At 55.0% G+C, this 62,111-nt stretch overlaps 5 protein-coding genes across 8 annotated transcripts; 4 read left to right on the top strand and 1 right to left on the bottom strand.

Annotated features, from left to right (window-relative positions):
* Positions 1 to 17,750: 17,750 nt before the first annotated feature.
* Positions 17,751 to 18,706, top strand: LOC113921856 (40S ribosomal protein S2-like). The gene has a single exon (XM_035721928.1). The coding sequence runs from the start codon at positions 17,768 to 17,770 to the stop codon at positions 18,647 to 18,649; it is 882 nt and encodes a 293-aa protein (XP_035577821.1). The 5' UTR covers positions 17,751 to 17,767; the 3' UTR covers positions 18,650 to 18,706.
* A 6,238-nt stretch (positions 18,707 to 24,944) lies between these two features.
* Positions 24,945 to 27,229, top strand: LOC113923040 (histone H1.0). The gene has a single exon (XM_027595533.2). It carries the CDS (start codon positions 25,321 to 25,323, stop codon positions 25,903 to 25,905), a length of 585 nt encoding a protein of 194 aa, XP_027451334.1. The 5' UTR covers positions 24,945 to 25,320; the 3' UTR covers positions 25,906 to 27,229.
* A 485-nt stretch (positions 27,230 to 27,714) lies between these two features.
* Positions 27,715 to 34,447, top strand: GCAT (glycine C-acetyltransferase). 2 transcript variants are annotated; one of them, XM_027593847.1, is made up of 9 exons: positions 27,715 to 27,987; positions 29,470 to 29,600; positions 30,879 to 30,980; positions 31,655 to 31,801; positions 32,334 to 32,488; positions 32,626 to 32,708; positions 32,903 to 33,074; positions 33,723 to 33,844; positions 34,127 to 34,447. In XM_027593847.1, the coding sequence occupies exons 1-9, from the start codon at positions 27,792 to 27,794 to the stop codon at positions 34,276 to 34,278; spliced, it is 1,260 nt and encodes a 419-aa protein (XP_027449648.1). In that variant the 5' UTR covers positions 27,715 to 27,791; the 3' UTR covers positions 34,279 to 34,447. The 2 variants fall into 2 exon arrangements, with proteins under 2 accessions (XP_027449648.1, XP_027449647.1); XM_027593846.1 differs by lacking the exon at positions 30,879 to 30,980 and having other exon boundaries at positions 27,727 to 27,987.
* A 3,534-nt stretch (positions 34,448 to 37,981) lies between these two features.
* Positions 37,982 to 41,334, top strand: GALR3 (galanin receptor 3). Its single transcript, XM_027594323.2, has 4 exons — positions 37,982 to 38,285; positions 39,163 to 39,540; positions 40,164 to 40,947; positions 41,044 to 41,334. The coding sequence occupies exons 2-4, from the start codon at positions 39,182 to 39,184 to the stop codon at positions 41,332 to 41,334; spliced, it is 1,434 nt and encodes a 477-aa protein (XP_027450124.1). The 5' UTR covers positions 37,982 to 38,285; positions 39,163 to 39,181.
* An 8,163-nt stretch (positions 41,335 to 49,497) lies between these two features.
* On the bottom strand, positions 49,498 to 60,651 carry ANKRD54 (ankyrin repeat domain 54). 3 transcript variants are annotated; one of them, XM_027595603.1, is made up of 8 exons: positions 60,238 to 60,651; positions 58,725 to 58,772; positions 54,780 to 54,878; positions 52,035 to 52,106; positions 51,493 to 51,540; positions 51,293 to 51,417; positions 51,009 to 51,116; positions 49,498 to 50,623 (listed from the first exon to the last, which is right to left on the bottom strand). In XM_027595603.1, the coding sequence occupies exons 1-8, from the start codon at positions 60,560 to 60,562 to the stop codon at positions 50,549 to 50,551; spliced, it is 900 nt and encodes a 299-aa protein (XP_027451404.1). In that variant the 5' UTR covers positions 60,563 to 60,651; the 3' UTR covers positions 49,498 to 50,548. The 3 variants fall into 3 exon arrangements, with proteins under 3 accessions (XP_027451404.1, XP_027451405.1, XP_027451403.1); XM_027595604.2 differs by having other exon boundaries at positions 54,780 to 54,873; positions 60,238 to 60,623; XM_027595602.1 differs by having other exon boundaries at positions 51,293 to 51,540.
* Between the last annotated feature and the right edge of the window lie 1,460 nt (positions 60,652 to 62,111).

Here is a 62,111-nt window from a genome sequence, read left to right as displayed (position 1 = left end):
TTTATGGTTATTAGAAGTCAGCTGGATGCCCCTTCCCCTGCCCTCCCCAGGAGGTCTGGCTAAACTTGGTCCAAACCCTAATTCCAAGGCCCGTGAGAATCCAGACCTCTTCCTTTCATTTTGGCTGGTTCCCACCTGTCGCTTCTCAGGGCTTCCTGAGACTTCCTCTCTCCCAGGGCAGGATGTGTTGCCAGGTACAAGGCCAGACCCTTCAGTGCCAACAATCCTCTCAAAGAATGTCCTAGCACCATCTTGACGGCGGGCGGCCTGGTGGGGGGGAGTCCAGCCTGGCCAGTGGGTAGCGCCTGACTTCCTCCGCACTGAGCCCAGCTCCCAGCTGCAGCTGCTTGTCCTTGCTCATCCCCTTCCCTGCTCCCCAGCCTCTGGTTCTTCGCCTCCTGTCTCATCCGCACCCCACCAGCATGGGCTTCCTAAAACAGGAAGCTGGCTGGCTGTTGCTTCCCCTCACGAAGGCCTCCCCAGGCCTTGGCACAGGAGCCCCTCAGCCTGCCCCAGCGCCTTTCTCTGCCCCTTTGGGCTCCAGGCTTCCCCCAAGAAGCCGCCTCCATCTCGCGAGGGTGCTCAGCCACGCACCTGGCCGTCCTCACTGCTCTCCTCCACACATACCTGCCCACTCTCTGCCCCTCCCCTGGTAGAGTCAGGACTCAGATCAGTCATCATCTGCCACCTCCGGGAAGCCCTCCCAGATACCCCACCCAGATGGGGCTGAACAGCTGTTCTGGCTTCCACAGCTTCTCCACTTGACGTGTTCTTTCCGTATGGCTCTCCCAGACTATGAGACCCCTGAGGCCAGGGACCAGCTCTGATTCTCCTCGGTTTCCCCAGGGCCCTGCACAGAGCACATGGGGTCTTGGCTGGATGCGTGTGTTGACTGACTAACTGACCGACTGACCGGAAGCAAGTGACTACCCAGCCGGACGCCTCTAGGCAGGGCACAGCCACGGCCTCAGCCTCCCTGGCACACCAAGTGGCGACGGGCCGGGTCTCCTCATAAACCAACTGGGAAGCCTGGCAGCCAGTCTGAGGGGCCGGGAGCTGATGGCGGCTTCTGGTACCTCAAAGGGCCGGGGCGGAACTCTGAGTCATCCCTGTCATCCCAGCGTCCCATCTGGACTTTACGAGGGCCCTGCAGGCTCCGAGGCACAGGCAGGGAGGGGCCGGCTCTGACAGAGCTCCTGCTGTGAGCAAACATTCTGGACGGCATCCCGGTTCACGCTCACAATAACTCTTTGAAGTACCTGCTGCTGTCCCTGTCTTACAGAGGAAACTGAGGCTCAGAAGGGGGACATGACTCACCAAGGTCAATAATTCAGTGGCTCACCTCTTGGCACATCTGCCTCCAGCACCCAAATCTCCTGCCTCACACGCTACCCCCCCCCAGTGATAACAGCTGCCTTCGGTTGGGCCCTCACTGCGTCCCCGGCCCTGGAACAAACATTCTGCCTTCATGATCTCTCTTCGTCTCCAGAACAGCCCAGCGAGGGAGGTGCACGACTGTCCGACTTTCCAGGGGAGGGGGCCGGGACTCAGAGCAGCACAGCGAGTCACCCGCTCACAGAGCTGGTCGGGTCTGTGGGTCTCGCTGCGCGGGGCGGGGGGCTTCCCGAGCCGACCAAGGTCTTCTCGTTGGAGACTGCTCGGACACCTGTTCTGGGTCCCCTACTTGGGTGCAGGTGTGAGGACGGGTCTGGGTGCGCCTCTGCTGGGCTGACTTGGATGACTTCCCTAGCAAAGCAGAGCAAGAGCTTTGTCCCCTGGGGGCCGGGAAGGCTGGAGGCCCCCCGGAAAGGGCAGGAGGCTGTTCCAACGGTGCCCGCGTCATTGGCTGGCCCTCATGTCCTCGCCGTCCTGCAGCTCCGGACTCACCCCAGGTGCCACGGAGGGTGCCGAAGCCCCTGCAGTGTTGCTCCCCACCTAGACCTCCATCCCCAGTCCCTCCACTCCCCTGCAGGCCCGCCAGCTCTCGGGCACCCTCGATGCAGCCGGTTGCCTTCTGCAAGCTCCCTTGTCGCTCCTTAAGGCGGGGGGCCGTCTCTGGGGCTCCATCCCCTCTACCAGCGCAAGGCGAGGGGCCTGCCTCCCAAAGATGGTCACCCGGGCCTGAGTCCGGGCTTGCCGGCCCGCTGGCCCTGGGCCCTGAGTCGAGGCCTCTCCAGAGCGCGGCCCCCCTGCGGAGTGGGGCAGCTGACTGTGCTGGCCAAGCGACACCGAACGGTGGCCGCCCTTCACCAGCAGGTGACACTGCAGCAATGGGGCGCGGGGGGGGGGGGGCCCTAGCTGCGATCCCCTGGCCTCCGGCGGGTTCTCACGTCCTCCCGTGTCCTTAGGGAGTCAGGGGGCAGGTACCTCCACCCCATGCCTGGGGTCCCTCAGGACTTGGGCCCCAACGTCGTGCGCTCTGTCACCTCTTCCCTCACGCGTTCAGTGACCGCCTGTGTCTACACAAGAACACGCGTTGCTGCGCTGGAGGTAGGCCGTGTTTAAATAAAGTCACCGCCACGCGAGCCACGCAGTTACAAGGCAGCGAGGCAGCGGCGTGCTGACTCGGAGCGATCTCCACGGAGAATCGTGCGGGAAACGAAGCCGGGGGCCCAGCCGGCTGTGGGATGCCACACTCCGTGAGAAGGGAAGTGGAGGCACAGTTTGGCCTATGTGCTTATATACGTTTATAAACCTCGGGGCGGGGGGTTACACGCACACAGGGTGAGCAAACCCACTGGGAAGGGGGCCCCAGACACACAAGAGACTGGCCCGGTGGTTGCCTCAGGGAGGGGGCAGGAAGGCTGGGGGATAAAGGCAGAGGGACACTCATTTCGGGATTATAGGTTTTCATCGATCCTGAATTGTTTCTCGGGGCATGTGATATCTATTCCAAAATCAGTCAAAGTTGGGGCGCCTGGGGGGCTCAGCCAGCTAAGCGTCCGACTCTTGGTTTCAGCTGAGGTCACGATCTCAGGGCCGTGGGATCGAGCCCCACGGTGGGCTCTGTGCTCAGCAGGGAGTCTGCTTGAGATTCTCGCTCTCCCTCTGCCCCTCCCCCTGCTCCAACTCTCTCTTTCTCTCAAATAAATAAATCCTTAAAAAAATAAGTAAAATTAAAAAAAATAATGAAACAGCCCCAAAGGGAGCATGGCATGGGGAAGACAGAGCCAGAGCCTGGTTCGGCGCGTCCCTGCTCCTGCCACTGACCCTTTGAGACCTCGTTTCCCGCACACCTGAGATGAGATTGATGACTGGGGTTCGGTGAGGGCAGGAGGGCGCCCCTCCTGCACGCACCTGCCACAGCAACCGCGCCCACTGAGTGGCAGCTACTGTCATACCTGTGACCGTCCTGGTGGGGCCTGTTCCCCAGCACCCGGTAACACAGATGTGAAGGGACACATCCTTACCTTGTTTGAGGACAACAACGCCGGGGAGGGCTGATGACGCACCTGACCCAGGAGCCAGAGCAGGACGCAGGCAGAGGCGACAGCTGCGCCTGGTCTCCAGAGATAAGTAGGCACAATCAGGGGACAAGAGGGGAGGAAAGGCGTTCCAGGCTGGGGGAGGGCCGGACAGGCCGGACACGCCTGTGGCCACACCCCACGGAGTAGCAGCCGCGCGCACGCCCAGCCCGCCCCACACGCTCCCCCGCCCGCCCACCAGGCCCTCGCACCTGCAACCAGGGGCTTCAGCTGCTCCAAAGCAGGCTGTGCGGGGAGGGCGGGGCAGCATGGGGGTCGGGGTGTGGGCTGGGGACAGACTGCAGACGGCCTGTGGGACCCCAGGCAGGTCACTTAACCTCTCTGTGCCTCAGTTCCCTCCCCGCTAACCTGGGGATCATAACAGTACCGGCTCACGGGGACGTCATGAGGTCTGCCTGAGGCAGTTCCCCTACAGTTCACAGCTGTTCACTGGTCTGATTTCTAAGGCTCGGATTAACACATTTCAAGTACTTAATAATATCTTAGTATCACTACATTGTGTTCATGTTTCATAGTATATGTTCATGTTCTCTTACACACATGCCGAGTGTGCACGTATGTATTAGCTATCCAGAAAAAAGCCTCCATGCACCCCCTCATACATCTCATGCACACCCACATGTGTGTGTTTACACGTGCACACTCACTCCAGTGCACACATGCACATGCAGACACACGTGTCTGCACACACACGCACCCTCTCCACATGCTCACGCCGCCTCCGCCCTCTCCTCCCGAGCTGAACGTCCACACAGGGCAATGAGAGAGGTAGTCCCCAGGGTTTGCCCAGGCTGAGCCCGGCCAGTCCCCCAGGCTCCAGGCTGCCTTCTCAGACCCGCTGAGAAGGGTAGACCCAGACTGATGCCAGGAACCACATTCTAGAGCCGCTGGGTCAGAGGCTGCTGCTCTAGATGGAGAGAAGCCTCCAGAATCACAGTGTGTGTTCTTAGCCAGGGAGCCCCTTGAGGGCCAGCCCAGGTGTCCCTGCGCTCAGCACAGTGCCCAGTGCTGAGCAGGAGGCCTGGCTCGTGGTGAGAACTCTATTGAAAATAGTTGCTGGGGCGCCTGGGTGGCTCAGTTGGTTAAGCGACTGCCTTCGGCTCAGGTCATGATCCCAGGGTCCTGGGATCGAGCCCCGCATCGGGCTCCCTGCTCGACGGGAAGCCTGCTTCTCCCTCTCCCACTCCCCCTGCCTGTGTTCCCTCTCTCTCTCTGTCAATTAAATAAATAAAATCTTTAAAAAAAAAAAAAGAAAATAGTTGTCTTGGGACTGTCCATTTCATCTTCATCTCCCCTCCGAGCTGTGAGTTTCGTGAAGATAGGGCTCACGTGTGACTTGTCTTTGTCCCCAGAACCAGCTTCTGGCAAAGAGTGGTCATCCGTGAGTGGATTAGCTAGGATATATTTGACTGTGAGAGGCAATGACAGTAAAAAAGAAAGACAATTAGGGCGCCTGGGTGGCTCAGTCGTTAAGCGTCTGCCTTCAGCTCAGGTCATGATCCCAGGGTCCTGGGATCGAGCCCTGCATCGGGCTCCTTGCTCCGCAGGGAGCTTGCTTCTCCCTCTCCCACTCCCCCTGCTTGTGTTTCCTCTCTGGCTGTGTCTCTCTCTGTCAAATAAATAAATAAAATCTTAAAAAAAAAAGGAAAGACAATTATTTATTTTATGCAGAGAAGTCTGAAGGGAGGGATCCCAGGCTGAGCCACAGTGTCTGGGATCCAGGCTCCTTATATATTTGTATCTAGGACTTAGACTCCATCATGCACAGCCTCCATTCACAGATGCACCTCATGGTCCAAGCTGGCTGCTCTAATTCCTTTCACCACATCTGCATCCCAGCCAGCAGGTAGGAGAAGTGAAATAAGAAGGGACAAAGGACTTAAGCCAGCTTTCTCTTAAGGAAGCTCTAGCCCAACGCTTTTGCTTACATTCTTTTGGCCAGAACTTGGGCCCGTGGCCACATCTAGCTGCAAAGAAGCTGGGAAAGGCAGTCTCCACTTTAGGGGGCCATGCGTCGAGCCAAACATCAGAGGCTTCATCACTGTACTCCAAGGGGGACACGGACACTGGCTCCACCATTATCAGGATTTTGCTAACTCAGCTGTCTAAGATGCAGAGGGCATCTGGGGAATTCTTTGTCAGGCTGAGTACACAACAACTGTAGTCAAAGAAGGAGGGAGCCTAGTGGTAGCCCAGCCGGTACTGCCTATGCACAGAGGGGCTGGCAGTAATTCTTGCTACCCAGAGTTCAGAGGAAGACTGAGAAGGGCCAGGCAACGGCCAAAGGCATGCCCTTGAGAATCCAGCATGTTTTGGTTCTGACTTCAGCGCCTGTCACCTGCGTGACCGTGGCCGGATGCCTTACCTTCTCCGAGCCTCCACTGCCTCATCTATAAAATGGAAAGAATCGTCCTTGCCTCAAAGGAAGGTGATGAAGATGCAGTGGTGTCACGAACACAAGGCTCTTAGGCCCCCAGGAGACCCTCAGAAAACCTCCCTTGAGGGGAGCAGGATGGGGCTCCCCAATCCAGCAAGTCTTGGGGAACTGAGGTGGGGCTCAGGCTCAGCCACCAAGGGACCTAGAGTGCTCTGAGTATAGCAGAAACCAACTTTTTTGCCACTTTTAGTATATTCCCTCTAAGCTTAAAAGACTTATTTACTATACACGTGAGCTATGTGAATTTTTGAAAGTGAGGATGAGCAAATGAGCTAAAAGAAAAAAGAATCATCAAAAAAACCCACCACCTGGAGCTAAACGTTATTAATTTGTCAAATGTCTCGTCAGTCTGTTTTATGATCCCATGTACACAGGCTTATATACTTCTTTTAATGTAAAATGTACATACTTTTTACAGGGTCACACTACACATAGGCTACTTCAAAACCTCAAAATGATGGGGCACCTGGCTGGCTCAGTCAGTTAAAGGTCTGCCTTTGGCTCAAGTCATGATCCGGGAGCTCCAGGATCGAGCCCCCAGCGTCAGGCTCCCTGCTCCGCGGGGAGTCTGCTTCTCCCTCTCCCTCTGTCCCCCCCCCCCCCACAAAGGCTTGGTCTCTCTCTCTCTCTCAAATAAATGAATAAAATCTTAAAAGAAAAATAATGCGGTGGTGGATATCCTTGTACACAAATATTCGTGTGAATTTCTGGTTATTTCCTTAGGTTAGGTTCCTGTACATGGGTCTCTCCCATGTTTTAAAAGTTTTGGTCTCTCGGGGCGCCTGGGTGGCTCAGTCGTTAAGCATCTGCCTTCGGCTCAGGTCATGATCCCAGGGTCCCGGGATCGAGCCCCGCATCGGGCTCCCTGCTCAGCGGGAAGCCTGCTTCTCCCTCTCCCGCTCCCCCTGCTTGTGTTCCCTCTCTCGCTGTGTCTCTGTCAAATAAATAAATAAAATCTCTATAAAAAAATAAGTTTTGGTCTCTCAAACTACATTCAGAAATAAGAAATTCCTACATTTAAAAAAATTAAGCAAAGCCATATGGAACTGCCAGTCAGAGCTTTGGATCAGTAGGAGAAATCCACTGCTCCCACACTGAATTGACATAAATCATAACCAAAAGGAAAGACACTCCACACGTTTGTGAGTCTCTACAGCCTTCTTGTGGGTAAACATATCATTTCTGTCCAGGAGACTGAAATGCCAACAGTGTGGACAACAGCTAACACTTAAACCACGCTGATTATGTGTCAGGCCCTCTGCTAGGTGACATACAGATGACACACATCATATGATATATATCATTCATTATGTATATATTATACACACATTTCTGTATAGAGATGTGTATACATTTAGTCTTCAGGAAAACTCTATCAGGTAAGTGCCATTATTCTCCTATTTACAGGGAAAGAAAATGAGGCACAGAAGGGTCAGTTTGCCAAGAGCCTCATACCTCTAAGTGGTAGGGCTGGGATTTGAACCCAGACAACATGGACCTCACCACTATGCTAGACTTTGTGGACTTCTTGTGGGTGGATGAGATCCATTCAAACGCTGACTTGTTTTTTTTTTATTTTTAAAGATGTATTTATTTATTTGAGAGAGAGAAAGAGAGCGTGTGCAATGCGCGCGCGCACGCACACACACACACACACACACACACAGTGTGAGCAGGGGGAGGGGCAGAGGGAGAGAATCTCAAGCAGACTGCCTGCTGAGTGAGGAGCCTACGCGGGGCTCGATCCCACCACCCTAAGATCATGACCTGAGACAAAACCAAGAGTCACAGGCTTAACCGACTGAGCCACCCAGGCGCCCTGCAAACCCCGAGTTTTTAAGAGAGCACACGGGCCCAGAGAGGGTTAGAAAACTACTTGGGGTCACACAGGAGATCTGGGTGCTTTGCCCACCTCAATTGCCTTCCAGTGTTTGAACCCCCTCAGTGCCCATGGGAAACGGGCCTGCACCTTTCCAAAGGAGCAGCGATGACCCAGAGCTTGTGCCCACTCCGTCCTGGGAGCAGTGCTTTGCTTTCTATGAACACCTGCGGGGAGTGGTGCCAGTTGGGCCCTAGGTGGGCATGACCCCTGTGAGGTCCCTGGTGCGCAGGCCCCCTCGCCGTCCGGCCTCGGCTCCAGGTGCATTTGGCCGCTGGTGATGGTCAGGGCACCAGTTCGTGTATCTGAGTGTGGTGAACAGAGTGGAAAAATAGTATTTGCCTATCTGCCTAGCACCTTCCGGCTGGAAGAGATCGTGACTCTAATATTTTACATTTTAGAATTCTAATATTAAGTGAGAATTCTAATATAAGGGAGTACAGAAATCTCAGCTTCCATAATTTGATTATTTGGCATTCTTGGATTCTAGGAGTTTTTGTCTTTCACTCCCAAAAGCTGAGCCTAAGGAAGGCCACGGCTCCTTCCCCCGCGCAGTGAGGAAGTGGGCTGCCTGGAGGACACGGAACAGCGGGAGGCAGCTTGTTTGGGCCTGTCGGAGGACAGGGACCGGGACCTGCGCATTTTGCCATCTTTTCCTGGAACTTCTGGTCTGGTGTTGTGTGTTGCTTTCAGACACCCAAGGCCCCCCACCCAGGCACCGCTCCTTCTCTCCTCCTCCAGGCGGGCTCTTGCTTGCATGAGGGGCCCCAAGGTCAAGCTCAGCTGACCGCTTTGATAGCAGAGCACGTGTCCTGAGGTTAGGAAAACAGCTGGTGCTGATGTTCGGTCTTACTGCTTTTTGAAAAAAAAAGAAACACAAATGACTCCTCCGTGTGCCCTGGGCTTCCTCAGCAGGCTCCGCACACTGAGTGACAGAAGCAGGGCCTCAGGCTTAGGACAGGGTGCTCCGGGGCTTCTTCCGGGAGACCCCCATCTCCAGAGCCTTCCGTGACCTTCCTGGCTGTGACCGCCTGGCCAATGTTTGTCCATGGCGGGAAAGGACACACACCCTGAGCACTAGGGAAGATGGATGGCAAGTCCAGTGAGGCAAAGGCCCCAGAGCAGGGCTAAGTGGGGATCGAGGGGTGGTTAGAAAGGACTGGCCCAGGGGTCTGGAATGGGGCCTGGGGTGGGGTAGGCGGCCTGTGGCATGAGGCCCCAGAGAGGCCAGCAAAAGGTCTCCAGCCTAGAGGTGCTACGGGGTGGGGCTCTAAGGGTGCGGGGAGAGCAGGAGAGGGGAGGGGCAGTGGCGTTTGGCTGGCACCCTGCCTCTCTCCCTCAGGTGTGGGGCTGAGAACAGGCGTTGCTGCTGGACTCGGCCTTGAACACTGGTCCTCCAACTTACTCTGTACATTTTCACCCTACAGATGGGCTGCAAGAAGAGGGCAATAAATACTCCCCTATCCTTTGCCCAGGCTCACCAGCTGTTGCAGCTCTGTCCCTTTTGCTTTCTCTCTCGTGGTTCTCTGTCGACACCTACGCCTGCATATACATCCACGTCCACCAAGCTACACAGATGTCTAACTACGTAGAGTTTGCTGAGTGATCTGAGTTGCAGCCATCATGACCCTCTCTCTCAATCCTTCCGAGTGCATCTCCGAAGTAGACAGCACTGGCCTCCATCATCACCATCCAAGGCGCACTCAGGAAATAGAACGCAGGTACAATAGGATCTAATACACAACCTGCATTCAAATTTCCCCACCTGCTTCTGTGACGTGGCTTACAATTTGTTCTTTTTATTTTTTTAAAAGATTTTATTTATTTATTTATTTATTTATTTGGGAGAGAGAGAAAAAGCACACAGAGGGAGAGGGAGCAGACTCCCCACTGAGCAGGAAGCCCGACACGGGGCTTGATCTCAGGACCCTGAGATCATGACCTGAGCCGAAGACAGACACTTAACGAGTGAGCCATCCAGGCGCCCCAAATAAAATCTTTTAAAAAAAAATGCAAGCTCCAACAATCAATCACGTGTTCTATTTAGTTAGCAGATTTCTTTTGTCTCCTTTAATCTGGAGTATGCCTCCTGTCTTTTGCAGTCTTTCGTGACTTAACGTTTTTGGAGGGTACGGGCCTGTCATCTTGGAAAATGTCCCTCAGTTTGGGTTTGTCCAGTTCTTTTCTCATGATGAGATCCAGGCTGAGTTTGAACAGGGTAAGGCCCCTGATTCCTCGTGGGAAGCTGCTATCTAGACGTGTTGACTTAATAATGTCCATGCCTGTGACCTTGGCGGGGTGGGGGGGGGTGCCCCACTCCAGCACTGTCATCATTTCTAAAAGTCTTAGTTAATCTGAAAGGTGACAAAGTTGACATTGCTGTTGTTTACAGGTGCACATCTCTGCTTACTTACTTATGGGGTCAAGGAGATGCTGGCATTTACTGGTCTATAAATGATCTGTTTATGTCCTCTCTCCCACTGGGGTGTTACCATTTTCTTCCTAAGGATTTGTAAGCATCTTCTGTATGCTACAGATATTTACCATTCGTCATGTTTCCTCTGAAGGGCTTTTTCTATATTTTGTTTTTTTCATCATATGTATGTTTTTGGACATTATGAAGGTTCTGTTTTCTACAAAATACATGCTTATTGTTTGCCAAAATAAAACTGTATAGAACTATTTTAAATTATAAGTTTAACCAACTAGAACTGTATAAAGTAAAAAATAAGAGCCCACCATGACCCAGGTCCCCCTGTCCGAGGAAACGGTCAGCAATAATGTGAGGGTAAGTGTGCACACATCCATGGCCCCCTTACCCAGCCTGGAGAACCACGCTGGTCCCAGGGCTGCGCCGTTGGTTTTTTTCAACCAATCTCTCATGCACCCCATGCATTTATTGGTAAGAAGCCCAGTGTCGGGGCGCCTGGGTGGCTCAGTCGTTAAGCGTCTGCCTTCGGCTCAGGTCATGATCCCAGGGTCCTGGGATCGAGCCCCGCATCGGGCTCCCTGCTCAGCGGGAAGCCTGCTTCTCCCTCCCCCACTCCCCCTGCTTGTGTTCCCTCTCTCGTTGTGTCTCTCTCTGTCAAACAAATAAATAAAATCTTAAAAAAAAAAAAAAAAAGCAGCAGCTCAGTGTCTCCCTCTTGAGGTTTCTTCCAGAATAGTCTGAGAATCCCAGGGGATGACTCAGTCCAGAGGAGGCCAGTCTCACTTGCACAGTGCCCAACCCTGCCTGCCCGTGGGCCCCAAGGTTACAGCCTTCTGGTTCATACCAGAACCCGTCCTCGCTCCCTGAAGTGGGAATGACGCCAGAAAGGGTCAGGCATGGCTTCTAGTCCAAGCCACACGTGGCGTCTGTCCCGCCCCCTCCAGGGCATTGTGAAATGCCCGCCTCTAGCCCCGGGCTTGAGTCACCCGTCCACGCCTTTTCCCACAGAGAGTATTCCCTCTTTTGAGGCCTAACTGTCCTAAGGTCAAGACTGTCACAGTTCAGATGGCAGCTAATCTGACCCACTGACCTGCTCGAGGGAGAGCTTGGGGACCAGAGCTCATCCCTCCTGGGGCTCCCCCAGGCCAGAGGCAAATTTCCCCACCTCATTCCCAGATTAAGGGAGGGAGGGTCAGCTTTGACAGTTAGTTAAGAGCAGGGGGCCAGACCTGTTTTAGGCAAGTTCCTTCCCCATCTGTCCAAGGAAGTTAGAACAACAGGAGGAGATCCAACGCATCAGGACCTATGGATAGAGCCCTCAGCACAGTGCCGGGCACATAGAAACTGCTCAATAAGCGTGAACTATTATTTTATGCCTAATATATATGACAACCCTCCAATTTGCCTATTCTATAAAAATGAGATCCCATAGACACATTATTCTTTGCTTGCTTTTCTCAAGTCGCACTCCATAGCCACTTGGCCGTGTCTACACGGGCAGCCTCTGCCCCCGGGTAAGAGGCGCAGAGCCCTCCAAAGGACGGCATCCACGCACCATATCAAACCGTCTCTGTGAGGTCAAAAGCCTTAGTCTTGGGGCGCCTGGGTGGCTCAGTCGTTAAGCGTCTGCCTTTGGCTCAGGTCATGATCCCAGGGTCCTGGGATCGAGCCCCGCATCAGGTTCCCTGCTCAGCGGGGAGCCTGCTTCTCCCTCTCCCACTCCCCCTGCTTGTTCCCTCTCTCACTGTGTCTCTGTCAAATAAATAAAATCTTAAAAAAAAAAAAGCCTTAGTCTTTTCCTCGGCGATGTGGCCTGTTGCGTTAAATCTTAGCAAATTAGTTGAAGTTTGACTGTGAAGCTGTCACCTGCATTTTTTTTTTTCTCTTTTAAGTACGCTCCGTGCCCAGTGTGGGGCTTGAACTCACCACCCTGAGATCAAGAGTCTCATGCTCTGGGGAGCCTGGGGGGGCTCAGTCAGTTAAGCGTCTCTTTATTTCAGTTGAGGTCATAATCTCAGGGTCGTGGATCGAGCCCCGTGTCAGGGCTCTGTACTCAGCGTGGGTCTGCTTAAGGTTCTCTCCCACATCACTTCCCCTAACCCCTCGAAAGAAAAGAAAAGAAAGAAAGAAAGAAAGAAGAAAGAAAGAAAGAAAGAAAGAAAGAAAGAAAGAAAGAAAGAAAGAAAGAAAGAAAGAAAGAAAGACGAAAGAAAGAAAGAAAGAAAGAAAGAAAGAAAGAAAGAAAGAAGAAAGCAAGAGGAAAGAAAGAAAGAAAGAAAGAAAGAAAGAAGAAAGCAAGAGGAAAGAAAGAAAGAGGGAGGAGGGAGGGAGGGAGGGAAGGAAGGAAGGAAGAAAGAAAGAAAGAAAAAAGAAAGAAAGAAAGAAAAAAGAAAGAAAAGGAAGGGAGAGGGAAAGGAAAAGGGAAAGGAAAGGAAAGGAAAAAAAGGAGAGTTGCATGCTCTCCGGACTGAGCCAGCCAGGCGTCCCATCCCCTGCATTTTTGTTCCTTTGTCCGGGGAGTGTTTGTCTTTCTCTCCATCATTTGGCTCTTAGTCCCTGTGGGATTGTGATTGTTCTCCTACTTTGGGAGAAGCCAGTGGGAGGTCAGCTTCCACAGCACGAGGAGGGACCGGGAGAGAAGTCAGTTAGGGCAGGAAAGGGGAAGGCTGGCCAAGAGAGGGTCCTGGTGTCAGAATCCCTGGCCACCACCATCTCAGGACCCACCCCATCCTTGCTTCTGCTCCAGGAACCTGGGAGTCTTTCTGGTTCCTCCCTCACCCCCCGCCTCCAACAACAACCCCTTTAGCAAGCCCTGTGGACTTGTTCTCCTAAATATTTCTCACACTTGCCCCTTCTTTCCCCTTCCAGGCCTGGCTCTTTAGTTCAGTACCCGCACAGCTGAGATGGCCCTGTAGGGCCTGGCCACACGCATTCCACCCTTCCCTAACCCCCCATCCATTCTGCAGCCTGTGGGAAGTAGCTGGTACCAGCTGGTAAAGCAGAAGCCACTCATATTGCAATTCCTTCCCGTTTGCCCCAGGACACTCGCTGTAGAAAAGTCACCACAACGTTGTCTGGAAGGCAAGACCCAAGAAACTGGAAACAACCCAAATGTCCAACCAATACAGTAGCGTATGAGTTTCCTGAGGCGGCTATAACAAATTGTCCCAAACTTGGTGGCTTCAAAAAACACAACTTACTATCTCACAGTTCTGGAGCTCAGAAGTCCGGAATGGGTCTCACTGGGCTTCAAGACAAGGTGTCAGCAGATGTCTGTTCCTTGGAGGCTCTAGGGGGAGGATCTGGCTGTTGCCTTTTCCAGCTTCCAGAGGCCTCCTGGAACCAAGCAGTCCAACAGGGGTAGCTCGGGGGACCCGTGGCTCACAGACATGCTATGTTCTGTCAGGACTGGACATTTTGAAGATGGGACAGGTGTGGGGGGCAGACAGACCAGAGTTCCTACCTGAACTTTTCCCTTTACAAATCACTAATAATACCCATTATATAGGTTTTTGTGTGAGAATCAGACGTGAGAGCATATGTATGCACCCAGTATTCAATAGATGTTCATCTCTGGAAAAGAAAGAAAGAGGAAAGATGGAAGATGGGAGGAAGGGAGAAAAGAAAAAAATTGTTCCAAACTCAGAGGCTTGTGGGCTCTTTCCATCTTAAAAGCTGCAATGATGGATAATCCGGCTAATTTCCGTCTCAAGATCAGCAGCCTTAGCTCCATCTGCAACCTGACTTCCTCCTTGCTACGTAACAGAATACATACACAGTGTCCAGGGATGAGGACATGAACATCTTCGGGAATATTCTATCACCAGGAGAACAGAGACAAACTGTGGCCTTTTCCTCTAGTGGAACAGACCACAGTCTGAGACGGATTCCCTGCGCAGTTGACCTCATTGAAGGGTCCCTTCCTTGCCCAAACCCCTGGCAAGGCCCCGTGAGGGCTCCCAGAGTCCCTTGTGAGGCCTGAGAGGGACACTAGCAGTGTGGCTCAGATGATTAATTAGTAAAAATACATTTGCTTATGCTATTTATCAGCTTTTAAAAAAATTCTGTCATTGTTGTGATTCCTTTCTCATTCCAAATATAAATTACTTTTTACCTAATATTGTATTCTAATTTTATATATCTTTGAAAGGACCCACTAAATGGTATAAACTTCAAGCCCTATACAACCAGAATGTGCTCTGACCATAGGAGCAAAAATGAATGAACCACAGCTACCTGAACCAATGTGGATGACTCTCCAAAATATACTGAGTGAGAGAAGCAGGTCACAGAAAAGAGTGCTGCGGCGTGACATCATTTGTATATGGTCCCCAACCAGGCACAGCCAAGCTCTATAGTGTATGGGGATGCATACATACACGGGAAAACTATAAAGAAGAAACAAGAGAATTCTTTACATGATTCAGGATAGAGGTCACGGAGATGTGACCAGGGAGGGGTACAGAGGGGGCTTCTGAGGGACGACCAAGGTTGAGTAAGTGAACCTGAGAGATGAAACACAGATTTTTGTTTCCATATTACCTTTAGAATTGTGTATAGATGTTGCATACTCTCTTGCATGAATGATGTTTGTCGTAATTTAAATTTGTGTTTTAAAAGAACTGGATGGGCGGGGGGCGCCCGGGTGGCTCAGATGGTTAAGCATCTGCTTTTGGCTCAGGTAATGATCCCAGAGTCCTGGGATCGAGCCCTGCATCGGGCTCCCTGCTCAGTGGGGAGCCTGCTTCTCCCTCTCCCTCTGCCATTCCCCACTGCTTGTGCTCTCTGGCTCTATCTCTCCGTCAAATAAATAAATAAAATCTTTAAAAATAAATAAAAATAGAATAACTGGATTGGGGGCACCTGGGTGGCTCAGTTGGTTGGGCATCTGCCTTCGGCTCAGGTAATGATCCTGGAGTCCCAGGATCGAGCCCCACGTCAGGCTTCCTGCTCATCGGGGAGTCTGCTTCTCCCTCTGCCCCTCCCCCCTCTCGTGTGTGTGTGTGTGTGTGTGTGTGTGTGTGTGTGTGTGTGTGTGTGTGTGTGTGTGTGTGTGTGTGTGTGTGTGTGTGTTCTCTCTCTCTCTCTCTCAAATAAATAAAGTCTTAAAAAAAATAAAGTAACTGGATTAACTCTTTAAGGAAACTTAAGGGGCGCCTGGGTGGCTCAGTTGTTAAGCGTCTGCCTTCGGCTCAGTGGCTTCTCAGTGCACTTAGAACCAAATCCACACCCCTTGCTGTGGCCCCAAACCCCACATGCTCCAGGTGGCTCACCTCTCTGCGGGCATCTCACACCACACACCTGGGCACTGTCTCTATCCAGCCACACGGCCCTCCCCGGCACCTGCTCTGCATTAACCTGCTGGTCACCCCCTTTCACAGCCCCTGCCGCTTGCCTGCTTGGAGCTCCGTGCAATCCCAGTCTGCAGTGTTATCAATGCTGCCCCCGCCACGGGACTCCGAGCCTCGAGAGCCCAAGCGCGCCTCTCTTCTGGCACCCCCTGGGCCTCCTCCTCTTCTGAAGGGTTTTGACTTGGACCTGCTGTGGCGAGGCTCACACTCTGAGGTAGACGAGGCAGATGGGAGAACGAGGTCATCAGAAAAAAAGAAAACAAGACCTGGAGATGGAGGGACGGGGTGAGGTGGGGGAAGAAGGGGCCAGTGGATGGCGGTCTCCTCCTGTCAACAAGGTTCTGGGGTAACTCGTTGTCTGGGGACCTGCCAGAAATAGGAGCTGCCCCTCACCTCCACCTGGGCTAGGTGTCGCTTGGACTCTTTAAATTGAAAACCAACTGATTTTGGGGGGCACCAGAAATCTAACAAAGTCCAGCCCGTGGGTTTTTACAAATGTCCCCTCCTTCCCTACCAGTCGCACTGCTGTGAGGTGACCGGAGAGTATCCACCCTGCCCCTAGCTCTCTGCCCACATGAGATTTCTTGGAATACGGAACAGCCCCGGCCAGGAGCTGGGCCACACTCGGTGCCATGGCAGATGGGGAGGGATGCTGTTCCCATCCCCCATCCCCTGCACCCCCTAGGTGTGTGGGTAACCGTGTGTGAGAGGACTAACGGCTCCCCAAAGATGTCCAAGGCCTGATTCCCACAAACCGAACGTGTTATGCTGCAATGCCAATAGGGGAGTTAAACTGATTTTGACATGGAGATGAGCCTGGATTATTCGGGTGGTCCAGGGTCATCGCAGGGGTCCTTAAGCGGGGGAAGCGGGGGCGGGGGGGGGCAGAGTCAGAACCAGAGAGATGGCATCATGAAAGAGACTTGACCCGCCATTGCTGGCTTTCAAGATAGAAAAAACCCAGGAGCCAAAGAATGCGGGCAGACTCTGGAAGCTGGAAAAGACAAAAAGATTCTCCCGGACAGGACAGCCGGAAGGAACACATATCTGCTGACTCCTTTGTGGTGTTTCAAACCACCCCATTTGGAGCAATTTGCTACAGTGTGGCAGGAGTTTATACCCTTATTCTTTTCTTCCCTCTCCCCAGGGTAGAAGTGAGCCGGCCAGGCATAACTCTCTGACCTCATCTGGGGCACTGCGGGGCAAAATCTTCTCTACTCTTAAAGGAAGCATGATACACCCGTATTCATAGCAGCATTATTCACAATAGTCAAAAGGTGGAAGCAGCCCAAGAGTTCATCAGTGGATGAATGGATAAACAAAATGTGATACATACATACAATGGAATATTGTCCAGCCATCAATAATGATTATTATTCAAAGGAAGGAAATTCTGACACAGGCTACAACATGGATAAACCTTGAGGATGTGGCGCTGAGTGATGTCAGTCACAGAAAACAAAACGCTGTATGATTCCCGAAGGAGTCAAGTTCATAGAGACAGAAAGTAACATGGGGGTGGCAGGGGCTGGGGGAAGGGGACAGGGAGCTGTTTAATGGGGACAGGGCTTTGATTTTGCAAGATGGAAAGAACTCTGGAGGTGGGCTGCACAACAGTGTGAATATACTTAATACTACCGAACACTTAAAAATGATTAAGATGGAGGCGCCTGGGTGGCTCAGTCGTTAGGCGTCTGCCTTCGGCTCAGGTCATGATATCAGGGTCCTGGGATCGAGCCCCGCTTCGGGCTCCCTGCCTGGCACGGAGTCAGCTTCTCCCTCTGCCTCTGCTCCCCGCTTGTGCTCTCTCTTCCTGTCTCTGTCACTATCTGTCTCTCAAATAAATAAATAAATAAAACCTTAAAAAAAAAAAAAGATTTCTCACCAGAAAGAAAAATCTGCAGACATTTCTCTCCCCGTGTAATATGAATAATCTGTTTGAAAGAAAGAGACACGTCATTTGTTCAATGAAATTAAGTAAGGCCTCCCTGACTTAAGGACAATGGTGATAATCTATTCACTCGGTGAATTTCCCAGAGAAGGAAGGATGGCCACAGGTGATGTGACGGGGCCCCTGTCCCCTGAGCCATCAGCCTGGCCCGAGGACCTAACCCATTGCTCATTTCCTTCTGTGTGTGCTCTTTAAAAAGAAGCCGCTGAGCTTCTTTTCCGAGAGAACACCAAATGGCGGATGACGCCGGTGCTGCGGGAGGGCCCGGAGGGCCCGGGGGCCCCGGAATGGGAGGCCGCGGCGGCTTCCGCGGAGGCTTCGGCAGCGGCATCCGGGGCCGCGGTCGCGGCCGTGGTCGGGGCAGGGGTCGAGGCCGCGGAGCTCGTGGAGGCAAGGCCGAGGACAAGGAGTGGATCCCCGTCACCAAGCTGGGCCGCCTGGTCAAGGACATGAAGATCAAGTCTTTAGAGGAGATCTATCTTTTCTCTCTGCCTATCAAGGAATCTGAGATCATTGATTTCTTTCTGGGAGCATCCCTCAAGGATGAGGTTCTGAAAATCATGCCTGTGCAAAAGCAGACCCGTGCTGGCCAGCGGACCAGGTTCAAGGCGTTTGTTGCCATCGGGGATTACAACGGACATGTCGGCCTGGGTGTTAAGTGCTCCAAGGAGGTCGCCACTGCCATCCGTGGGGCCATCATCCTAGCCAAGCTTTCCATCGTCCCCGTGAGGCGAGGCTACTGGGGGAACAAGATCAGCAAGCCTCACACTGTCCCATGCAAGGTGACTGGCCGCTGTGGCTCTGTGCTGGTGCGTCTCATCCCCGCCCCCAGAGGCACTGGCATTGTTTCAGCCCCTGTGCCCAAGAAGCTACTGATGATGGCCGGTATTGACGACTGCTACACTTCAGCCAGAGGCTGCACTGCCACTCTGGGGAACTTCGCTAAGGCTACTTTTGATGCCATCTCCAAGACTTACAGCTATCTCACCCCTGACCTCTGGAAGGAGACAGTGTTCACCAAGTCTCCATATCAGGAATTCACTGATCATCTTGTGAAGACCCACACCAGAGTCTCTGTGCAGAGGACCCAGGCTCCAGCTGTGGCCACCACCTAGTTTTATACAAGAAAAATAAAGTGAACTAAAACTTAAAAAAAAAAAAAAAAAAAAAAAGAAGCCGCTGAGCAAAGTGGTAGGTACTTGATGTCAGATACGCCTCGGTTTGAAATCAGCTCTGCCACTCACTGGCTGTGTGACTTTGGGCGCGTTACTTCACCTCTCTGTTTCAGTTTTCCCATCTGTAAACCGGGGACACTAACAGTCCACCCCTCAGCACAGCTAGAAAGATTTAACAAGTCTAAAGTTAGGCCAGTGCTTGGCACACCGACAGGTGCTGTCCATCCCAGGGGAGGATTCATCTGAGCTCACACTGTGTCTGTTAATATCCTCTGAGCAGCTCTGATAGGAAAAGTCCTATATTCAGTTTGGGGACTGACGGCACAAGTGAGGCAGGATGCCCCCACCTCCCCAGGAACTCTGGACTTCACAGATTTTCTCTGACTATATCACAGTTTGTCCACCTTGGCACTCTGGACAATTCTTTGTTGGGGGTGGGGGTGCTGGGCTGTGCCTTGGAGGGCATTAAAGCGACAGGCATCCCTGGCCTCTATCCACTAGATGCCAGAAGCAGCCCCCTACTGGGACAATCGAAACCGTGTCTGGACATTGCCAAATGTCCTTGGGGACACAAAACTGCCTCCGTTTGGGAAGCACTGAGCTACAAGGCAAGACAGGGGAGGCTGGGAAGTCAGCACAACCTCAGGGAGGAGACAGTCCAGGGGCTGAGCCTTGAGCTTGGCTGAGATTTCCAGAGGAGTGGGGGGTCATCATTCTGCCCTGGCTCTCACCCCACCTCCCCAACATTGTTGGCTGGCTCCTCTTCCGCCCCCTGATCTTGACCTGCTGGAATCTCAGGAGCCGTGGACTTCTCTCTCCACGCTTCCCCTGAGAATGGCGGCACTTTGCTGCAAACCCTTCCAGTTTCTCGTCTCCAGCTCCAGTTTCTCTCCTGAGTCCCTGACTCTTTGCCCAGCAGCCTCCAGACACCCCCACCCAGAGCCCTCCAGGCTCTGCAAGCCCAACGTGGCCAGATTTGCCCTCTCCCCTACCCACCACAGTCCATATACTGACACCCCTCTTGATACCTTCAGCTTGCTCGCCCTCATCTCTCTCTCCGGGAGACTTGCTGGGTTGACCTCTTCAATGTCACTGAAATCCAGCCCCTCCTCTCCATCCCTGCACCTGGCGCGACTGCCCCACACCCCTCAGATAGCACCCTCGCCCTCCAGGCCACCATCAGGCTGCAGCCCGAGGACCTTCTAAAATGCCAACCCTGGGGGCACCTGGCTGGCTCAGCGGTGGAGCTTGCGACTCTTGATCTCAGGGTCCCGAGTTCGAGCCCCACATTGGGTGCAGAGCTTGCTTACTTACTTACCTACATACGTAATAGAAATGCCAACCTGATCGTGTCACACGCACCGCTTCCCCTGCGCAAAAACATTCCATGCCCCCTCTGCCCAGCTGTGAGGCCTGGATCCCCCTCCGCCTGGATCTCTGCTTGAGCCGCTCAGTCACCTCACTTCTGCCTGTACAGTCACCTGCGGGGCCCCTGGCCACGCCTCCACTCCCGCTGTTCCACCAACTGGCGGCCCCCATTACCTGTGGAAATGCTGTTTCTCCTTCAAAGCCCAGCTCCTGTGTCCTCTTCTGGGAAATCTTCCCTCATCTCTGGCCTCTTGCCAAGGCTCTGATTTCCTCTTGTCCCTGAAGGAAAGATGTTTAAAAGCTGGGGGCCGAACCTGTGGCCCGACTCCCCGCCCTCCGCCCCCAGCCCTGCCTGAGTCCCAGGGAGCTGGAAGGGCTCTGGGAGATCTTCTGGTCACCCATTCTCATTCTCCAGATGATGGCTTTTGCTGCCCTGGCTTGTGGCATTGGACAGGCGGCCTCTCCCTCCCCACCCCTGATACACTCTCCTTCCTCCCTGGCCTCCGGGACACCCCTCCTCCCCCGGTTTGCCTTTCAACTCTCTGGCGGCTCCTTCTTGGTCCCCTCTGCTGGTGCCTCCTCTTCACCGCCACCTTGTCCTGTCAGTAGCCCCAGGCCTGGTCCTTCGCTGTCTTCCTGTCTGCTCTCCCTCTGATCGCGTCCTTTAATTGCCAGCCGTCTGCTGACAGCTCCCAAATGTGCATCTGAGACCTCAGACTCTCTCCCTGCAGACTTAGGATTCTCCTATTCACCTGCCTTCTCGGCATCTCCGCTCACCCATCTGGGAGACATCTCCAACCTAACCCCTCCGAGTTGCTCTGCCTTCAGTCTTCCCCCCCTCAGTTCACGATAGCTTTTTCTCCCAGTGTTCAAGCCAAAGTCCTTGGGGTGCCCTAAGACCTGACCACTTCCCATCCCCTCCACTGCTGCCACCTGGGCCAAATTACCGTTACCTCTCACCTGGATTATCACAACCACCTCCTCACCCTGCTTCTGTCTTTGCCTTCTGCAGCCTCTTCACACAGCAACCAGAGTTAACCGGGCTGGACCATTGTCTGTGGGTCCCATCATGTCCTCCTCCGCTCAAAACTCTCCCATGGCTCCCATCTTACTCAAGTAAGAGCCAAAGCCCCCCACACCCCCATGTGACCCGTGCCTTCTTCACTTCTCCCCAGCTCTTACCTTTTAAAAATTCATCTTCTCCTGCTGTCCCCCTTAATTCAGCCACCATGTACACTCCCGCCACAGGGACTTTGCGTGGGCTGTTCCCATTGCTTGGAAGATTCTTCCTCCAAGAATAAGAATGGCTCCTTCCCTCACCCCCTTTGAATCTTTGCTCACATGTCAGCTTCTTAATGAGGGCTTCTCTGACCACCCCATTGAAAACTGCAAACCACATCCTTTTACCACTGCCCCATCACCTCCCCCTTATCCTGCTCTAATTTTGTCTTTGCAATTATGGCCTTCCAACACACTGGATAATTGACTTCTTTATCTGGTCTATTGCTTATCTATCTTTTCAACTAGAATGTCAGCTCCACAAGGGCAGGAATCTGTTATCCCTTGTTCACGGCCATATCCCAGTGACTACCCCAGTGCGGGGCATTTTATCAAGTGAATACCCTAAGGTTCCAAAGCCCAGAATGAGTGCATGTCCTGCACAGGTGGTGCAATGGGAGTCATTGACTTGGGAGTGTCACCCTCCCACCCTCCTTCAGGCTGACCCACCTTGGACAAGTCACTCAGTCATTCTAGACCTCCTCTCTGAAAAATGAAGATGCTATTTAATAAAGGCTGGCACGTGCAAACATATGAACATTAGAAAAACTTGACCCCTGGCATTCTAATGCAATTTACACTTTTCCATACAGGATTTCATTCCACCCTCACAACAACCCCAGAGGTAGGTAGGACAGATGATGGCCTTTCACCTTTTTACAGGTGGAAACACTGAAGCCTTTTTTGGCAAGTGGAATAACAGCGGGGAGGCCTGGGCCCCTCCCCACGTGACTGGACAGATGATGTCTGACCCCCTCCCCGCGCCGGGGGCGGAAGGGGGATGGGGGAAGAATGCTGGGGCTCGGCGCGGGGGTGGGGGGGGAGGGGGGAACTACATTTCCCAGGAGGAGTTGCCTGCAGCTCTGTGGCTCCCGGGTTTTTAAAGGGCTCGCGTAAAAGGGGGCGGGGGGAGGGGGGGAGTTTCGCAGTCGGCAGGCCGGAAAACGGCTTGGCGCTTGGTGCGGACCGGGGAGCCGCCTGTGGGGGTGCCCGGCCGGAGTCAAGAAGCCCCCAGGCCCTGCAGTGTCAGCCAGGCGAGGTGAGGCCAAGCCAATCTGGAGGCAGCCTTTCCTCATCTTGTCCCCCTTGATCTCGGACTCTGCGCCCAACTCCCGGCCCCCTCCCTTCTCCTCCAATTCTCCCTAACTGCGGCGCGGGGGGGGGGGGGTTGGGGCGGTGAATCCCGCCGCGGAGGGAAGCCCCCGCGACTCCCAGGCCACCCATCCCTCCATTTCTGGCTTCAGTTCCGGGAGAGAATTCACAGGTCTCTGGGATGGGCAGGGATATGGGATGTGAGGCTACAAAATGAAGGGAAGACCTGGGGGCGCAGGGAGCTGAGCCTTACAGTGCGCCCCCATTATCTATCCTTCCGAATCCCGCAGCTTCCACGGTAAAACGGGGATAATCGGGGGAGTGATCACGTTGGCTGCCTCCCTAGGCTGGAGGCGCAAAGAATCAAGAAACGAGTGGAGAGCAAGCACTTTGCCAACTATAAGGCGTTCTGTAAATGAAATTGTTTCATCATCGTGCCAAAGGATTCATCTAGTCCTTATTTTAAGACACCCAGGACCGTGGCGTGGGTGGGGGTGTGTGGCGTGTGTGTGTGGGGGGTGTACACATCTCAGACCCAGGGGTGGCTATTTGGATTGCCTACTTACCCCTCCCGATCTTAGTGGGAACCAGAATTGTCTTTGTAAATAACTAAAACAAATCCACCAGAATGTTGTGTTTTCAAATCAGGAAACTTCGGGGTAATTGACATCATCCAAATAAGAACCTTGACCTTTTGAACTAACCTGGCCCTTCGTGGCTTCCCTTTTCTGCCTGTGCCACCAAAATAAGCCGTGGAGAAGGCATCTGATAGAGAGTCTCAGGCCTCCCTCTCCCGCCTCCCAATCATTTGGATTAATCCATCCCTTGGTGTTTGTGGGGGAAACCTAGTAATTTCCCTGGCCTCAGAGACTCCTCAAGTCCAGTAGGAGCCCTTACCCCCCAACGGTAGCTACGACCCCCCACCCCCTACCTAAACCCTCCAACCATCCCCCTCTCCCCTCCCCAACAGCCAGTGTCTGCAAACAGCTCCCGGACCATACCGGAGACACGTTCATCATTTTGACCAGCTATAAACCCCCACTCCCAGGGTATTGTTTAAATGAAGAGTGCCCTGCCTCTTTGCTTAGGGAATAAAAGCGGGTTTGTTGTGGGAGGGGGCTTAGGGAGGGAGCATCCCAGAATCTCAACCCAGGGTCCCAGCCAAGCGGGCCCTGCACGTGATTAGGATGTGTGTCATTGACAAGGGGTCCCAGGAACTCTGGGGTCCCTTCTGCTGGCCTCTGGGCCCCTAAAGTCCCTCGGAGCCCCTCAAGAATCCCTTCAGACGGTGACGCCCCTTGTTCGCCTCATCTGTACCTGCCAAGCAGCACGGAAAAGATGTATACATTTTAACAAAGACATCGCATCCTCCCAGCAAAATGGCGGTGGTCCCGGCCACCGCTCCCTGAACAACTGCACACTTTCCGAGGATTAATCAGGACCCAAGGAACGCGACCCCCTCCTCCACCTCTCCCCCAAAACCCCGTTTTCCCAAGTTCCCAAAGCATTCAGGGCCTCTCTTCATCCCAGGGGCCCCCAGGACAAGCCTCTTGTTGGAGCCTTTGTGACAGTCCCTCCATTGCAGACCCCCCCCCCACACTGCCTTCAAGGGATCTTGGGAGGGGGACTTGACCCCCAGGGTTGCCTCAGGGGCGGGGGCAGCAAGGTTCTGCCTCTGAGAACCCGAAACTCCTAGGCTGAGAGAGGCATATAAATGAATTCCCGATTAGGATATATGGGCGATGTGGGGGTCTTTGAGGAAAGGAGAGAACTCGGGAGACCTCTCCTCATTCCCTCCAGGGTCCCGGGCAGTAGTGGGGGTTCGGCCTCAGGAAAGAACCTCCACACAGAGGTCAGGGGGCACGCTGGGGGAGAGCCGGCAGAGGAGGGGGAAGGGACAAAGTTTGAAAGTGCCCTTCCAACTCTTCCAGGGAAAGTTTGCTTAGGGGCCCCAAGGACAGAGAAGAGGTAGAGGTACGGGGGGCCCGGTGGCGGGATGACCCCCGAGAGGTGACCGGACCCCGGGGGAGCGACCCCTCCCCCCTGTCCCGGCTCGGCCCGGCTGGGAGTCGCCCGGCTCGGGGCAGTGTGTGTTAGTTGGGGCCGCTTTCCAGCCGCTCCGCCGGGCTGGGGGGTCCCGCTGCGGGCCGGGAGCGGGGTCTCCGGTAGCCCCAGGGGGGAGCTTTGCTACGGGGGGTTTCCTGCACCCGGGCTCCCCGGCCCCGCAGAGCCAGCCCCCCGCAAAGGGGAAATGTGCAGGCGCACCAGCGGTCCTCGGCGCCGTTTGGGGCGCGTGGCGGGCGCGGGGGGCGGCGGCCGGGCCGGCGGGATGCCCGGCGGGGGAGCCCAGGGAGCCAGGCAGCGGTCCCGGGCGGCGGCGGGGAGCAGGAAGGCCCGGGCCGGGGGTAAAGGTCGGATTTGCTCGGCGGAAGAAACACAGATGGCGGCGGCGCGGCGCCATTCCGGGCCGGGAGCAGGCAGCCAGCAGCCCTGTCCTCACCGCGGTCCGCCCGCCGCCGCTAAATACCCGGATGCGCCGCCCGAGCGCCAGACGCGGAGCTGGGAAAAGGGAGGCAGAAGAGGCGGAGGCGGAGGCAGAGCCCGAGCCCGAGCCTGATCCCGAGCCCGAGCCCGAGCCGGAGCCGCAGCCAGGCGCCGAGACCGACCGACAGACCGCCGGGGCTGGGCCCCACAGAGCCGGCCCGGCGAGTCCTCCCGCGACCCGAGCCAGGTCCCTGAGAGCCGGGCCCCGGACTGGCCCGGGAGTCAGGAGGAGCGCCAGAGCAGATCCCGAGTAAGGCTTTCCTGGGCCTCCGACGAGGGCTGGCCCTTTTGAAGGCGCCTCCTTCAACAGCAGGACCAGACAGGCCACCATGACCGAGAATTCCACGTCCACCCCTGCGGCCAAGCCCAAGCGGGCCAAGGCCTCCAAGAAGTCCACAGACCACCCCAAGTATTCAGACATGATCGTGGCTGCCATCCAGGCGGAGAAGAACCGTGCTGGCTCCTCGCGCCAGTCCATCCAGAAGTACATCAAGAGCCACTACAAGGTGGGTGAGAACGCCGACTCGCAGATCAAGTTGTCCATCAAACGCCTGGTCACCACTGGGGTCCTCAAGCAGACCAAAGGGGTGGGTGCCTCAGGGTCCTTCCGGCTGGCCAAAAGCGACGAGCCCAAGAGGTCAGTGGCCTTCAAGAAGACGAAGAAGGAAGTCAAGAAGGTGGCCACGCCAAAGAAGGCAGCCAAGCCCAAGAAGGCTGCGTCCAAAGCCCCAAGCAAGAAGCCCAAAGCCACCCCAGTCAAGAAGGCCAAGAAGAAGCCGGCTGCCACGCCCAAGAAAACCAAAAAACCCAAGACTGTCAAGGCCAAGCCAGTCAAGGCATCCAAGCCTAAGAAGGCCAAACCAGTGAAGCCCAAAGCCAAGTCCAGTGCCAAGAGGGCCGGCAAGAAGAAGTGACAATGAGGCTTTTCTTGTGGACATTCCTGCCTGTCTCCTATTTTCTGTAAATACTTTTTTCTTCCCTCTTGATCTTCATCTGCAGTCCTTTGCCTCTTTCTATTCTGACTTCATAAGAGAATTTGGATTCCTCAGAAATTAGGGAATAATTCATTTTTCCTTAACCAATCGTGCAAGGACAGCAACAACAAATCTCATCTCTAATGATGAGAATGTACTTATATTTTATTTCGTTGCATTGTTATTAATCTACTTAATGGGTTTAGGGACTTGGGTGGGTTTGTGTGTTTTGTTTGGTTGGATGGTTTGTTCAATATGAAGGTAAGGGGGTGGGAGAGAATGGGCAAGGCCGCTGGTTCCAACTAGATGAGGGGGAGCCCGGAAATGGTAAGGTTTGTAGGAGTATCTTTAAGGTGAGCCAGCCTTCTCTAGATTGCACACCCCTTGTGAGAGTTCCAGGACCTTGGTGGGGAGAAGGGAGGGGTGGCAGCAGCTGGATGGCAGATGAGGGAGGTGGGGAAAAAAACACTCGCCGGGCTGACTTCCACCTTCCAGTAGTGAGCAGTGGGGGGGTCCAAATCCAGTTTCCTTCTCACGGTTAGTGTGCCCCTGTGGCCTCCCTAATTGTCCTAGGGAAGGGAAGGGGGGGGTCAAAGTGACAGCTGGTCTGGGAAGCGGTGGCTTCTCTCAGTCAGCTGGAAACTAGCCATTTGGGGATCTTTGTGGCTTCAGAAAGTCTCATGTTAAACGGGAGTGGAAATCTTGGGGGAAGGGTGGGGATTTAGTCAGCCAAGTGCCTCAGTGTGCCCTGTTAAAACTTGGGTCTTTCCATATAATTGGATTGTATCATAGGAGGACTTTTTCCTTTTCCCCTGGTTTTTGGTTCCTCCTGTATAAGAAAGGTGGTTTTGCTTGGTGGCCTGGTGGGGCTCAGCCCTGCCACCTGCCACTTAAAAACCAAAAACCTCCCGACGTCTTTACTTCTGAGTCTTTTATAAAAAGTAGTTGTAGATGGGGGAGGGGGAATGGGCGGGGAGTGGACAGTACGACATACTGCAGTCAATTTTGAATTGCTAAGTAGTTTCACAGAGCTAGGTCTGTGTGTATGTGTGTATATGTATATATACGTATCTAGGGCTAGTACTTAAACGTTTCACACCCGGGAGCTGGGAGAAAAAAACCTGTACAGTCGTCTTTTATTTTTAATAATATAGGAAAATGCGCACTTGCGCGTGGTCCCCCCTCTTTTTTTTTTTTAACAAGTGTTATTTGTGCCGGGAAGAATTTGCTGTCTTTGTAATTTTAAAAACTTTAAAATAAAATTGAAAAATGAAAAAAACCTGATCGGTGCATTTTCCCTCACTTTTAAGGCTGGAGGTGAATGCGGAGCAATCGGGCAGGCAGGCTGGGGTGAAATCCTGGGGGCGTTTGCACCTGCGAATGGAGGACGGTTCCGGGAAACGGGGCTGAAGGGTACAGAGCGTGCCTCTGCCTGCTTCTAGGGTCTTGCCTCTTTGGGCTCCAGGGTGCACCCCCTTTCGTTCCGAGCGCTGGGTGTGTAGGCAGGGGATAGGAGTAGGGTGGGGGTGTGGGGGTGTGGGGGTCTGCGGGGCTGGGCCCTGGGACGCGCCACCCTCCGCCGGGTCGCCACCCCTTCCCCTACGCGGAGCGCTCCAGTCTCAACTTAGACACCAATCCGTTTTCATCCTCTGCGGGTTCCGCCAGGCCCCGCCCACCCACCGCTGGGCCCGCCTCCCCGCCCCTCTCGCTCCGATTGGCTGCCGTGGCCCGCCCCCCCAGCCCTCCCCCGGCCCACGGGACCCGGCGGCGGCCGCCGTGCGCACTGCCCTTGGGCCGGCCGGAGCGCTCGGGTGACGGTGGGCACCATGTGGGCCGGTCGCGTGCTCCACGCTGCTTTGTCCGCAGTCCCCCGCGGCCGCCGCGCGCAGTCGGCGCTGACCCAGCTGCGTGGCGTCCTGGAGGAGGAGCTGGAAGCGATCCGCGAGGCTGGCACCTGGAAGAGCGAGCGGGTCATTACGTCCCGTCAGGGGCCGCGCATCCACGTGGACGGCGTCTCCGGAGGTAACTCCCCCCTCCCGGGAGTTGTCGGACCTGGCCGGGTGTTCGAAGACCCTAGTTCCGGGCCTGCGCTGGAATGGTGGGCAGGGGGCGGGTGGGAGTATCTGCACGCGTAGCCGCTGGCCCCTTTCCCAATCCATCAGGCTGACTTTACGGCTTCCCAGGGTTAACTGTAACCTGTTAAACCTGTTTCCACGGAGGGAGGTGATTTGCTGCTGAGCACCTTCTTGACTCAGAGGGTAGGGCTGGAGTGACACCCGGTCCTGTGAGAACGTGAGAGAAAAAGAGAGACACCCAGCTGGCTCCCACCGGGCCGCTTCAGGGAAGGGTGGTGGGAGGCGGCGGCGAGAAGCCCTGCATTTCTGGAGCTGCTTCTTGTGCAGGACTCCACCACCTGCTGCACGTGGTCTCCTGCAAACCTCCAAACGCGGGAATAACTACTCCCATTGTACAGACAAAGAAGCTGAGGCTCAGAGATGTGAAATGGCTTGCCCAAAAGCCCCTGCTAGCGGCAGGCAGAACTGGGCTTTGGTCCGGGTCCTCCTGTATATTGGAGCTGGAAGGTCAGCTAACGGGTCAGAGAAGCTAACTTGCTGGCCAGAGTCACAGCGAGCAAGGGCCCACCAGCTGCTGCAGGGGTCACACCATGAATTGGTCCACTGGGCCTTCCTCATGCCTGTGTAACCAGTGGTCACCACCTGTCTTGTCTGTGCGGGGCCCCAGGTGGTGCTGGTTATAAACAGGCTCCCAAACCCGCCTTCTGCTCAGGAAATAGGCCTGGGATCCTTGGGGCTGTTGTACTCATTTGTAAACCGAGGTCCCCAAAAATCTCTGCCTCCCTCCCCACCCTCGCCTGGGGGAAGCTTGGAGCAGGTCAAAAGATGGGAAATGAGGAGACAGGTTCTCATCTTGCTTTTGCCCTTTACAGGACTCAGTTTCCCCCTCACGTCAGCTGTGTTCACTTTGCCCTTTATAAGTCAGGAGTTGAGGTCTCAGAGAAACCCCCCACATCCACACACTTGAGGCACGTGATTCTGTACCAGGCAGCAAAGTCAACTGTGTGGAGTCTGAGGACCACGGTGGGCACCCGAGCCAGCTCTCTTTGACCCACAAGGGAGCCAAGGCCCGCATGAGGGGTTGCTGGTAGTCTTCAGGGACAGGAGAAACCTGTGAGGTAGGGCTACATTCCTCAATGGGTAGAATGTGATTCAGAGCCAGTCTAAACTTCTTATCCTTCAAGGCACCACTCTGAAGGTCCTTTCCTGACCCTCCCTCTCCTGTAGCTGTCGGATTCAGTACCTCCTAGGGGCCCCTAGTTCCCCCATCCTGACCTCTGCCCCAGAGTGGGTCATACTGTGTGGGTGTTGCCTTCTCAAGGGTGAATCCAGGGTTGTTGTCTCTCTAAGTCCCCAGGGCCTGGCACTGGCGCTTTTCCAGGCCCTTTCTTGCCCTGAGCTGCTGTCTCCATACCATCCTCCACCTCAGGAATCCTTAACTTCTGTGCCAACAACTACCTGGGCCTGAGCAGCCACCCCGAGGTGATCCAGGCAGGTCTGCAGGCCCTGGAGGAGTTTGGAGCCGGCCTTAGCTCTACCCGCTTCATCTGTGGGACCCAGGTACACAGAGGCTGTTGTGGGGTTTGGGGGGGCTGCCTTGTCCCCAGCGTTGGGCACCGACCCCAGTTGCCTGCTTCCCACAGTCAACAGGGCTGGTTTAGCCAGCTCAGCTCATCCCAGGGCCGTGGGCCCACTCCTAGCCTAGAGCTACCCACCAGAAAGGCCGGTTCAGGCTTCTGTTGTGTTGCAAAAGAAACTCTTCCTCTCAGAGCATTCCTTTCCCCCACCTGCATGCAAAAATGCTTAGAACAGTGCCTGGCACATAGAAGTGCTCAATAAATGTCGATTATTTTATTGTGTGAATGTTACAAAATAAACATACACATATGAAACTTACAGTGCTTACTGTGTACCAGGTACTATATTAAGAACATTACAAATATTAACTTATTAATGCTCCTAACAGTCATAAGTGATGGGTGCTGTTCTTGTCTCTGTCACAGAGATGAGGATGCCGAAGCCCGGAGAAATTAAGTGACTTACTCTAGGGCACACCGCCTCTTATGATAAAAGTTTAACCCAGGTGGCTTGGCTCCTGACTACTTGTGATTATTACTACCCATCTTCTCAGAAAAGGGACGGCGAAATGAATGTCAGAAGCAGGACTCCTAACCCCCAGCCAGGGCACTTTCCGACAAAACCCTCACCCTGACCGGACAGCTTTCAAATATAAGAATTTGAGGCCCAAAGGAACCTACGTAATCCTTTTCTTTGCCATTAAGCAACCAAAAAAGGCACTTAGTTTGATGTCGGGAAGACAGCTTCCCTTGCCATCATCACCCATAATTCCTCATTGGGACCCCTCAGTGGGGTCTCCCCGTTACAAACGAAGGTCCAACCAGGAAGGGACACCGAGCGAGCCCCTGATTCCTCAGTGAGAACCATCTGCCAGGTTCCTGTTGACTCTGGGGGAACTCTTGTGATGAAGACAGAAGGGAGAGGCCAGTGGGGCACCTGGGTGGCTCAGTCGTTAAGCGTCTGCCTTCGGCTCGGGTCATGATCCCAGGGTCCTGGGATCGAGCCCCGCATCGGGCTCCCTGCTCAGCGGGAGACCTGCTTCCCCCTCTCCCACTCCCCCTGCTTGTGTTCCCTCTCTCGCTGTGTCTCTCTCTGTCAAATAAATAAATAAAAATCTTAAAAAAAATAATAATAATAAAGGGAGAGGCCAAGGCTGTAGGCCTTCTGTGATGAGTCTGTGACCCTCTAAAGCCTCTGTCCCCAGGACTTGTTTCGGGCGACCCTGCAGGCATTAACACTTGTTTCACTCTGTTTCTTTAGAGCATCCACAAGGATCTGGAAGCAAAGATAGCCCACTTCCACCAGCGGGAGGATGCCATCCTGTACCCTAGCTGTTTTGATGCCAACACTGGCCTCTTTGAGGTGTGGGGAGAGGGGACTGCTCGGCTGTGGAAGGCTCGGGGGCGAGCAGTGAGGAGCACCCGGCGGGATGTCAGTGCCGCGCCTAGAGGCTCTAGTGCCCGTTTCTTCTTTTTTTTTTTTTAAAGATTTTATTTATTTATTTCAGAGAGAGAGAGAATGAGAGATAGAGAGCACGAGAGGGAAGAGGGTCAGAGGGAGAAGCGGACTCCCTGCTGAGCAGGAAGCCCGAGGTGGGACTGGATCCCGGGACTCCAGGATCATGACCTGAGCCGAAGGCAGTCGCTCAACCAACTGAGCCACCCAGGCGCCCTCTAGTGCCCATTTCTTATGGAGGCTAAGGTTGGGACAAGTAGGTGCTCCAGGAGGAATCCTGGGACCTGCAAGGGACCAGCTTCCGGGGCACTGGGGAGATAACCTCCATCAGTGGGGAGGCCAGAGATAGCCGGGGCCAGGTACTCGCCAAACATGTTCTCACCTGCTCTCCCAGGAGCTGGGCCCTGGTCCAGCCCAGACCTGGGGCCCTGGGGACCCAGATAGAGGCAAATGGGGGCTCCATGCCTCCCTGCCCAGACGAATGCGCCGGATGGCAGTGACATTTTGACTCAGGTAGACATGGGGAGAGAGAACCCCCTAGGTGGTTGGGCAATAGCTCTACTCCGACTGCCTTCTTCCAGGCCCTGCTGACCCCACAGGACGCAGTCCTGTCGGACGAGCTGAACCATGCCTCCATCATCGATGGCATCCGTCTGTGCAAGGCCCATAAGTACTGTTACTGCCACCTGGACATGGCTGACTTGGAGGCCAAGCTGCAGGAGGCCCAGGTGGGGTGAGGCCCGGGTGGGGTGAGGCCCAAGGGTTCCAGAGGCAAGAACCGGGCTTATGCTCAGCCTCGGCACTGCTGAATGAACTGAGGCTTGGAGGGACCAACTTAGCACTCGCAGACAAAGAACATGAAAGTTTGAAACAGCCAAGAGCTGAACCCAAATCCCTCCACCCCAAGGCTTTATCCCGTTGTCCAGGCTGCCTTGACTTTTAGCAATCACCTTATGTGTGGCAGGGCCTGCTGGGCATAAAGGTGGGATGAGCTTCGGGATAGAAGTGGCCCCACCCCACCCTCCCTCTCACAGGGGAGACTGAGCTGTTTTCACTTGCCCACTGGAAGAGGTGGGCAAGGCTCAGGGAGGCACAGATGAGGGGCAGGATGTTCCAGCCCCAACACAGTAAGGCTTATGTGCTCACCTCTGTGCCAGACCCTGAGCAAGGTAAGCTCTTAGAGCCCCAAGCAGCATAGAGAATGGGAGGATTGGCCCAACTTGGGACACCAGCCATCACCTGCCCATGGCTTCCCTGCAGAAGCATCGACTGCGCTTGGTGGCCACTGATGGGGCCTTTTCCATGGACGGCGACATCGCGCCCCTGCGGGAGATCTGCCACCTTGCCTCTCGATATGGTGCCCTGGTCTTTGTGGATGAATGCCATGCTACTGGCTTCTTGGGGGCCACAGGACGGTGGGACCATACATCACCTAGGGCCTTGGGTCGGGCTTCTGAGGGTGGGTGGGAAACCAGGACGCCAGCCCCTCACCCAACCCATGATCCCTGGGCACTCAGGAAGCCAGTGGTGGCAGAGGTAGCTTCCCTTGCAGGGGCACGGATGAGCTGCTGGGTGTGATGGACCAGGTCACCGTCATCAACTCCACACTGGGGAAGGCACTGGGTGGAGCCTCAGGTACCTGCAGGGTCATGGCCCTGGGGTCCCCTTATCCACAGGGAGGGCCCTGGAGAGGTCTCAGGGCAGGTGCAGAGGGGCGACCTGGGACCACACGGAAGAGGGTAGCATGGACTGTCCTCTCGGGGGGGGCTCGGGGTAGACTCTGGCCCCTGGCCTCTGACTCCCACCCTCACCTCTGTCCTTGTCCTCAGGGGGCTACACGACGGGGCCCGGGCCCCTGGTGTCCCTGCTACGGCAGCGCTCCCGGCCCTACCTCTTCTCCAACAGCCTGCCACCTGCTGTCGTTGGCTGTGCCTCCAAGGCCCTGGACCTGCTCATGGAGAGCAATGCCATTGTCCAGACTATGGCAGCCAAGACCCAGCGGTGCGGTCCCTGGCAGGGGTGGGGCAGGCTGGGGTGGGGGAGCTGGTAGGGGCCTGTCCCCGGTGTGCCCGCCCAGGCCTACGGGTTCTGCCTCTGCCCACACCATGCTCCCAGCAGATTGCACTGGGACTCGGTCCTTTTAATCAAGGGCTGCCTGCCCACCCACCTCCCTCTTCTCTGTCTCTGCCTCTTCCTTCCATTTCCTGGTACATTTATCTGTCAATGACCTTGTGTCTCCCCATCTTGCATTATCCTGTCTTGTCTTTTTTTTTTTTTTTAAGATTTTATTTACTTGTTTGACAGGGGCGGGGGGAACACAGGGGGGAGTGGGAGAGGGAGAAGCAGGCTTCCCGCCGAGCAGGGAGCCTGATGTGGGGCTTGATCCCAGGACCCTGGGATCATGACCTGAGCTGAAGGGAGACGCTTAACGACTGAGCCACCCAGGCGCCCCTATCCTGTCTTCTCACGCTCTGTTTTGGTCTGCCGGTTCCTTTGCCCGGCTCCCCATCTGCCTCTCTGGGTCTGCATCTGTCTCCGTTGGTCCATCCTGCAGACTTGGGCACAGATCTTGGATCGTGTGCTCATCAGGAGTGGGTGTGAACACTCCACAGCCCCCGGCTACCTGTGACACCCAGCTTGTGCCCACAGTTTCCGCAGTAAGATGGAGGCTGCTGGCTTCACCATCTTGGGAGCCAGTCACCCTATCTGCCCTGTGATGCTGGGTGATGCTCGGCTGGCTTCTTGCATGGCAGATGACATGCTAAAGAGAGGTAAGGAAGCTGGGACAAGGGGGGACCGGTTATGGGTCCTCAGAGAAAAGAGGGAACCCCTATACTGTGAATGCTCCCCCATACCTTCACCCTACTGCCCCCTTTAGACCAGCTGTCTGTCCAAGCTGAAAATCCCAGGCCATCACTCAGTCTCATGTCTGTGAGACCTTGGGCACCTCCCTTGCCCTCTGTGACCCGCAGGGGAGTAGGAACCATGTGTCATGTCTCCGAAAGGCTATCTGGCTTTGGTGAGCCCCAGGTTGACGCTTTCTACCTTATCAGGCATCTTTGTCATCGGGTTCAGCTATCCAGTGGTCCCCAGGGGCAAGGCCCGGATCCGGGTGCAGATCTCAGCAGTACACAGTGAGGAGGACATCGACCGCTGTGTGGAGGCCTTCGTGGAGGTGGGGCGGCTGCATGGGGCACTACCCTGACCTGGCTGGTGACAAGCAGAGCCAAGGTCCCCCTCCCTCCACATTGACAAAAGGGCCCTTTTGTCAGCCCAGGCCAGAGACTCTGAGCCCTGTCAAAGTCCTGGGGCTGGGCTGGGGCAAGGCCTGTGTTTGTGGTTGAGAGTGCTAAGCAATAAGTGTGGAAACGGGCTGACATGTTGGTGTGCTTTATTCTCTCCAGGCAGGCCCAGTCCTGTGACCAGTTGAAGAATCAGGCAGGAGCTGGGGCTCTGAGGGCAGGCTCCTGAGTAGATCAGAGCTGACCACCTACCCCAGGTTAAGATGAGACCCACGCAGTGGGGATAATGTAGGCAGGGGCCCCCCATGTGGCACAACTGGATTCTGTGCTGCTAGAGAGGATCAGCTACGCACCAACCCTGCGGGTCCTCTCCCACCCACCCCACCCCACTTACTCTTCAGCCTCCGGAGAACACCTCGCTTTCTGCTCCCCATCCAGAGGGTGGCTTACAGCTGCCCAGATAAGGAGGGGCTGGGCACCCAAACCCATGTGTGGATGGAGAGGCAGAGGAGTCAGGCCCCAAAGGAAAGAACGTAGGTCACTATTGGAAAGGCCCCTGACAGTCTGGAACCATGTATTTTAGCCCACTTTGCCCCTGACTCTGTGGTCTTGGGCAGGCCCATTCACCTGTGTGTGCCTCAGTTTCCCGCACCGTACCAAGAGTGGATGTTACATTGGTATTACTGGGGTCCTTCCATCCGGCTCATTGCAAGGCCGACTGGCCTGCTGATCAGCCGCCAGGGGGCGCAGCGAGCTCAGGCTCCGGCTGCTATCGCGGCGTCCGCTCCAGAATCCAGGTCTTGGAGTCAGCTAGGCAGCCGGCCTGCAAGGCTCTCGGGAGAGCTGATTTGCTGCTGCCAAGGCCCCATCCACACTTGTCCCCAGCAAGGGCTCGCTGCTCCCCTAGTGGACACGATGACAGCCCCCTTCCCACAGTCGCTGTCCCTGGTCCTTGTCTCTTCATTGCCCTCCCCACTCAGCGCTATGGGCCCGGGGCCGGGGGCCAGGCGGGATAGGTTCTGATTCACCGCAGCTCCCCCCTCAACGTGGCATGGCCTCGGGAAGCTCGTACCTCGCTGGAGGTAGGGCAGGGAGGATGAAAGGGCCCTTCCTCGTTCACAACAGGGAACTAGGACCCCCTCGACCCCCCAGCCCTGCCCTTAGTCTGGATGTCCGGATGGACGGTCTGGGAGAGCTGCAGGGATCCTAACTCTGGGATTCTGGGAATCCTAGCTTGTGGTCTGGAAGAGCTTGAGGCTGGGGTCCAGGAGCTCCAGGTGCTGGGAGATGGCAGCCCAGGGAAGAGGACTGCCTTGGCCACAGCAGCGGCGCGAATTCTTGCGAGACGCTGCCACGCGGGGTAGTGTACCTGGCGCAGGTGCACTGCTGCAGCAGCGAGTGCATACGGCCTGGCACCAGCCCGCAGCCCGACGTGCGCGATCTGCGTAGGCCGGCGGGTTACACGGGGTGGCCACAAGCAGCCACCGGGCAACGCATTACAGCAGTAGCTGTGGCCTGTCCGGCGGGGCCAGAAAGCCGGGCCCAGGTCCACCCGCCCGTGGCTCAGAGCACGCGCCGGCCCTTCCCGTGGCTCCCGCGCGCCGCGGCTGGCGTTGCGCCCCCCGGCGGCCGGCGTAGGCAGCTGCATTGCCGCGGTAGCGCGCCACGCCGTCGGTCAGCTCGCGGCTCGGCGTGCGGCGCTGCACCGGCTCCCATCCGCCGGCATCCAGAAGGGCCGGTAGGAAGCGGCAGCAGGCGCAGCGGTACCTCTGGGCGCACGTGCTGGGATTGTACGCGTACTGGTAGTGGCCCGACGTCCGCGACAGCCTTAGAGCCGTGCAGGACAGGAGGGCCGGCCACGGATCAGCTGCACCTCCACCTCCAAAGACCGCTCCCACGGCGCGCGGTCCATGTCCTCTGCGCCGGGCTCCGGGTTCAAGGCTGCGGCCTCCTGGAGCAAGAGGAAGAGGTGGTGCCAGGGACGCGCTGGGGCTCGGGCCTAGGCCTTGACAGCGCGTTCTTCCTGCCTGCCCCACGCTGGTCCTCTGTGGTTGTCTCGGTCCTCCCGCCCTCCCTCCTTCCCTCTGTCGTTATCAGCGGCTCAGCCTTGCCCTGCTTCAAGCTCTTGCCCTAGTTCTGTAGCAGTGCATCCGGAGCCTTGTCCTGGGCCAGGCGGAGCCTTTTGGGCTGGAGGCTTCCAAAAGGAGAGAGGATAGTGTGTCAGGGATCTCAGGGACTTTCAGAATTCAGGGTGGTTGTAGACCTTTGACAGTCAAGGATTCTAAAACCCCAGTGCACTGGGGCTAGAATCCTGCAATTCTGCACTTCACCTTCTACCATTCTAATTCCTTAATTCAATTCTGATAGCTCTGAATTCAGGACAGTCTAGGCATGATTCCTGGTATCTTCTGTTTAGTGAATATTTTTTTTAAGATTTTATTTATTTGTCAGAAAGAGCGCACAAGCAGGGGGAGCGGCAGGCAGAGGGAGAAGCAGGCTCCCCGCTGAGCAGGGAGGAGCTGGGGCTCCATCCCAGGACCCCCGGATCATGACCTGAGCTGAAGGCAGACGCTTAACCGACTGAGCCACCCAGGCGTCCCTGTTTAGTGAATTATTTCCAAAAATTGGGGGATGCTCTGCATCTGGAGCAAGTGGCATCAGGCTTTCAAGAAATACCTCTGAGCACTCAGGAAAATCCCAGCGGTCTGGGAAGAGCTAGTCCTGGGGAGTCTCTTCCCCAGCTCTTTGGGCCTTGAATGCAAGTCCTGGCTCTATCAGTGTCCCCTCAAACTATTTTCTCCCCTTTCACAGACTTCCTATTAACATTCCCCCCAACCTCCCAGCTTCTAGAAAGACCACATGTAGTCTCTACCATCTCTTCTCTCCCTAAACTCATTGCAGACTCTTTTGCCTCCAGTACACTTGTTCAGTTTATCAACAACCTCACTATTATGAAATCCAGGGTACCTCACTCCCCCCCCCATCCCCGACTAGTCTTTCTAAGCCTCTGGAAGCATTTGGCCATGTGGCCCACTTCTCCAAGAGTTCCAGGCTAGAACCCCATGCATGACTGAATCATACAGCCATTCACCAAGACCGATTGATTAACCTCTGGCTTTTGCCCGAACAAGAGGCTCCTAACGGGTCAATCATTAAATCACTCCGCTTCTGTCCATCCTTTTCACCCCAGGCCAAAATAAACCAACTACAAACTAAATGGGCAGACCGTGGCCCTGCTCTAAAACTTTCACTAGTTCCCCATTGCCCTCAGGCTAAAGCCAAACTCTTTGGATGGGCACAAAAACCCTCCCATCTCCAGCCAGACTGAACCTCTGGAACAAGCTTAGGAAATTTAATGGGCCCCAGAATTCTCAGGGACTGGGGGAGGAGTCCTGTCTGGTCTCCAAAAAAGAGACTCAGATTGTGGTTTCTTAGCCTAGGACACCCCATTCAAGATGAGGAATCCTTTCTGAGCTTGGATTAGAGCCCTACTTGGAGCAGAACCCCATTCAAGATGAGGAATCCTTTCTGAGCTTGGATTAGAGCCCTACTTGGAGCAGAGAAAGGGAAGACAGGGAGTGAGTCATTAGGCGGGAGGCGGGAGTGCCAGGAATGGGCTCGGCCCTGGGCATGGAGGGGTTAACTCTAAAGCGAATCTCAGAGAGCGAGATCAATGGGTTACTCGCTGCAGAAAGAGGCAGAAGCAACGCAGGGAGGCAGAAAAGAACCAGGCAGAAAAGCATGCCACCCGGGGGAAATCAGGGACCAAGGAGGAGGTGGCCAGTGGCTACTCTGGAGGGAGCGCTCAAGTCTGGCTCAGCAGAGGAGGTGCCGTAAAGGAGAAGAGGGAGAAGCAGGAGGAAGACCTGCACCTTCAGGGAGGCACCAACGGGCAGCCACTGAACCAAGAGGCAGCCTCAGTCTGGCCGGTTCACCCAGGATCAAGCGGGGCCTGGTGCCCAGAGTTGAGGTGGGTGTTGCCCTTCCTGAGCTTCAGGGGGCTTGCTGCATGCTGGGGTTGGGGGTGCAGATATTGCCTTTCTTCCATCCACCCTGCCTGCCCCTCCCCATGCCCTTCATGTGTCAGAGGTTCCAGGCATGCAGGGGGATCCACAGGTAGTAGCCCAGATGGGCGATGGGTGGGGCAAGGGTGAGAGTGGGCCCAGCGTGCATAAATGCACACACATATACTTGCACATGGCAGAAGCACCACCTGTTACAGGCTGTCAGCCGAGCACTCCAGCCTGGGAGTCAGGGTACCAGGGTGGCAACGGCCCCAGGTCTGCCACTCAAAAGTGTGATATTAGCCTCCCATGTCCCCTCTCTGAGCCTCAGTTTCCTCTTGTGCGAAAAGGGGGCAGTGACCTATATGGTTTTCCCAGCTGTGCCACTGTGTGGGGCTTTCCCTAAACTGGACTTTAAGATGACTCAGGGATATCACCCGGGTTTTGCTGACTTTGACCCATGCCCCAGACTCTTCCCTGAGCTTCAAACCCCCTTGGAGAAGTGAGGTAGATCTATCAGCAACTTGGGTTGCGCTTGCCCCTCCCCCATCTGCCATGTCCTCACCCCATTCTGCCGGGAGGTGTCCATCACCTAATCATCTTTCATGGGGGTGTTCCCTAGGAAACTGAGAAACCCACCTCCAACATGTATGCGATTGTGCCAGGCTTACACAGGTGGATCTCAGGGATAACTTTTGGCTGTCTCCCCACTCCTGCCTCCATCCCCCGCTCCCTGCCCAGGAGACCTGGCCAGGCCCAGGCTAGGGGCCTGGATCGAGACCCCCGGTTCAAGTAACCAGAGCCGGGGGCTCCTGTCTGAGGACTCCAGCTTCTTTTCCTCAGGTGCCCATTGGATGGGGAGATGGCTGATGCGCAGAACATCTCGCTAGACAGCCCCGGGAGCGTGGGGGCTGTGGCAGTGCCTGTGGTGTTCGCCCTCATCTTCCTGCTGGGCACAGTGGGCAATGGGCTGGTGCTGGCCGTGCTGTTGCAGCCCAGCCCCGGTGCCTGGCAGGAGCCCGGTAGCACTACGGATCTATTCATCCTCAACCTAGCGGTGGCCGACCTATGCTTCATCCTGTGCTGCGTGCCCTTCCAGGCCGCCATCTACACACTGGACGCCTGGCTCTTTGGGGCCCTCGTTTGTAAGGCTGTGCACCTGCTCATCTACCTCACCATGTACGCCAGCAGCTTCACACTGGCCGCCGTCTCGGTGGACAGGTGCGCTGTGCCTGGGATCTGGCTGGGTCTGGGCTGGGGAGGGAAGACCTGAACAGATTCCTCAGTAAGGGGGCGGGGGGACCAAGGAGGGAGATGCGAGGGAGAGAAGGAACCGCTCTTCCCGCCGGCCACCACCAGCCAGTCTCAGAGCGTGCTCCAGGGGACCATCCTGCCCTCCCCCCAACTCCACTGTGAGCTGTGTCTTAGGTAGTAGGTGCTCCGTAAGTGTGACACGAATGGCAGAAAGAACACATCAATGAAATCATCAGTTATTTTATTACCGCCCACACCCAGCCCAGGCTATGGTCATACCTGTTTTCGGCGTTCCAAACGTGGGGTCCAATCTAGGCTCCCCCTCTAGCTTGATGACCTTGGGCAAGTCCCTTCCCTCCAAGCCTCGAACCCAGCCTTGCTAGCTGCCAGGCACTGCTCTAAGCGCTTGGCGGGTTACTGCCCTTCACCCGCGCCGCCACCCCGCGAGGCAGGTCGCCAGACGCGGAGGGCCAGGCCGCGCGGGCCCGCAGGTGCCGGCGCAGCGTCCACTCGGGGGGCGGGGGGCGCGAGGCGCGGGGGCCGGTCGCCCGGCCTCCCGCCTGCCGCGCTGACCCGGCGCCCGCCCGCAGGTACCTGGCCGTGCGGCACCCGCTGCGCTCGCGGGCCCTGCGCACGCCGCGCAACGCCCGCGCCGCCGTGGGCCTCGTCTGGCTGCTGGCGGCGCTCTTCTCGGCGCCCTACCTCAGCTACTACGGCACGGTGCGCTACGGCGCGCTGGAGCTCTGCGTGCCCGCCTGGGAGGACGCGCGCCGGCGCGCCCTCGACGTGGCCACCTTCGCCGCCGGCTACCTGCTGCCCGTGGCCGTGGTGAGCCTGGCCTACGCGCGCACGCTGCGCTTCCTGTGGGCCGCCGTGGGCCCCGCGGGCGCGGCGGCGGCCGAGGCCCGGCGCAGAGCCACGGGCCGCGCGGGGCGCGCCATGCTGGCGGTGGCCGCGCTCTACGCCCTCTGCTGGGGCCCGCACCACGCGCTCATCCTCTGCTTCTGGTTCGGCCGCTTCGCCTTCAGCCCGGCCACCTACGCCTGCCGCCTGGCCTCGCACTGCCTCGCCTACGCCAACTCCTGCCTCAACCCGCTCGTCTACGCGCTCGCCTCGCGCCACTTCCGCGCGCGCTTCCGCCGCCTGTGGCCCTGCGGCCGCCGCCGCCGCCACCACCACCAGCACCACCACCACCACCACCACCAGCACCGCCGCCGCCGCTCCCGCTGCCCCCCGGGCGCCCGCCGCCGCGTCCGCCCCGCCGCCGCGGGCCCCGCCGGCTGCCCCGGGGACGCCGGGCCTCGCGGGAGGCTGGCGGCGGGCGGCGGCGGCCGGGGCGGGGATCCGAGGGAAGAACCCGCCGGCGCCGGAGAGGCTGGACGGGCCCCGTCTGCCCCAGGACCGGAATGAACCTCGTCCGCCTCCACTCTGCGGGGTGACCGTCTCTGTCTGTCGCTCCGCTTCCCCCAGGCCACGACGCTACCAGGGGATGGCGCCAGGCAGGACTCCTCCGAGGCGCACTGGCTGAGCTGGGGCTCCAGCCCGGTGGACGCCCCTGGGCGGCGAAATTGGGTCCACCCAGCCAAGCGCAGCCCGCCCCCCCCTCCCCTCAGGCAGCCCCCAGACTCTGGCCATAGCCAGTCTGGCACGAAGGCAGCTCCTCCGCCCACCCCCTGCAACTCGATCAGCACCTTCGAGGCCCTGCTTTCTCCACCACCCTTCATCGAGCCCCTTCTCCCTTTCAGGCCGTGCCCTGGGTAACGTAACACTAAAAGCTGATTTAGCAGTTATGAAGAGTTTACTGTGTATCTTATGCGGTGCTACACTCTTCAATCTAATTATCAAAGCAGCTTTGCAAGATAGATATGATTAGTTCCATTTCTACGGACGTAGAAGTCAAGAATCCAAGACTTAGTGATTTGGGGCACCTGGGTGGCTTAGTCAATGGAGCGTTTGACTCTCGATCTCGGGGTCGTGGGTTCAAGCCCGCTGAGTGTAGAGATTATTTAAAAATAAAATCTTTAAATAAAAATTTTAGTGATTTGCCCAAGGTCACATAGCTAGTGTCTGGCAGAAGTTGGATTCAAACCCACTGCTGTTTAACTTTTTCTGCTCACTGGAACCACCTTCTCCACCTTTGGGGCCTCTGTCCTCAGTTTCCATGGTTTCCAAGGTTTTCCTTGGTTCTTCCTGATTCTGCATCAGCCTTCTTCCCTAAACCGGCAGCTCCCCACACTTGACTGGATGCTCTGGAAACCTCAGAGAGCTCCCGGTCCCCTTCCTGTTCTGTTCAGTTCTGTTCAGCTACTCAGGCCAGCGAGTCCAGATGGGCTTCCCCCAGCCACCCAGTCCTAGGTCCATTGCCTGACCCCAACCCCTTGCATTATTCCTTCAGCCACTTGGTGCTCCTGGCTCAGGTGAGACGCTGAGCCACACTCGGGTCCCAGCTGGCAGCCCTGGCTGCCCCGTAGCCCCCTCCCTCCCTGTCCATGCACACAGCGGGATAGTCCGTGGCTGCGGCAACCTCCTATTTAACCAATAAATCAATCTCAGTGGTGGCAGAGCTACCCATTTCCCTCCCTCCCTTCCCCCCACCACACGTCAATAATATTTATGAGCTCAGGCTGAGGCCTGAGACCTTTCAGCCTCCTTGTCTCCCTGGCACACCTCCCGGCTGCTGGGCACCCCGGGAAGGCCCCTCCCCGACAGTAGGCAGCTGCTGAGTCCTGCTCACTGCCTGCCACCTGCCCCAGACCCAGGGGTCAGAGTGTCAGTCACTCTTCACAGGGGGAGGCTGAGACCAGTTGGGGGAAGTGACTGCTTTGAGAGCCCAGCACGGGGGCCTGACCCGAGGCCTGGTGTTCTCTCTGCCGCGTCTCTGCCAAGGTTCCCATGGCTGGCTCAGGCCACGGCAGTGGGAGAGTTTCCCGGATGGCAGGGGTGCGAAGCTGCCCGCTTCTGCAGCACCGCCTCCCCCCACCATGGCCTCGACCTCCCCGTGGCCGTCACTCACACCTCGCAGACAAGAGACACTACCTCCATTTTCAGAATTGGAAACTGAGGCTCCAGGAGATGAGGTAGCTTGGCCAGAGCTGGGATCCTACCTGGGCCTCACAGAGGGCTCCCATGGCAGGCCAGGCAGCACGGGAAAACATCTAAGACCACCTGTCAAAGTTTGCCACACGACACTGGTGAGTGCCTGCAAAGTAGAATGGGGAACAACGTCTCTGGGGGGGGGTTGTTTATGCGGTGCTTGGGCAGCCACCCAGCTGGCTGCGGCTCCTCAGTCAGCTCTGTGAGCAGGGACAAGTGCCTGACTGGGAACAGCCTCCATCTGGGACAGGGAAGAGACAAGATCACCTAGCCAGGGAGGCGCAGAGCCGGTTTGAACCTGCAGGAAACCCCAGGCCTGGGGCGGGGGTGTGGGTCAGGGGGAGGCTTCCTCAGTGGCCTGGGGTCTCTGCGCAACTGGCAGAGGGACAGTGGTATAGCCCAGGCCCCTGGCTGGACTCCAGGGCCTCCTGCTTCTGAAGTGAGTCTCTTTGGCCCACTGGAGGCTCTGACTAATGGACGACAGTATAGCCTGGACCAGAGTCGGCACACAACAGGTATTTGATACACGAAGAGGGAGACGACCCTTCCCTTCCTTCTTTCCTTTACCCCCCAGGCATTTGGGTGCCTGCCTTAAGCTATGCCGTGAGGGGAACACAGAGAGGGCCTGAGTCTGACCTGGTCCCTGTCTGCCAGGAGCTCCTCAGTCTAGCTGGACAGCCAGACACCAAAAGCAGGAAAGACAGCACCGTGTGGTGAGGCCAGAACAGGAGAACATGCAGTTCTGAAGGGCACAGAGAAGGAAACTCCTGCCTTCCTGGGCAATCCAAGCAGGAGTCCCAGAGGTGACAGTTAATATGCGTTTTCCTGGCGAAGGTGAGAAGGGCCTGCCAGGTGGAGCAGCAGCCTGTGCCAAGGTGGGGTACAGGCAGGAGCAATAGGGGGCTGGTGCAGCTGAAGCAAGCCGGGGGAGGAGGGGTGACGTCTGGGGAGGCCAGGAAGGTGGGTGCAGTGAGGTCACATGGCCTCCTGGGCCAGCTGGGGAGCAGGAACCTCATCCTTGAGGCAGGTGGTGATGCCCCTGAAGGTTTGCAGGATGGGCCCCGTCAAATGTGTGGCTAGGAAGCCCCCAGCATGGCTATGTAGAGGCTGGGCTGGAGATGCCAAGGCAGAGGCTGCTCCACGAGCCTTTGGCCAGGAAAGCCGCTACCAAGGGCCTGGCCTGGGGCTGGGAAACTCTTTTGCCATGGATTTGGCAGGAAGATTGATGGCCTGCTGCTGGGCTTGGGCTCGGCCTCAGAGGCCCCTGAGTCGGCTTCGGGGGGCTAATGAAATGCTTGGAAGAGCAGATGGTCATAGTACTTTGGTTTGGAGAGAGCTGTGGGTCCTGTAGGGCCACAGGCAGGCACTGGGGGCTGGAGGAGAGGCTGAATGAGCTCTGGCCATTCTCCGAGGCCCAGGAGAATCCACCCAAACTGAGCCCCCTGCAGGATCTCAGGCTGGGCCTGGGGCAACCTGGGGGTCCCGGCAGGAGTTGAGTTGGAAGGAGGTCTGAATTCTGCAGCCCTCTCATCCTCCTGTTTGTGCAAACCTCTTAGGGAGGGGCCTGCAGCGCACACGCTTGAGCACTTACTAGGCAGAGTTCTTCTGCAGGAAGAAAAGGCAGAAGCATGGGGGGTTGGAGGAGCCCAGAAGGCCCTAACCCAGCTTGGGCAGGCAGGGAAGACTTCCTGGAAGAGCTGGTGCCCAAGCCAAGTCCTAAAGTGGGAGTTAATCAGGGCAGATGGGGAAGGGAACGGTGGAAGAACATGGGCACAGGCCATCTGGAGTCAGGAACAGCATGGTGGGCCGAGGGCCTGTGACAGGTACGGGGAAGCCCCAGCAGGAAGTGAGGTGGGAGTGTTGGGGACAGTTGCAAAGGGTTCCGTAAATCCTCTCTGAAACTGAGGCCGTATTTTGCCCTGAGGGCAACAGTGAGCCACTGAAAGGTTGTAAATAAAAGAGTAAACTTACCAGATTCCCTCTTTAGGGAACTTTCTGGCGGCTAAGCAGGTTTTCCTGGGGAGGAGGGCAGAATGAGATGGGGGTGGGGAAGGGACACCAGTTAGGAGGATGGTGGGAGTATCTGGAGAGACGAAGGCATCTAAGACGTTGATAGTGTGTGGGGATGTGTGGATAGACAAGGTACAGTAACTGGAACTGTGTGACAAAATGTTAGGGGGCGTCCCAGCTGACATCCCAGACTTCTGGCTTGGGCTACTGGAGGTGGCAGGGGGCACAGGTTTGGGGGGAACACGCTGAGAATGAGGGGGCTGGGGGGCACGGTGGGGAGTGTCCACAGGGCACCTGCTACACCCAGGCCTTGTGCTTGGCCCTGGAATGTGTCTCACCCGCTTTAGAGCTTGGAGATGGAGAAACTGAGGCTCTGAGAGATTAAGTAACTTGCCCAAGATCACAGAGCTAGCCCAAAACAGAGTTGGATCTACCTCGGGTCTGTCTGGTCTCAGTTCCACGGTCTTTAGGGAGAAGAGGCAGGAAGGAGTTGGTTGGAGCAGAGGGAGGAAGTTGAATGTGCCAAAGTGTGTAACAATGGTAGCGGGGGCTGACACTCAGTTCTGGGCAGGGTGAGCGAGGGGAGGGCCCTGGCACAGCCGCTCAGCCCCTCACGCTGCCTCAGGCTGGCAGGAAGGCATCATCCATCAACTTCGAGGTGTGTACCTGGGGACATAAATACCAATTAACCACCCCGAGACTTCCTGTTATGAACACCAGCGCCTCGGCCCTGACGCAGGGCTCATTTGTGAGCTGCCGGTGGGATCCAAGAAGGCACGAGGCCAAGAGGAACAAGCTGGCGGGGAGGCGGGGGGATGGCTTCTGGCTTAAGTGGCCAAGACTCTGATTTACTGGGGCATCTGCTTGATGCCACGTAGTGGCTCAGGCTCTGTGTAGGGGTGATACTGAAGCAGGAGGAGGGGGGTGCAGAGGGCGCCAGCTTAGAGTCCCTGGGATGCTGGGGAGGGCCCCGGCCCGAGGGTTTGATGGATGTGCGGCGTCAACACAGAGTGGTGGTCGGGGCAGAGGTCAGGGCACGGACCTTGAGCCCCAGGGTCAGGTTTGAACCCTGGCTCCCGCGCCTCACGTCCCTGAGCTCTCTGTGCCTCAGGGGCTTGCAGAGCTGAGCTCTGTCAGAGCCAGGCTCCATTCGAGGCAAACCGCCCTGGGTCGCTCCCCGGCTGCTGCCGACTCTGTGTGACGTTGCAGGAGTGGCGTCACTTACCCACCTCTGCCCCTCAGGGCGAGCCGGCGGCCAGGTGCTGCTGTGTGTGCCTCGTGCCATCCTCCCAGGCTTCCAGAGTGGGAGAAAGCCACCAGGGTGGCATGGGCCAGTCACAGGGACAAGAGAACACTCTGGCCCCTGGGCTGGGGCTTTGGGAAGGACTCTTGCTTCCGTGAGCCTGGTTCCTTATGTGGAAAGGGACTCGATCAGATCTGCCTGATGCACTCCGTGTTCGCTTGAGAGCCAGCATCAGGGGGTCGGGGCTGTCGTTCCCTTTGGGACCCAGAACTGGGGGTGAGCCGGGGACTTCACTGGGATCGCCCGGGCATCAGACCAGCTTCCTGACCCCCTAAGCCGGCCTTGGGCTCAGCATCTGAAGTGGTCTGGGAAGCAGGCAGCACTGGTAGGGATAGTGGCTTTCTCTCAGAGGGGCTTTTCCCTGGAGCTCTTGGTGCCTCCTCTGGGTAAGAAAGCACCTGACCTCTAGGGTGGAGGTGACAGCCTGCCTCACGTGGTTTCTGCCACCAGGCAAATCTTCAGACCTCAGGACCTCTGCAGCCTCGCCCCACCTCCCTCTCTGGCCAACCTCTCACCCCCCTGGGCCCAGCACTTTCCACAGTCTCCTGGTCCCACCACCAGCTCCCCGCCTGTCCTCCAGCCTCCAGGCCTGGCTCACGCAATTCCCTCCCCCTGCCCAGCTCTCCCACCACCCTGGGAGGCTTGTAATAGTGGAGGCAACTGCCCAAGATCAGCAAGGATCACTCTAGGCTCACCAGCTCGGACTGTCCTTTCTCTGACCGCTAGTGATCATGTGGCAGCTTTGTCCACCAAGCCCACTGTGTCATGTGCTCGGCAAGAAAAGGGCCAGACTCTCCCCGCACCTGAGCCTGGTCAAGGAAACAGAGATGTTCACTCAGTAAAGTCCAGCACTTACTTCCTACCGACTGTGTCCTAGGGGACACTGGTGGACACTGGCACTTTGGAAACCTCGGCAGAGATTACGTTAGCCCTGGGCTGGGCCTCACACACCAGCTCTCTGACCTCAAGCAAGTTACTTTCTCTCTCTGAGCCTCAGTTTTCTGCATCCATAAAAAGGCGGCGGCAGTATGCTGGCTACCTAACATTTTATCCCAAGCACCAAAGCAAAGGACTTGTATAAAGGGCCTTTATACAAGTGGCACCTTGTAGGTGCCTGCTTGGCACCTGTAGGAACTCGGCAAATGTCATCCCCCTCAGTTTTAGGAAACTCTGCTTTGGGGAAGGCTCTAATTTCAGGCGTGGTGGGAACAGCATGAGCTTTGGGGGTGGATCCGGGTTCCAGCCCAGCTGCCCAGTTGGGTCACCCCGGCAAACCTGCATTTTCTCTGCTATCAAAAGCAGCGAGGCTAGTTATCTGGAAGGATGGTTGTGAGAACTTGGGAACATTCTTCCCTAAGCACTCACCACTCTTTGCCAGGGATTCTGTCCTCTGTTCACAGCCATACTCCCACCTAGAGCACAGCCAGTGTTCAATACGGGCTTCTAACAGGAATGAAATGTGAGGGCTAGAGCAAAGGACCCTACCCAGAAGGTGAAATCAACGGAGGTGGATTTCTTTTTCTTCCGGCCAGCCCTGCCTCCTCCCCTCCTCCTGCTCCCTCCACCCCCCAACTCAGTAACTCCCAGAGCAGCTAGGAACGGAATTAACTCCTGTGCGGGTGACCTTGCGGAGTTCTCCATCCTGCCCCCTGCCCAGCTCAGCCAGCTTAGGGCCCACTTGTGTGCTTTCTGACTCACTCCAGTGTCTGGGGCAGACTTTAACAGGCTGGCTCTCCAGACAAATTTGGGGTGGCAGACATTTCCTGGCTGGAAATGGGGTGAGGCAGATTGGCTGGCTGCCTGGCTGTCTGGCAAGCATTCGATAACTGGCCTATATGGCTGGGGAGGGAGTGGACAATAGCTCCTTCGCTTGTCCCAGTGGCCCATACTCATGGTGATGTGGTTACAGGGCCAGGAGTGGGTGGGCAGGGCACCACCGGGATGGAGGATGCTGCAGGGATGTGTCCTGCTTTCCCCCGTGGGCCTGGCTTGGTCCAGGCCATGGACTTGTTAGGAGTCAGCCAGTGAGTCTCTGTGTCAGACTGTTCTAGAAACAGCTGAAATCATCTCACGGCAATTTCACAAAGTCCCTGCACCCCCCACCCTCTCAGCCCTGCCAATGCAAAGCAGCCTGCCCTAGGGAATAATCGGTCTCAGAAGTACCCAAGCAGTCCCCAGGGAGCCTCTGGCAGGCCCCTTACCTAACTGCTCCCAAAGTTCTATAGCAAGAGTTCCTAACTTTTTCTGATCATGGACCCTGCTGAGAATGAAAGTTATAGTCACTTTTGTCAGAAACACACGTGCACACTCTTCACATAAAGTCTTGCACGGTTTCAGGCGGTTCATACCTCTCTGAGGGCCCATTCATTGAACCCCTTAGACCTGAGGTTGAGAAACTGCTTCAACCCTCCAGGGTGATCAGCTCCAGGGGTATGGCTATGAGAGGCCCACAGAAGCAGGTCCCAAGAGAAGGGGCCCACCGACATGGAGGTCCATTCTCTTCCACCCCTACCTCCCCTTTGCCCTGACTCTCCCCTGCCCAGCCCCAGCCACGGGCCAAGGGGCCAGTGTCCAGGCACCAGCACCAGCAGAGCCCCTGCAGAGGACAAACTCAAACGTGCTCCTGGACCTGAGTGAGCAAACTCCCTCAGAGAAAAGCCGACCCCCTCCCCCACTTCTCCCACTCACCCCTCCCCTCAGTGCGCCCCGCCCCCCGCCCCTCCCTCACCGGACTCCTCCTCTCAGCCTGCCCCTCCCCCACGGGGCTCCTCCCCTCAGCCCACCCCTCCCTCACGGGGAGCTCCTCCCTGCCCCCGCCCCCCCACAGCACCCCTCCCCCCTCGGTACGGTGCCCCGCCCCCACGGGTCCCTCACCCACAGTGCCCCTCTCTTCACTCCGCGTACACAGGCAGCCACTTCACTCTGCCTTAGCAGCTTGGGCCCCGTGGAAACCTGACTGCTTCCTCTGCCCCTTTCTCTCCCGGGGCTTGGGGCTAACACCACACTTTCCCTCCCCCAACCCTGTCGACCTGGGGGGGTTTCTCCTCTCACAGGGTCTTGAAGGCAGCTCCCAGCCTGTGTCTCCTGCCCATAAAGGCCCTTTTCTTTTCTCTTCAGGGTCTGGGGAGCAGATGGGTGCCATGGGTTCAATTCCCATGTGATCAGCCTGGGCTTTGGGGGACAAGCTCCCCTCTGAAAAGTAGCCAGGATTCCAGTGTGCTCAGACCGCAAGTGGTGCAGGGCCAGGGTGGACTGGACAGTGACCTGGGGAGTCTGTCTTTACTCTGTAGTCAGAGCCCCGCAGAGGGCCCAGCGTGGGGCGGGGGGTGCTCTGCCCTCTGCTCCCCTCCTGTGGCAACCCCCTGCCCGGACCCCTGCGTGTCCACTGCCCACAACAAGGGATGCGTCTGCTCCTGCAGGGGCCAGAGTGGGGTACCTCCTCTACAGTGAGTTCCGTGCCTCCATGAGTAGGTTCATTTCCCGTCACTGCTGCAACCAATGTCCACAGACTCAGTGGCTTCAAACAACACATCTTTATTCTCTTACAGTTCTGGTGGTCAGAATTCTGAGATCAGTCTCACTGGGCTAAAGTCAAAGTACCAGCTGGTTCCCTCAGGAAGCTCTGAAGGGAGCATCCATTTCCTTGCCTGTTCTAGCTTCTGTGGGTGCCTGCATTCCTCAGCTCTGACCCCCTCCGGCTGTATCTCCTACTTCCTCTCTGACCTCCTACTTTCCTCCCGTAAGGATCCCTGTGATTACATGAAGCCCACTGGGGTAAGCTGGGAGAGTCTCCTGGTCCAAAGATCATTAATGTAATTATATCTGCAAAGTTCCTTTTGCCTGATAAAGTAATATTCACAGGTTCCTCAGATAACAACACGGACATCTCGGGGGGCCACTATTCAGCCTACTACAACTAGGCTGCAGAACAGACCGCCTCACGGTGCTCCAGGTATTTCAACGATTGGGTGAAAAAGGCTGGGGCTTTTCTGTTTTGGGTTCCGCAGGGTCCTTCCTAACCTTGTATTTCTAAGGTCTAGGCTTCACCAACCCTCCTTTTCAACCACAGAAACTCACTGCGATGTCTCCTTGAAAGTCAGGTGACAAGTCTAAATCTAAGTGCTGGTGAGGGGTGCAGGGCCAGCCAAGAAGCCCCCGAGGGTGCCTGCCTTCAGCCCACACCCTGCCGGCCGCAACAAGCCCCTGGCTGGGAAGGGACACAGAGAAGGGTCTGGGGCCTGCCGAAGGTGCCGGGGAGGCCCCGAGACATGTGAGGCCGGCTAGGACAGTGCACGGCGGCCAGAGCTGAGGCGTGGCTGCAGTGCCATGGGAGCAGAGGAAGAAGCTGGGGGCTGTGGTCCCGGCCTACAGAGATGGTACAGGCCGTGGCTGGGAGTGGCTCTGAAGTTGGTGAGAGAGCATCTCTGCCCTGTGGCATCTGGGGGCAAGGGCCTCACCAGATAAGTGCAGCTCCAAAGTCCCAGACACTGGGCTTTTTCTTGGTACCGAGAGAGCGGTGGGGGCAGGGGCGGGGCAGCGGCAGAGCGGGAAGGCAGGCAGCCTCTCTTGCTACCTCTTCTCCATGTTCTGCATCTGCAAGCTGAGGGACGTGAAGCTGGCCAGGAGGTCGGTCACTTCATCCACCTGTGGGACAAAACCAAGGCCCTGTCACAGGTGCCACGACAGGCCCAGGTGTCTCAGCCCCCAGATCTCCACCCCAGGGCCACAGACGTGGAGGGTAGGCATGGCCTCTCGTCCCAGGACATGTGGTGCCTTCACTGTGGTAACTACGGAACAGCCGCCCGACCGATAATCCTTGACTCCAGGTGGTCTCAGACTGCCCCAGAGACGAGAGCCACGGGGCATGAGGAGCTTCAAAGGAAGTGGACAGAGGCTTTGAGGTCCACAGTGAGCAGAAGCCCCCAGCCGTGGCCTCTCTCTATGGGAGCGGCTAGCCATGTCACAGCACGGAGGGATTGGCCCCGGGCTCCTGCCAGGCACCGGGCCGGGCCCTGCAGCTGCCGCTCACCTGCTCTCTGGTGCTCGTCATCTGGAGGCGGGTGCAGAGGCTGTCCAGCCGTTCCCGCTGCTCGTGCCGCCCCAGGCGCTCCAGGTACTCCCTCAGCATCTGGATGATCTGGAACGAGGGGTGGGGCTGAGCCGCTTGGGTTCCAGCTACGCGGCCCCCAGAGCACTGCCAGTGGAGCAGAAGCCAAACGGGGTCGGCCTGAAGCACCCAGGAACCCTCGGGCTGGAGGCAGCACCTGCCCAGTGCTTGTTCGCTGCTGCTGGCCCAGCACGAGGGGCACTCACCTGCTTCACCTCCAGCCGCACAGCCTCCAGGCACTGGGAGTGGCCTTCCTGCAAGATGTTCAGCTTCGACTTGGCCAGGTGCAGGGGCGTGCGGCCAGCCCGGTCCAGGGCATCCACGCGGGCCCCTGTGGGAGCAGGCCAAGATAAGCACGGGGGGCGTGAGGGCAAGGGAGGAGGGCAAAGGGGAAGGGAGCACATACCTCCTCGTAGCAGGGTAGTGATGACAGGGACATGGTTGGTGCAGGCCGCTGAGGAAGAAGAACAGGGACCTGAGAGTCCAGGACACCAGGGCTTGGCCCTGCATACCCTTCCGAGGGAGCAGGACTGTGACTCCCAAGTGTGCCTGCTTTGGGTCACACCTCCAGAGACGGCATCACCAAGGCAGCCATGGGGCGGGTCCAACTCCCTCCCTGTACAGCTAGGGAGACTGAGGCTGGGAGATGGGACCTGCCTCACCGTGAGCCACAGTGTGGGGCAGCCATGGGGCAGCCACAGAACAACCACAGGCTGCAGGCTCACCTTCCCTAGCAGAGCCCTGCTGATCATGCAGCTGTGCCCAGGCATGGCCCCCTGGTGACCGAAGGGGAAGGCCAGGGGACACAGCCTGGGGGGCCCCCGGGGCTCAGGTTCTCCCCAGATGACAGGAGATCCTGCTGGCAGTTTGCAGGACTCCAGGCTCTCCATCAGAGGAGCCCACCTGTGCTGCAGAGAAGGGTGTGCTGGAGGCTTCTCAGGCACTTACCCAGGTGCAGTGGCGTGTTCCCCAGCCCATCTCGCTGGTTGGGATCAGCCCCATGGTCCAGGAGCAGCTGCACTGGAAACAGGAAAACCCACGAGGAGCTGTTGGAGGACTTCTATGGACTGGACCCTAACCCCCATCCCTAACCTAGCTAAAGAGGCTTCCTCAAAGTGTGGGACACTGAAAGCAACATGGTTCTCTATGTTGTTTTGTTCATTCATTCAGTCATTCATTTATTCATTCGCTCACTCCCTCATAGGGTTTATGTGCAGGACTCTTGAGGGCCAGGGACCGAGGATTCTGGGAGAGCCTTCTGGCCTATGCAGGACTACGAAAGGAATGAGCTTTTAAGCATTAAAGAAAGTTCTTTCTTTTTCTTTTTCTTTTTTTAAAGATTTTATTTATTTTTTTAACACAGAGAGAGAGACAGCGAGAGAGGGAACACAAGCAGGGGGAGTGGGAGAGGGAGAAGTAGGCTTCCCGTGGAGCAGGGAGTCCGATGTGGGACTCAATCCCAGGACCCTGGGATCATGACCTGAGCTGAAGGCAGACGCTTAACGACTGAGCCACCCAGGCACCCCTAAAGAAAGTTCTTTCAATAGCAGTGGCTGCTAGTGAAGGTTCTCAAGGACACTTTCTACTCTTTCCACAGCCAAGTACCACAGTGGGAATCAGGGATGATGCTGATCATCCCCCTCCCTGAGTCTCTATGCCACCTCTAGGGTGGGCTGTGGTGTCGCCAGGGCACATCAGTTATCCAGATGAACGTGCAGGTAGACTAATGCACATGACGTGGCCAGGCTGAGCTGCACACCATACACAGAAACAAATGTGAGACGCATCACAGACCTACATGTGAAAGCTCTAAGTCCGGCTTGTAGAAGAAAACAAGACTATATCTCCACGACCTTGGGATAGGAAAAGATTTCTTAAAGAGGTCACAGAAATGTCAACCATAAAAAAGAAAAGATGGACACATTGGATTCATTAAAATTAAGAACTTGGGTTCATCAAGACACCACTCGGAGAACAAGGCAAGATCAGAAAAGTTAAGTCATTTATATTTGATAAATGATTTGTATCCAGAATATATAAAGAATTTCTACAAATCAATAATTAAAAAAGACAACCAGGCAGCTTGTTTTAAAACGTGGACAAAGTTTAAAAAAAATAAAGATAAGATTAAAATAAAACGCGGACAAAAGACTTGAACAGGAACTTCACAAAAAAAGATACAACAATGGCCAATATGTACAAAAGAGGCTACAAGAATGGCCAATATATACATGCTCAACATTTGGGGCCACAAGAGAAATGAAAATTAAACCACAATGAGATGCCACATGCCAGAATGGCTAAAATTCAAAAGAGACAATACCAGGCACCAGCAAGGCTGGGAGGAAATGTGGAACTCTTACACTGCTGGTGGGAGTGTGTGCTGGGACAGCCACGAGGGGAAACGGTGGAAGTACGTACTACAGCTAAATGCACTTTTTCCCTGGTGAGCCAGCAACTCCACGCCTGAGACAACAGCTAACACAGTTAAATGCTTATATCCACAAGTCGCAGGTACAAGAATGTTCCCAACAGTGTATTCATAAAAGCCCAAACCTGGAAACCATATAAACGTCCATCAACAGTAGAATGGGTGAACTGTGGGACATCACACAATGAAATACCATCCAGCAAGAAGAAAGAAGAAACTCCTGATACAAACAACATTCAGGGATGAATCTCAGGGATGTAAGTTTGAGTGAAAGAGAATACAAAAGAGAACATACTCTATGCTTCCATCTATGTGAAATTCAAAACCAAGAAAACTCATCTATGGTGAACAAGGTCTACACCGGGGTAAGGACTGGAAGGGGCATCAGTAGGCTGCTGGGGTGCTGAAACTATTCTTTCTTCTTTCTTTTTCTTTCTTCTTTTTCTTTTTCTTTTTCTTTTTCCTTCCTTCCTTCCTTCCTTCCTTCTTTCCTTTCCCTTTCCTTTCCTTTTTCTTTCTTTCTTTCCTTTTCTTCTTTCTTTCCTTTTCTCTTTCTTTCTTCCTTTTTTTCTTTCCTTTCTTTTCTTTCTTTTCTTCCTTCCTTCCTTTTCTTTCTTTCTCTCTCTTTCTTTCTCTCTCTCTCTTTCTCTCTCTCTCTCTCTCTTTCTTTTTCTTTTTTTTAAAGTAGGCCCTACACCCAACATGGGGCTTGAATTCATGACCTTGGGATCAAGAGTCACATGCGCTAATGCCTGAGCCAGCCGGGTGCTCCTGAAAATCATCTTTTTTTTTCCATTTTAAAGATTTTATTCATTTATTTGACAGAGAGAGACACAGCAAGAGAGGGAACACAAGCAGGGGGAGTGGGAGAGGGAGAAGCAGGCTCCCCGCTGAGCAGGGAGCCTGATGTGGGGCTCGATCCCAGGACCCTGGGATCATGACCCGAGCCAAAGGCAGACGCTTAACCGACTGAGCCACCCAGGCACTCCTCCTGAAGATAAGATCTTGTTCCCAGTGGTGGTAATGCCGGGGCATAGATACAGAAAGCTCACCATTTATAAGTTATACCACATGCGAAAAGGACTTTAAAAAGGGGGAAGGAGGTTTGTCCTGCTGGTGCCCTTGGCTCTGAGTAAATGTTGCCTGAATGTCTTGAAGGTCTGGCCCCAAGCCTGGCTGTGCAGACAGCAGATCTTCCCCCAGCACCTCTGGAGAGATGCTCCTCGGCCAGCCCTGTTCCCTCCCTCCTGCCCAGGACTCACCGATCTGGTCGTTGCCATTGCAGGAGGCGAAGTGCAGAGCTGTGCGGCCCTTGTCGTCAGCTGCGCAGGGATCAGCGCCATCTTCCAGAAGCTGCTGCACTGACACCACCAAGACAGAGGGGCAGGGGGACAGAGAGGCAATGCTAGCTAAGCGGCGGCCCCCAGGGCGTGAAGAGGGATGCTCAGGGGCACTTCCCAGCAAGGCATTGAGAAGGCAGGGGAGAGCTCTTCCCGCTTGGATGCCGGCCTCACAGGAGATGCCAAGACAAGGGACTTGTTCTCCTGAAGGCATGACTGAGGACCACAGATTCTGGCTGCTCAAACTCTGAGTCTAGGGACAGAACATCATAGAAGGGTCTTGGCCCTCAGGAGTTCCAGAGTCACAGAAATCCCGAGCACAGACTCTGGCCTCACACCTACTTGGATACACATCCATTCCAGTCGGACACAGCTGCCTGAGCTGTTGGGCAATGCCTCCTTTGCTCCTGGCAGGTGGCCCGCTGGAGAGGCCAGAGTGCAGATGTGGAGCCGCACCGACTAAGTCCCAGGCTAAGCTGAGTAACGAAGAAAGGAGTATGTTGCCAACAGCATGGGGCAGTGGAAAGAGCTGGGCTGGGAGTAGGAAGCCCTGAATTTGGGTCCCAATTCACCAGCAAATGGGAATAATCGCCCTGCCCATCTCCAGAGCTGCTATGATGAGAATAATGGATGTGAAATGCCTTCTCTGCAAAACATGGAGCCATTATCAACTGTGAGGCATTACGTGCCACATGCGTATGTTCAACTGAAATGTAGAAATTGCTGCCAAACATCATTTTAGAGCCACCAACAGTTTAGTCTCCGCCAGCAAATCTCTCGAGGACTCCAGACAAAGCCCAGAATCCCCTCCTCCTCTTTCTCCTCAGGCTCAGGTGGCCACTCCAGCTCCCGCGTCTCCTCAGGGCCCTGTTCACCCTGCTACTCTAACGTGAACAGGCTGTGCCACTTTAGAGCGTTGGAGCGCACGTCGAGCACCAGCCTGGCACCAGGCACCTGTCTGCTAAGCCCCTTGCCCACCCAGCCAAGCATCGTGTCCATTTCACAAACCAGGAGAAGTGTCCCATTCTGTGAAGCGCCCCAGGTACACTCACCGGCTACCAGGAGGCAAAGCTGGGAATAGAAACCCAGGCTTCTCTAGCTCCAGAACTTCTGCCTCTTCAACTAAATATATAACTTCAGTTTTTCTGGGGGTTTTGTTTTAGAAAAATGGTATCACTTTATATTCTTTGTCTCCAATTCTATTGTTTTGTTTATCTTAATACCTAGGATCAAGATCGGACTTGTTCAGCTCCATGAACGCTGTTGACTGATTGAAGAAATGAATAAAGGTGGTAGGAAAAGGTTTATGAGAGTGGAAGAGAAAGAAGAGCTTCCGGTCAGCTCAGTACGTTCACCAAAAGCTAGCCGGCCAAAGAGGTAAGAGAGAGCTAAAAGAGTCCCCTCTCTGTTAGGACTTGTGCAGTGAGTCTTCTTGGAAAGCACTTCGAGAAGTCATCAAAATATGCACACCTTTGGATGTGATAACCCCATACCTGGGAAATTATCTTAAAAATGAAAAACTGGGGCTCAGTCGGTTAAGTGCCCGACTCTTGATTTCAGCTCAGGTCGTGATCTCAGGGTTGTGAGATCGAGCCCCATGTCAGGCTTCATGCTGAGCATGGAACCTGCTTAAGATTAAGATTCTCTCTTAAAAAAAAAAAAAAAAAAAAAAGATTCTCTCTCTCCCCCTTTCCCTCTGCCCTCCCCACCAAAAGAAAAACCATGGTGCAAATATATGACTAACTAAGTAACTCTTGCTTTGTTCCTCTGAAGGCATAGTGGGCATCCATTACAAATTGTGGTTATAATTGGAGAATGGAATTATAAGGTAATTTCTGCTTTTTACCTTATAAGCTTAAAAAAAAACATACAGCCATGTTGTCATTCTGTCAATAGGGAAAAAAAGACGTTTCCCTTTTGAAAAAAATGAATGGTTACAAAGACTATGAAAAGTTATGCGGGATACAAAATTGTGTATCCGGCACAATTTGTAAGCCCATAAAGAAAATTTCTCTGCATAGGAGAAGAGACTAGGATAGTCACCAATCTATTTACAGAGGTTAGTTCCTGTGCTGTTTATGGATGTTTTTCTTGCATATTTTCTTCATCTCCCAAACGTTTTAAATGATTTAACAATAGCAGGGCATCAATTTTGTGTCCATTACAACTGCTTAACTACACCAAAAACCCAACAAACGTACAGAGAAGGAAAAGGAAATGCAAACCATGAGAGAAAAGGAGCAGAGCCTAACCCCACAGCCAGGGTCACCAGCAGAGTCCTGCAAGAGCCTGGTCAATCTGAGAGCCATTTAGATTTGAACATGGGTGTGTTAGAGACTCTGACTGGAACGTTACAGCATTTCTGTCAAAACACTGAAACCACCATGTGAGTACCTGATTCAAGATGAACTAGGCTTTCTGTGGAAGGGAAGTATAATTCAAATATTCTCCAGCCACACACTAGAGATATTCAAAAGAGAACACTTATCATTTTTCCTTGAAAATCTATCTAGGTTGCTGCTCAAATAGTCCAAAATATTAAAATTCACGGAAAAGAGACCAAAGTGAAGAGAGCTGGGGTAAGGGAACCATTTTAAGGCCCACAGTTTAACACCCAGCCCCCTGAGGTAAATGACTTCCTCTCCACGCCGGCTGTAAATGGGCTCTCTGATCCCATGGCTCTCAAGCAACGCTCACGTCTCCTCTGTTGACCGTAGCACACCACTACCACCAAACAGAATGATGTCCACTTGAGGTAGGTAGGATCACAGCCCCCAAGACGTCCACGTCCTAATCCGCAGAGTTTACTGGACATGTTACCTTATGCAGCAAAAAAGACTCTGCAGATATGAATAAGGTTAGGGACCTTGAGCTGGAAAGATCATCCTGGATTATTCAGGCCCAAACTAATCACATGAGTCCTTAAAATCAGAGCACATTTCCCTGCCGTGTGAACCAGAGACACAGCAGTGTGAGGACTCAGTCAACTGTTGCTGAAGATGGAGGGAGAAGACTATGAGCCACGGAGTGTGCGTGGCTCCTAAAAGCTGGAAAAGGCAGGGAAACAGGGTCTCCCCTAGGACCTCCAGAAAGAAATGCAACCCTGTTGACATCTTGCTTTCAGCGTGGTGAGACCTGTGTTGGATTTCTGACCTCCAGAATTATGTGCTAAGAAATTTGTGTTGTTAAAAAATAATAATAATAAATATTTTTAAAAAGAAATTTGTGTTGTTTTAAACCACAATGTGTGTGGTAATTTGTTGCAGCAGCCGTAGAAAACTCAGATCTGGATAAAATTACAAGTTTTCCCCTAGAACTTGTCCTTGTACCTCTGATGCTGCTACTGTCCTGTCAGCCAATGAATGCTGGGGAGCAACAACAGAAAACCAGAGTGGCGTCCTGCTGGGAGCCCCTCCCATTCCCGTCCAAAGTTCTGTCAACTTAAACAACCACTGGCCCAAAGCCTCGGTGAGCATTGAAGGTGGTGGCTCTGTTCCGACAGTGGCTCTGCTGGCAGCTAAAGCTGACTGTCCATTCCCAGGACCCGGAAGTTCTAAAAAGCTCCTACCCTGCTGCTGGCTGCCAGGGACACAAAAGCAGACATGGTCCCAACATCAAGGAGCCCACAGAGTGATCAACACTATGACATCAGGAAGTTCAGGGTGACAGAAAAGCACGGGAAGAGGAAGCATCTAAGTCAGACTTATCTTCTGAGACATGATTACAGTTATAGAATATATACAATGAGCCTAGTCCACAGGGTGAGCGGGCATACTGAATTCAAGCACTGTCTTCCCAGGAATGGGTTGCCCGGATTTTGCTTTCCCTAACCAGCCCACAGAGCTAGACCTGGCTTTGCACACTCACCTGTTTCCACATCGTTGGCATTGGCCGAGTCCCTCAGCCTCTTCAGAGCTGTGAAGAGAGGAAAAGAGTTCCAGTTAAAAACAAAATAAAACAGTCATGATGAAGCTGAAAGTGGATGGCTGCCTAGTTAATCCATAGTTCACGCATGACAGCATCTAAAGGGAAAGAAAGGCACCAGGATACAAGAGACACTGGGAACAAGGAAAGACTGGAAACGTGGCAGAGCCACATTCTGTAGCAAATCCTTCAAGGCCTTTGGAGCCAGATCTTGGCTCTGCCTCTTATAGTAGCTGGGTGACCTTGAGCAAGTGAGTTAACCCTCCTGGGCCTCAGGTTTATCATCTGAAGGAAAAAAAAAAAAAAAAAAGTTGAGCCCTGACCTAACAGCCTGGAGTTGTTGTAAAGACAAAATGAAATGTTTAGATTGAAGCTCTGTTAGTCGGTTACATGGATAATCTTAGATTCTCCAAAAGAGGCCATTCCCAAATAACTTACTTAAATTTGGTAATTCCTAAGCAGAAACGTTTTTCTACTACAATGACACTACCTCTGTATTAGAGGCTAATAGAGAACAATGCCTTTGTCATTGGAGAAATGGTCAAAATTGCAACCCAGATACATTTAATGATTCCTTTTGTATAGCACTTTATGGTTTATATAGCACTTTCAAAATCTCATTTAATCTCTACAGCATCACTAAGATATGGGCGGAATCACAGAGAGTCCTAAAGGGGACACTAAAAAGCCCCATTCTTAAATCTTTCAGGGCCTTGGTTTCCATGTCATCCACAACATGTGAAAGACAATACAGTGGACATAAAAGAACAGGAGTTTGAGTCTGGCAGAGGTGGGTTCTGATTCCAGCACAGCCACTTCACTAGCTCTGTAACTTGGAGCAAGGCAATCTCTCCGAGCCTCAGTTTCCTCTTCCATATAATGGGGACAGTATCTGGATCTCATTGAGTTACTGTGAGGATTAAAAATGATCACATACCACCCAACAGTGTTTGTCACACAACAAAAGCAGAATAATCGCTACGGATTCATCACCTTACTTAACTCTGGCAACGTCCCTGTAAAGCAAGTATTGCACTCATTTACAGACGAGAAAACTAAGGCTGAAAGAAAGGTTCTACAGTTTGCCCGAGGCTTCAACGAGGTAGAGGAGTCCAATCCCGGTCTGTGCATTTAAACAAGTTGGTAGAACTTGGCTACAGGCTCTGGCCTCCCTTCTCTGATAATATAAGCATTCGCCAGTACCCCAACTTTTTTTTTTTTTTTTTTTTTTGATCTACTAATAAACGCCTGGAGTCATGAAAAGTTTCTATTCAGGAATTACCAAGTGCTTCAAGACCGTCTCTTTCACATTCACGGTCCTCAGCCGCTCTACAACCTGATTACTACTAGAAGGAGACTCAGGGGTCACTGTGGGCCCGGAGCTCAGTCGTGCGAGTACCCCGTCCTGGTCGGGGTCAGGGGAGGTCAGGGCCCCGCCTCCCGCCGCGCTCCTCACCGTGCACCTCCTTGCCCGTGGGCCCGAGCCGCCGGTGGGGCCTGGCGGCGCGCCTCAGCCGCCCGGCGGGGATCTTACAGCGCAGCTCATCGCGGGGCTCCGCGTCCTGCTGCCACAGGACATGGAGGTAGCGCAGCGGGGACTGGGCCCCGCCAGACGCCCGGCCCGGGAGGCCCGCGCCGCCGCCCAGCGCGGAGCCGAAGTCCGCGAAGGAGAAGAGGCCCTCGGGGCCCGTCAGCGGCTCCGGCGCCACGGCGCACTCGCCCTCCGAACTCGAGCGGCCCGAGCGCGGCTCGTCATCCGCGCCCCCGGCGGCGGCTGCCATGGCAACGGCTCCGCGCGGGCCTGGCCGCCGGAGCCTCGTTCCCGACCGACCAACCGACCCGCTTCCTCCGCCCAAAGCCTCGCTGTCAGCGGGCGAGCGGGCGGGTCTGGCCTGCAACTACGGCAACCGAGCGAGGGGCGGGCTCCCGTCTCCAACAGCCAACCGGGCATAGTTCGGGCGAGAGACTTGAGTTCCGGCAGTATGATTGACGGACCTAAGAACCAATCACAAATTTGAACCGCCCACGCCCTCGCCGTACGTCCCCACCGGAGCCAATAAAACAGCTAAATTTATGACACTCTCTCTCTGTCTTCCCCCCACCCATTTCCCCCACCGGGTCCTGGAAAAGATAACGGGCAGATGCTTTAACCAATAACGTTAAGATAATCTGCAGCCAATCACTAAGGAAAACGAAGAAGGTGCACTGTAGGGGTAAATACAGATACATTTTAAAGCAATGAACGTGAATAAAGGACTTCCTGGTGGGAAGTGCATAGTGTGACTAGGAAAGTGAGGGTCAGACTCGACGCTCGCTGAGGTGCTCACAGCCCTATGGGAGAGGACGGAGCCGCCAACACGGAAGGGTTCCGTGCGCGGTGGATGAGCTTCGCAACCCCTCTGACAGCCAGTACCCTATAAACACTTCTCTAAGGTGGACAAGGAAGACCATCCCTATTCTACAGATGAGGAGTTGAAGCAAGAGACACAAGGGACTTGTTATGGATGCCCAGCTCTCTTCGGACCAGGGCTTTTGTCCAGGAGAAGTTCTTCCTTCTCATTCAACCCAGTAAAAATATAATCTTTCTCTGACAGTTGAAAACCACTTTCAAAATTTGTAGTGCTCTCAGAACACCACTGTGAGGTTTCTCATGGTACTGTATGGAGACAAACGTTGTCTATTTGATCTCCTCTGCCCCGTAACAGGTAAGTACATATATGCCAACTCCACTTGTAGCTACAAGGAAACCGAGGAAAGAAATGAACACTGAATATGTGTCATATTCCACATACCAAGTGCTTGATATATATTATACCATTTATTTCTCCCTTACAAGAACCTTAGCAGGTAGATATTATTATACCCACTTTGCCAATCAGGGAATTGAGGTCCTGAGATGTTACATGCACCCTTGCACAGGGTTAGAAAGTTGAAGAACTAGGATTTGAGCCCCCAAAAGTCCTCTCTTTCCGTCACACTGTTTTCTTTAATGAAGAGCCTGCTGGGAACCTGGTTCCAGAGAGTTTAAGTGACATCTGGGTATTTATACTTTACTCCTGCTGAATGTACCTGGAAATAATTTCATTACTCATTCCTCCCCTTTTTCCACGTAATAACCTCCCAAGTCGTCTTCATCCCTACAGTCTGTCTTTGTAGAATTCAAGATGCACCTGGTGGCTAAGGCACAATTCTCTTCGTGTCTGTAGGATTTGTCTACCCACTGAGTTCAGGTTTAAAGTGCAAAACTTTATCCTAGCAGTTAGCCATTGTATTCCTCCTACTAGTGGGGCTGGGCCTCAGTCAATCTAGTCTACTAAATATGTGTGCATT

The sequence above is a fragment of the Zalophus californianus genome, chromosome 9 (genome assembly GCF_009762305.2).
Source record: "Zalophus californianus isolate mZalCal1 chromosome 9, mZalCal1.pri.v2, whole genome shotgun sequence".
Taxonomy (NCBI): Eukaryota; Metazoa; Chordata; class Mammalia; order Carnivora; family Otariidae; genus Zalophus; species Zalophus californianus.
This window is presented reverse-complemented; position numbering and strand designations above follow the sequence as displayed.

What these genes read in the sequence shown, in the direction of transcription:
- LOC113921856 (XM_035721928.1), top strand. Translation starts at nt 17,768, where the DNA reads ATGGCGGATGACGCCGGTGCTGCGGGAGGGCCCGGAGGGCCCGGGGGC.
- LOC113923040 (XM_027595533.2), top strand. Translation starts at nt 25,321, where the DNA reads ATGACCGAGAATTCCACGTCCACCCCTGCGGCCAAGCCCAAGCGGGCC.
- GCAT (XM_027593847.1), top strand. Translation starts at nt 27,792, where the DNA reads ATGTGGGCCGGTCGCGTGCTCCACGCTGCTTTGTCCGCAGTCCCCCGC. An exon ending in CCAAGCTGCAGGAGGCCCAG is followed by an intron (nt 31,802 to 32,333) that starts GTGGGGTGAGGC and finishes GCTTCCCTGCAG; the next exon opens with AAGCATCGACTGCGCTTGGT. An exon ending in ATGGCAGCCAAGACCCAGCG is followed by an intron (nt 33,075 to 33,722) that starts GTGCGGTCCCTG and finishes TTGTGCCCACAG; the next exon opens with TTTCCGCAGTAAGATGGAGG.
- GALR3 (XM_027594323.2), top strand. Translation starts at nt 39,182, where the DNA reads ATGGCTGATGCGCAGAACATCTCGCTAGACAGCCCCGGGAGCGTGGGG. An exon ending in GCCGCCGTCTCGGTGGACAG is followed by an intron (nt 39,541 to 40,163) that starts GTGCGCTGTGCC and finishes GCCCGCCCGCAG; the next exon opens with GTACCTGGCCGTGCGGCACC. An exon ending in AACCCGCCGGCGCCGGAGAG is followed by an intron (nt 40,948 to 41,043) that starts GCTGGACGGGCC and finishes CGCTTCCCCCAG; the next exon opens with GCCACGACGCTACCAGGGGA.
- ANKRD54 (XM_027595602.1), bottom strand. Translation starts at nt 60,562, where the DNA reads ATGGCAGCCGCCGCCGGGGGCGCGGATGACGAGCCGCGCTCGGGCCGC. An exon ending in TGCCAACGATGTGGAAACAG is followed by an intron (nt 54,879 to 58,724) that starts GTGAGTGTGCAA and finishes TGGTGGTGTCAG; the next exon opens with TGCAGCAGCTTCTGGAAGAT. An exon ending in TGACGAGCACCAGAGAGCAG is followed by an intron (nt 50,624 to 51,008) that starts GTGAGCGGCAGC and finishes TTTGTCCCACAG; the next exon opens with GTGGATGAAGTGACCGACCT.